The 60467-nt window shown below is 45.2% G+C and overlaps 1 protein-coding gene across 3 annotated transcripts; it reads left to right on the top strand.

The window, feature by feature from the left end:
• The first annotated feature begins 20378 nt into the window (after nt 1-20378).
• Nucleotides 20379-55744, top strand: LOC120835927 (cell growth-regulating nucleolar protein). 3 transcript variants are annotated; one of them, XM_040219426.3, is made up of 7 exons: nt 20379-20496; nt 21031-21174; nt 27581-27695; nt 31389-31496; nt 43011-43224; nt 47781-47884; nt 55581-55744. In XM_040219426.3, the coding sequence occupies exons 2-7, from the start codon at nt 21050-21052 to the stop codon at nt 55710-55712; spliced, it is 798 nt and encodes a 265-aa protein (XP_040075360.1). In that variant the 5' UTR covers nt 20379-20496; nt 21031-21049; the 3' UTR covers nt 55713-55744. The 3 variants fall into 3 exon arrangements, with proteins under 3 accessions (XP_040075360.1, XP_040075361.1, XP_040075362.1); XM_040219427.3 differs by lacking the exon at nt 20379-20496 and adding an exon at nt 20535-20698 and having other exon boundaries at nt 55581-55738; XM_040219428.3 differs by lacking the exon at nt 20379-20496 and adding an exon at nt 20742-20762 and having other exon boundaries at nt 55581-55738.
• Nucleotides 55745-60467: the final 4723 nt, after the last annotated feature.

The raw sequence follows: 60467 nt of genomic DNA, 5'->3' as shown, positions 1-60467 counted from the left end.
ACCTGTCTTATTAATGCACAAGAAACGAAATGTGTCCAATCGGAGGTGTTCTGGAAACACACGCCGCCGCGTGGAACGCGGTACGACGCTTAGTGTCACGTGGTACGTGCTCGTTTGTGCTCCAGAAATCCTCCCACTGTTTGTCTCGCCCCGTGTACATGTAGTATTCTTTGTTTATGAGTTTTAGAGACACGGTATCATCATCATCTGCGAGAATCAAGAGCCACGTTATTGAATATACAACACGGGCACTTCACGTCATCGTACGTGGTCTCCGAGGGGGATATAAACGAATATGTGCAGATGAATGAACCGTACTTAATCCAATGAATTAAAGAATCCAAGTTTTCAGGAACCCGCCGAAAGCCAAAAATTGGCGGAGCCAGGATTTGAACTCTGGGCCTCCCAATGTCCGGTCGGGTGTGCTAACCACTACACAACTCCACCTTAGCTTTCTGGCGTTTCCTACCTGTCTTATTAATGCACAAGAAACGAAATGTGTCCAATCGGAGGTGTTCTGGAAACACACGCCGCCGCGTGGAACGCGGTACGACGCTTAGTGTCACGTGGTACGTGCTCGTTTGTGCTCCAGAAATCCTCCCACTGTTTGTCTCGCCCCGTGTACATGTAGTATTCTTTGTTTATGAGTTTTAGAGACACGGTATCATCATCATCTGCGAGAATCAAGAGCCACGTTATTGAATATACAACACGGGCACTTCACGTCATCGTACGTGGTCTCCGAGGGGGATATAAACGAATATGTGCAGATGAATGAACCGTACTTAATCCAATGAATTAAAGAATCCAAGTTTTCAGGAACCCGCCGAAAGCCAAAAATTGGCGGAGCCAGGATTTGAACTCTGGGCCTCCCCAGAGTTCAATAATTGATGAAAAGTAAGATTTTTTAGGGAATACTGGAATATTTTTGCCTGAAAACCATACGGTATTTGGATTGCTTTGTAATAGGATCATGGTCATGCAATTTGGTATGCGCGAAGCCGTTTTAAAAAATAAGGAATATGTGAGCATTTTAGCATATTTTTAGTTTTGTTACAAACTATGGCTTTGCTGCATGCGACAGTAAACACACTTATTGACAGCCCTGTAGGTACACTGTACAAAAAAAAAAAAAAAAAAAAAAAAAAAAAAAGGTTTTAGGTCGTACATCTAAATAACTTGCAGAAAAAAAAAATGTGTGCCAAATTTTGTTTTGCAGTTCGAAGAGCCGTCATTCTGCCTTGAGGTGTCCAAAGAAAAATACGTAACATGGTGACTTCTACAAAAGAGTTTATTTACTTTTGTTCTTGAAAGTTTAATTAAAATAATTTTGTACTAAAGAGGAAAAAAAAAACCTTTTGAAGTTGAACTTTTGCGCCGCAACCTGGCGTCGTTCCTTGCGCCACTTCTCTGCACAGCACGCCACCGTCGAGCCCGGCAAAGCGTGCGACGGTGTCACTATGCGCACGCATTTAGACAGCAGGACCTCGAGTTGTCGGGTACATCTTGGTGGGAAGAGGCTTTTTTCTACTCTTGTTCCGTTATGGCTTTTCCTATTTTGACCGTTTTGCGCGGCTGTGTCCTCCATTGGTCTTCCACTGTCTTGATATCAGCAAATGCTTAGCGCTGGCAGGTAAGAGCATCCACTAGTATAAACTAGCTGTTTGTTACGTACACATCGCAACCATTCTCTCTTCTCGACGTCAGGACAGATGTAGGCAGCAACCAGTGGCGTACCAACTCGTTTTTGAGTGGGGGGGGCAAACCCGACCCTCTTCCCCCCCACCCCCCCCCCCCCCCCCACCCCCCCCCCCCCCCCCCCCCCCCCCCCCCCCCCCCCCCCCCCCTTAATCGAAAATTCGGCGCAACTTTTGTCGAAGTTTTCTAAAGATGTGGCAATGATTCGGCAAAATTACAACGTTACCAGACTTAACATTGATATTTTGTTTTTTCTCACGAAAAAAATTTTGCTTCTTCTTCTTAAAATAAATACAACTTGTAGTGCCTATTGAAACAGTTATGATTAAATAAGGTGATATTCTACAAGATAATTGTATCGATGTCGCTTTTGTGTGTCTACTGGCAATTTTAGTGTTTGCTTGCAGGAAGTGGCGTGACAACAAGGTTGGGTAGTAGCCGGAGCAGTCACGAATCACACTACGAGAGTTTTGATTTTGAGGCTTCATCAGCGCACGCCTGCAAGTGTGTTTACATTGTTAAAATAAAGACAAGCACTGCGTTCTTACTTTCTCTGGGAGTCACCGTTTCGTGCGCGAAAACGGATGCAACGGTTGTTTAGCCTTCACCAGAAGAGATAACAATACTGTAAATATGCATGTTTTTCGATTTGAGTCACTTGACGTCAGCTTTGCATGAAAGTGCGCGTTCCATATTCGCAACGTGCCGTTTTTAACCTTTAAAATTCCGGTTTCTGGTGTTAGGACACACACGGACGTTTAGGAAGATGGGGAGAGTTAGGAATGTCGGATGTGCAACGTCGAGCATGATAGTTCTGTGTTTAACGAATACTTTTCATCAGTGTTTACTAACGAGTGCTTGGACTTCGTCCCCACTCTCCCTGAAGAGCTTTACGAGCGCATGCATCCTATTAACGTTAACTCCGCTGGTATTAAAACATTGATTGATAAACTAAAACTTACTTCGTCCGCTGGAACCGATAACATCAACCCTAAAATTTAAAAGAAACACCCGTGTTATTTCTAGTGAGTATTTGAAACTCATCTTCATTCAGTCCTCATCTCAAAGCTGCCTTCCATCTGACCAAAAGGTGGGAAGGGTAATTCCCAGTCTTTAAACAGGGCAGCCGCTCTTCCACATCTAATTATCGCCCTAATTCATTGACTTCAATTTCTTGCAAATTACTTGAGCATATCCTCTACTCCAATATCATGAGGCACCTATCATCCCATTTTTTTTCTTTAAACAGCAGCACGGTTTTCAAAAGGTACTTTCCTGCGAAACGCAACTCTGCGACTTCATCCATGACTTGCACACTAACCTTGAATGTCACGTCCAAACTGACGCAGTTTTTTTTTTCCAAAGCGTTCGGCCGTGTCCTCCATCAACGCCTTCTTTCTAAGCTATCATCTTTTTGCCTCGACCAATAACCGTTTGCATGGATTCGTGACTTTCTTTTTTCCCGTGTACAGGTCACGTCCATGATAATCATGAATCTTCCTTAATAAATGTATCTCCTGGTGTTCCCCTGGGGTTCGTACTTGGGCCCTTACTCTTTTTAATATTTATTAATGACATTCCCATTGGGATTTCTTCAAAAAAAACGCTTTTTCGCCGATGACTGCGTCATCCATAACAAAGTAACTTGTGTGCAAAATAATAACCAGCTTCAGGAAGATCTAGATAAAATTAACAATTGGTGCAAAGAGTGGATTATGTCACCAAACAAGTATAAACGCAAACTAATCCACTTCACCAAGAAAAAAAAACACTGTCATTTAATTACTTCTTGGACTCCGATCTGATTGAGACCGCTACTGTGTATAAATACCTTGGTGTAAGACTAACATCTGACCTTCCCTGGAATAACCACATTGAAGTCATTACCGCCGATTCATCTGGAACTCTTGGACTAAGCAGACGTAACTTAAAAAATCGCTCCACCCTTTGTCCCTAAGCTAACCTTTAACACGTACGTCAGACCAAAAATAGAATATGCTTCAACCATCTGGAATACCCATCGACTGTACCTCATCAATACGCTGTAGAGGCAGTTCAGAACAGAGCTGCTCGCTTCATTTCATCCACTTATGACTTTTCTTTCAGTGTCTTGACGCTAAAAACTGAACTAACCATGTCCTCTTTGCAGCTTCGCAGGAAAGTCTCTCAGCTGTGCCTTATTCACAAAATCTACTACCACATTCCCGACCTCAAAACCACTTTGTTATTACCCCTCGACCGAACATCTTCTCGCCTCAACAACGTCTGCACCATAAAACATACTTCTGGCTCTACGAACGCTTTCAATTGGTCATTCCTTTCTCAAGCCATCAGCCACTGGAACAGTCCCCCATCCTCCATTGTCACCATCTTGGACCCTGCTGATTTCTCCTCTGCAGTAAAACTACATCTTTCATGGCCCATGTGATGGTGTGCGGGGCTAGGCAGATCAGTGAAAACACTTACGCAGAGCGCTTGCCAGGCCAGACTTGTACGTAGTTCAACTACTTTACTCAAGTTACTGTAGTTTAACTACTTTTCTGGGTAGTTTAGTAACTTTTAATTACATTTCTATTCTAGTAATCAGTAGTTTACTTTAACTACTTTTCCGAGTGACTTCCACTCAAATTACAAATTACTTTCTAATTTTAGTGGTTGTTTTGCCTATCAACAGAGAACAGAGGTCGGAAGGTCAGCTGATATTTGCAGAGGGGGAAGCATGCGGAGTAGAAAAGGGGGGGATGGGAAGGAAGAAAGTGATTTAGATAGTCTAAAAAAACCCAAAATTTTAACGAGCCCCCCCACTGCAACAACACTGCTACGAGGCGCGGGGAGCGAACAGACACGACGCAAGAGAGGTCGAGTAACTGTGGGATATTAGCTCCGAATAGTGGCGTTTCTTTGTATTCCGAAGCTCAAGGAGACTTGACGCATTTGAAGCAAGGGCTTGTCCCCGCTTCTCTCCAATGTAGGAATTCTTGCCCACTACAGGAGGTGCACACACTGCTCCTTTTACGGTGCAGGCGATAGAACCCCTAACAACGACGCTCACGCCGGATGGGCTGCTCGTGTATCACTCGAAGCGCGTTAACCCACCCCCGCGCCTGCGTTCACGCCGCTTCGCGGTGACGGTGTGCGGCTGCTAATTACAAATCTATTAACCCACCTAGCCCCCCACCCCCCGTACACGCCGCTTTGCGGCGTCCGGTCGGCAACCCAAGCCCCGCTGCCACCCATGCACTTCCGTAAATAGAGTCGATACGATTTAGTTTAGCGATGTTTTGTCAACAACATTCGTTTTTTTAGTGTTAATGGTAAAAAAGAAATGTAAATATCGCCAAATGCCTCGACAAAACAAAATGTTCGAGAAAAAAAATAAAAAGAAGTAAGCCGGCCCCCACCATAAATAGAACCCGGGTCTGACACGTATGAGACAGACATCTCACCACCAAGTTACGCTACCTCTTCGGAAACTCGCATTGCATTCGCTGCCTATGTTGACGGCGGCAGCGCCTATCTCCAAGCAAGCAAGCAAAACTTTATTTTGTGTAAGGGCCTACGTCCTGGTCTGGACGGCCCGTCCGGCCCATGTCTCGCGGATGGATTCCGTAAGGTTACCGTGTAGCCTTGTTCGTGGAGCAAGGCTTTACGAACCAGCCAATCCGGCGTGCGTGAGCACCGTTGCTAGGGTTTGTATCGCCTGCGCGTTAAAAATATGCCCGCGCGGGTCGGGGGGCAGTGCCCTTGGTATTCCTTGGGCGCCGCCGGCCTGTGTCTGCTCTGCCTAGTGGCGGCCGTTTCAGGGGGGGCAAAACGCATGCCTTGCCCCCCCCCCCCCCCCCCCCCACTCTGAGAACTGGGGGGGCAAGTGCCCCCCTTGCCCCCCCGGTTGGTACGCCCATGGCAGCAACACAAAAGCCCCGTGAACGGGCAATCTCAAACGATGAGGCGATGTGGTGTTAGCGAATGCGCGTAGTTGGAGGCTCACGCCTCGTTTGTGTTTAAATCGGCTTTGAAACGGCAAATTCTTGCGTCGCTGAATAGTTCCGCTTTTCACCGCAGTATGCGTGACAGCTAGATTTCGCGGCGATATTATCGCGTTTCCCTTTTAGGAGAAGTTCACGTCGGCTGATGCCGCTCGTATTAGGCATCGCGTTTCGAGCCGCCCTCGGGTACAAAGGGCACACCGGGCCTGCTATTGCTACGCGCTGGCGGCACCTCCGATTATCAACACGATACCAGCCGTTTCTTCCCTTGCAGCCGGAAAGACGGACAAGGGGAAGCGGCAGAAAACTCCGTTCTTTCTTTGGACCTAAGCGTGCCAGCTATCGTCGCAGGTGGCGTGCTGTGCGGCGAAGGGGCGTTAAATTGTGGTGCGAGAGTTCGACTTTAAAAATTGTTTTCTCGCTTTAAACAAACATTAATTTGATTAAAGTTTCAGAACCAAAAGATTATCGATTGTTCTTCCAAACCCACCATATTTTGTATTTTTATTCGGACCACCTTAGGGTGAAATAAACGGGTGTTTATACGTCAAAACGCACTTTTTTGCAACTTCAGGGTTTTTGTTTACTGCGAGATATTTATTTGAGCGGTTTATACATTTTTTACAGATTATATACCTGCAGGGCAGCGGGTAAAAAGTTCTATTAAATCCCGGGAGCAATTAGATATTTTTTGATAAAATAACAAAAATGTAAAAATTTGCAATTTTGTTTTAATATTTAAATTAAACAAAACTTTACAAGCTTAAACACATTGTACGCCGAAAGCCGTGCAAATTTAAGAAAAAAAATATTGTAGGGTGTTTCACTAGAAAGCTGATTTTTCATCAATTATTGAGTGATGCCTAGATTCACGCTGTTTTTAAAAGTTAAAACCACGCTCACGTCATCAAAAAAGTTTTTTCGCCAAAAATATTTTAGGGCGTGGCTACGGACATTGCGGTAAAAGGCCATGAATTTTTTTTTTATAAATCGGAAGGGGTCGAGCGCAACGTCTGGGATGTTTAACATGGAATGCCCATGTTAAGTTACAAAACCGCCTATTCATCTCAGGGCAAGAGAAAAACATGTGGACTCTTTTTTCTCGCAGACTACATTGTGTGAACCAATGAAAGCCCCACGATACGCGCAGATTCCGAAGGATTTTATTATAACTCGTTTCGAAGAGAGTCTGGTAGGTACGCATTCTGACAAGACTCCTCTTTTTCTCCGCGGGCGAAGCCATCGCTTGCAACTCGCCGACAAGCGCCCTTCGTCGACCACTGCACTCGGAAAAAAATTCTTCCCAAAACGGGCGTGTCGCGATATTTGAACATGATTTTAACGAGGAAATAAGCTACGCACGATTGTGATTTTAGGTTTCTTGGGATGCTTTGAGCGTCTAGATTGAGTTGTCACCACAAAAGGACGATCTCAGAATCGACTTCAGTGGCCCAACAACGACTTTTTGACTGTTTATTTAATTTGTACCAAACCTGAGCGCACTGAACGTAGAAACTTAATTAAACTTTTCGCTTCTCGAATCTCGCTTTATTTTAAAAGTTATAGGCAAGCTAAAATTGACTCCGTAAGTGTGACGTCATGGGTCCAAACAAACCGTTGCTAGGGTCGTTGTTATGGACAAATACATGTGGCTAGGTTTCGCTACGAAAACCCGACCGTTCAAAAATCTGGAGTAGGATTTAAACTTCTAAAAATCACAGATATAGAAAGCTTGAATGTCATATATGTTTCGACAGAAGTGCGCCGGTAATCGCTTGTTTCTGAAATATTTACGACTGCAACTTCCGGTCCTCAAGATGCCTGCAGCAGACAACGAATGCAAGAAGCAACGTTACTAGAACACTCAGTTGGGAAACTCGCCGTCGAAACTTGGGCCGCTGGCGTCCACCGAGACCGAGCTAAATACGACAACAGCGCCACTCTTTGTCATTTGTCTGTACTGTGGTCACCTTGAGCTTTTAGAAAGCATGTTTTTGCGTAAAGACAAACGGAAAAGACTCTTTTTGTATGAAATTTATTGGAGTTTAGTACCAAATGATGGGCGCGTGATGTTTTTAAAATCTTTAGGTTGCAGGGTTTGCGGCACAATTAATATTGTTTTGATGCAACCATACCTCAGCGGTGCTTTCAGGTAGCGCGTCCCCGACCTAGGTGCATTTTAACTTCGGTAGTACGTCACGGCGCGTCCGCTGGGGAGACGGGGGTGGCACCCCTGTAACCTCTTCCGCTGTATCTGCTTCGGCTCCAAAGTGGCCGATGGAACCCAAAATAGAAGTATAATAGAAGTAACGTACAGAATTCCTCGAGTGGCCGCTGCGGGAGGAATGAGGGCGTTGTGTTCGCCATTAGCTCGGTTCTCGAGGACAGATCGGGGCCACTTTTTGAGATAAGGCTCTATGGCAGTTTCGCAACTGAGTGCTTTAGTAACGTAGGCAAGAAGTATGCCGTCTGCCAAAGTCCGGCCGGTCAAACCGGCGCTGTCGTTTGAATCGTGTGAATAAAGACGATATTCTGATATTGCATTTGTTTGAAATATAATGAGTCTCAGACACTTATAAGAAATCATAGTGGGATGCGATGCAAAATATGGTTTGTCGAAAGTTTGGGCGTCGATCGAGATAATCGTCTGCTAAAAGATCGCATTGCCCTCGTGACAAAAGCACTTCACACGATCGGTTGAGATCCCAAATTTTGTTCGCGGTTTCGCGCTATGGGAGGGTGCTTCGTACCTTGTTGTAGCCATCGCGTGGAGAATGATTCCTGCAGTTCCTTCAGATTTCGGCAAGACCCCAAAGAGCGAAAGAACTGGATTAAAAAACATAAGGTGACCACATGTAGCACTGGCCGACAGTTGCCTTGATGTAAGAAAAAAAAAAAAGGTCAAACCAACCGTATGTCTATATACCTTCCAAAAAAACGCTCCTAGGCCGCCGCCATGTTGCTGATGCGACTCTCGTGCCCTCTGTCAGCTAGAAAGTTTCTGCCACTCTCTGTGAAGACTAGGGGTGTCGCGAACTTTTGTCGAACCGGATTTTTAGGTCGAACTTTCGGGGTTCGACTGGGTCGAACCGGTTCGACGAACCTTCGAACTTTTCACCAGATTCGACCGGTTCGACTTTGCGGACAGTGTGGCCAGACCTTGATAGACGCATGTCTAGGTTTGGAGAATTTATTTTTATGCAAATGGTTATTTTATTTTATGAACAGTTGGAATTAAAAGAAACCACTTCTAATTACTAAAGACGTTAATAACTTATTTTTTTTTGTACTGTATTAACTGAAATAACCATGCCAACCAGCGGTGCCCTTAATTCATCCATTAGCCATTACCATCCAATCCGAAGCCAACTGGCCAGCCTGTCGCGCATGCGCACACGAGTCGAACCTCAATACAAGGTTCGTCGAAATTTCCACGAAAAGTTCGAAAAAGTCGAACCAGGTCGAACTCGAACTTCGGCCGGTTCGCGACACCCCTAGTGAAGACTAGGGGTTGAAGGCATAGAGATCATACATACTAACTCTAGAGGAAAAGGTCCGCCATTTTCCCATGCATTCTGGCTGCCGCAAGCGGCGGAGCATGCAGGCAGACCCTCGGGGTCCCACATGGTTACCAACTGCCTTCGATTTTACAAATATATCATCAGAGCAGTGTCATGAACTTCAACAATCCACGAACTTACCGGATGAAAGATATTCGCGTTCTTTTCGAAGCTTTCTTTTGAATAGCGCGCAGACGTACGGCCTCGCGTCAACGCTAAACTAAACCAGATACCCGGCTTCGCCGGTGGGCGCTAGTGGGCGCGGGTGGGCGCGGTTGAGGAATACGAAACCGCGCAACTGTTAGATTTCCGAGATTTCGACAGAAGGGAAGTTAATGCAGCGTAAAAACTATAATGCTTTTTATAAGCGTTAGAATAGCTCAGAATTTAGTTTACAACGTTAAATTATCACTGTTGATATTGCTGAGAGTTTTCAGTCCTCGCGTTTACCATTGCGACTGTCGTCCTTCAGCTGGCAACGTTGCTTTGTTTCTCTCGTGTTCTTTCGCTCTCTTTCGCGATCTTTCACTCGGGACCCCGGGTGTCGGCGCACGGGATTTGCCCTCTCCTCCTCACCCACATTTACCCCCCTGGTTGAAGGTAAACCAACGTTACTAAAACACTCAGCTTTGAAAAAGTGGCCCCAATCCGTCTCCAAGCACCGAACTAATGACGAACACAACGCCACTATTTCTCCCGCAGCGGCCACTCGAGGAACTGCACGTGACTTCTATTTTGGCTTTAAGAACAGACACAGCGGAAGAGGTTACAGGGGTGCCACCTCCGTCTCCCCGGCGGACGCGCCGCGTCGAACTACCGAAGTTAAAATGCACCTAGGTCGGGGACGCGCTACCTGAAAGCACCGCTGAGGTATGGTTGCATCAAAACAATATTAATTGTGCCGCAAAACCCTGCAAACTTAAGATTTTAAAAACATAACGCGCCCCTCTTTTTGTACTAAACTCCAATAAATTTCATACAAAAAGAGTATTTTCCGTTTGTTTTTACGCAAAAACAGGCTTTCAAAAAGCTCAAGGTGACCACAGTACAGACAAACGATTAAGAGTGGCGCTGTTGTCGCATTTAGCTCGGTCTCGGTGGACGCCAGCGGCCCAGGTTTCGACGGCGAGTTTCCCAACTGAGTGTTTTAGTAACGTTGAAGGTACGTTCGGCAGCCCTCTGCCTGGTTAGGAGTAGACATGAAGCGAAAAATAGGGACGTTAGAGTCCCTATTTTTCGCTTCAAGACTAGGGGTGTCGCGAACTTTTGTCGAACCGGATTTTTAGGTCGAACTTTCGGGGTTCGACTGGTTCGAACCGGTTCGACGAACCTTGGAACTTTTCACCAGAATCGACCGCGGTTCGACTTTTTGTGGCCAGTGTTGACAAAAACTTGACGCGATTGAGGGGAGGTATTTGCAAAGAGCTCAAGGAATATGAATTTGACCAATTAGTCACTAGAATCAGAGGCGCACAGCGTTCAGAGTTGGGCATCAAATTTTTTCTGAAGGATCATAAGCCGGAAATGCCATTACTTGCTGTAATCAATGAAAATGGAACGTGGCAGAAAGTTGTATCGGGGTTCATCCAGAAGGGGTTTTCTTTTGTGCCGCTGGCGAACGCGTTATCGCTAAGGAACACTGCGGAACTAATCGAAATTTTGGGGGAACATCACCATGAGCGTCGGGTTGTTTTTTCAATGGACATAAAAAACTTATACTATTCCTTAGAGAAGAATCTCCTGATGGAACGGGTCAAAGACCACCTGGGGCTAAATCTTGTAAAATTTCAGTCTGGAGCAGGAATTTCGGTTGACAGTTTTTTACGTATTTTAGACTATTACTTGCAATCAACAGTGGTTGAGTACAGTGGACGAAAATATATTCAAAAAGAGGGTTGTCACGTTCCTGAAGTGACAGTGAAAGCGAAAGACGAAGAAGGGGGCAAGCTCGAGCAAAAGGGAAAGGATGAGCTTGAGCAAAATGGAAAGGAGAAGCTCGCGCACGACATTCGACGACTGAACCTGAAGGGCGGCAGCTGACACGCGAACGCTCCCGGCAGCCCAGGCTTCGCTCCTGGTGAACCCTGGCTCCGCTCCAGGTCTTCTCGCCGCCATCGAGCCGAAGCGACGTCGTGCCTGCTGCTCGCACCAGAAGCCCGGAGCATTGGACTTTGAGCTCGAAGGCGGACGCAAAGGGGTGTCCTCGCAACACTCCTGTCAACCCAGGCCGCGTACCTGGTCCGTCAAAGGATACCATCGAACCGGTGCTGGGAGGCCCAGAGCTCCTAGCAAGCTTGGACCCACACCCGTAACATCGAGGAACAAGGCCGCGTTCCGTTCCAAGCAAGATCGACGCTCGAGACTGTGAGTGTTCTCAGCGCGCGACCGAGACTCTCTGACTGTAGCTATTTAACCACTCTATTTTTTTTTCCTTTCGCTTCTGCTTATAATTTTGTTTTCTGTTCTGCTTTCTTTTGTGCTTGTGAGTAAATGAATTTTTGTTCGTCTACTTATGTGTCGTTTTGTCTTTCGACGTACCCTCGTCCCCTCGGAAGAACATGACAATTGGCGAGCCTGCCATGATGATGGCCCATTCTGACGTCTTGTTCTTCTGAGGGGTAGAGGAGCGTCGGAAGACGAAAGGCATTCAGCGTCATGGAGGTAGAGAGATTAACGGCTGTCGAAAAGGAACTGGGCTATGCTGGGCCAGAGTTAAGGAAATGGGTGGACGACGAAAGAGCGCGATTAAGGGAGGAGAGAGTTTACGAGCGTGAGTTGGCAAGGGAAAACCGCGAAGGGGAACTAGCTAAGCAAGCTACCCTAGAGAAAGAAAGGGAGATATTGCAGTTGAGAATCGCTGCGCGAGGGGGTCACCAGGAAGGGGCTGATGGGCAACGCGGAGACGCGCCAGTCCAAGCTCTCCGAGGGAGTCCTCACAAGTTGATCCCGCAATTCAACGAACGGAGGGACGACCTCGATGCATACCTGCAGCGTTTCGAGCGCACAGCGACAGGTTTGGGGTGGCCTCAGGACAAATGGGCGACGACATTAGGCCTGTGTCTGACAGGAGAAGCGCTCACGGTGGTTGGTCGCATGACACCCACGGACGCGTTGGACTATCCTAAAGTAAAACTGGCTCTGCTCCAGAGATTTAGGTACACAAAGGAGGGATACCGTGAGAGATTTCGGGATGCTAAACCCGAGGAGGGTGAAACTAGGAGGCAGTTCGCCGCTAGGCTGGCAGGTTACTTTGATCGGTGGGTTGAGGTGGCAGAAACCGAAAAGACCTTCGAAGCGCTACGAGACACGGTTCTGGTGGAACAGTTTCTCGGGACCTGCCCAAGCAAGCTAGCGGTATTTCTTAAAGAGAGGGACTGCCGAACTTTGGACGAAGTGGCAGCAAAAGCTGACCTCTTTTTAGAGGCGCAAGCGCAATCGAGCACCGGTGGCAAACAGAAAGAAGAGACTGGAAAGAAACTGAGTGCAGGAGATCCATCTAACAATGATAAAGGCGAGGCCAGGAAAAGTAGCCGCTGCTTTCTTTGTGGGAAAGCGGGTCACAAGGCAGAAAATTGCCGGAGCAAGGCTCAAGGGTTTAAATCATCCGCGTGTTGGAACTGTGGACGCACGGGTCACAGGGCTAATCAGTGCAAGGCGGGGCAGGACGGAAGACACCAGGCCTCTTGCCTATGGACAAAGCCACCAGGAGATTGGGACGAGCCAGATGACTCCTTCGTCACTCTGAGGAGCGGAGATAAGGTACCGGTCGTAAACGCTGCCTTTGGGAATCCTCCAAAGTTCTTAGCAGATAACATGCCTGTGGTTGAGGGACGACTCGGGGACCGACGAATAAAGGTACTCAGGGACACCGGCTGTAACACTGTGGTGATCAGGAAGGACTTGGTTCCTCTCGACAAATTCACCGGAGAGAGTGCTTCAGGGTACGCAAGCTTTGTCGCCGAACAGGAATCACTGGGCTGAGACAGGACGCACGCCAGATAAGCAGGAGTCAGAGACGAGCGGCCCAGAAGATGCGGAAGCAAGTTCGGATACAAAAACAAATCGGAAGCACTAAATGCTCAGAGGTTGTGTCCGATTCGGCTGAGACCAGCCTAGCACAGATTGAGTGTGACGCCAAGACGCGGTTAGGTCCTACGCCGAGCTGGTCAGCTCGAAGGCCCAGGTTGGGCGGTTAGCTAATTTAGATTTAGAATGACAATTAAATACTGAAAGGTTGACCGGACTCTGTACACAGCATGTCCGTAGCGTTTGCTGCGAGTCATAAGCTGCGTCGTTTTTGTTTGTTTTTCGTCTCGATTTTGCACTTTTGTCATGGCGATTTCAGTGTTCTTTATAAACTTTCACTTGGTAGGTGAGTCTTACGTGGTATTCGAACACTAAACAAACTTCGGGTTTTCGAACTTTCATGATGATGCTTCGCTACTTTCAGGCCAGTTATTTGGAATCAAGTTGGTGATTTTTCGTTTTCTTGTCTTCTTCAACTAAACGTCCAATAACAGCTTACGGTATAAATTTAAGTTTCCTTTGAAAAGTTCTCCAAAAAGGAAAGATATCACTGGATCGCAAACTCATTGCAAGGATTCAAGTTGTTTTTGTACGGGAGAACATTCAAGGTACAGATCGACCATCAGCCTTTGGACGTTGCAAGATCAAAGTTTTCATGTAGAATATATTAAGCGTAGAGACAACGAGGGGGCTGACTTCATGAGTCGCGTTTGAGGAGTCAGGACTGGCTTATTAATTTACCAGGGAGCTTTGAGTCCATTCGAAACAAGGTTAAAGAAAAGTTACAGAAAGGTTTCTAGGAGCAGGCGTCTGGCTCAAACTTTCAAAGGATAAAGGGCCAAGCCTGAACGAGCGTTCTGACCAGTGTTAAGACTGGTGCGATTATCATGTCTCATTTTGCTTTTTATGTGTACGTTGATGCTTGTATGCGTGTGTGTGTGGTGAGCGTTGTGAGGAAGACAAGCGACGTCAACGACGTGACGCACATCAGAACTTTGAGCGCTATTCGCCTCAGGAAGTGAGGCTCTTTAAGAAGGGGGGAGTGTCACGTTCCTGAAGTGACAGTGAAAGCGAAAGACGAAGAAGGGGGCAAGCTCGAGCAAAAGGGAAAGGATGAGCTTGAGCAAAATGGAAAGGAGAAGCTCGCGCACGACATTCGACGACTGAACCTGAAGGGCGGCAGCTGACACGCGAACGCTCCCGGCAGCCCAGGCTTCGCTCCTGGTGAACCCTGGCTCCGCTCCAGGTCTTCTCGCCGCCATCGAGCCGAAGCGACGTCGTGCCTGCTGCTCGCACCAGAAGCCCGGAGCATTGGACTTTGAGCTCGAAGGCGGACGCAAAGGGGTGTCCTCGCAACACTCCTGTCAACCCAGGCCGCGTACCTGGTCCGTCAAAGGATACCATCGAACCGGTGCTGGGAGGCCCAGAGCTCCTAGCAAGCTTGGACCCACACCCGTAACATCGAGGAACAAGGCCGCGTTCCGTTCCAAGCAAGATCGACGCTCGAGACTGTGAGTGTTCTCAGCGCGCGACCGAGACTCTCTGACTGTAGCTATTTAACCACTCTATTTTTTTTTCCTTTCGCTTCTGCTTATAATTTTGTTTTCTGTTCTGCTTTCTTTTGTGCTTGTGAGTAAATGAATTTTTGTTCGTCTACTTATGTGTCGTTTTGTCTTTCGACGTACCCTCGTCCCCTCGGAAGAACATGACAAGGGTGTATGTATCGGGTCAGCGGTGGCGCCGATTCTGTCGGAGATTTATTTAAACAGTCTAGATTCCAGTGTGTTGAGTTTTCTAGGAGGAACGCCAGAGAACTTAGGTTTTGTTCGACGTTACGTCGACGATATTTTAGTGTGTACGGCAGAAGAAAAGCTGGGAAAAGATTTGGAAAGAATAGTCAGGAAGTCCGCACCAGAATTGGAATTCACGCTAGAAATAGAAAAAGATGGGAGCTTGCAGTTTCTGGATTTGCAGATTCACGTGGCAAATGGTTTATGCTGGGAGTACGGAAAACTCATGCCGAAACCTATCTTACCGCGCTCGAGTTGCCACTCTAGGACGGTTAAATGCGGCATTATTAGATCAATATTAGGCAATGCCTTAAACCGATCTTGAACCCACTACGTAAGTAAGGCAGTGGAGAAGCAGATGTGTCGACTTAAGAATGCTGGGTTTTCGGTTGATGGCATAATTGGACAGATAAAAAAGCTAGTTTTGGGAAATAAAGGGAGTCTAGAGCCCCGGAGGGGTCGTTGGGCGGTTATCCCGGGGGCTTGAGCACCCGCTGACATTTTCCAGGGGGTACTGGGCAGTAAGCTGAGCCCCCGTGCGTTTGGCTCAAGGCCTACTGAACAAATGCCTGCACCCTCCCCCGTCCTCTCTGTGTTCCCGTTGGTACGTAGCTTGCCCTTAGCCACGTACTTGGCTAAGGGAAGCACGTGGCTCTGTTTTTGTTTCGGCCGGCAACCTCCAAAATTCCGGCACAAGCTTCACACCCGAAATTCCCGAAAAAAATAACGAAGTGTAGCAAAGTGTCAGTAACACGCGGGCGACGCGGCACCTCCAAACTATTGTAGAAAAAAAAAACAAAAAAACGGCGCTGGCGGTTTGCATAGCACAGTCAGGGAGACGTCGTCACTTCCCTGCTTGTTCGTTTTACTGGGGCCCTCCCATACGGCACTTGCGGGTTGGCCATGCTAAAGGGCCATGCGGGGTAACGGGCAGTGCACTGTTTTTGTCCACTCAGCCAGCCGGCTTTGTTTTGCCTATGTTTTGAGCAGTTTTTACGTTTCGCAAATAACTCAAAAATTTCTTCTAGCTTCTTTTTTACGATCCTGGTGGTCTAAGCAACCACCAGGATCGTGTAATTGCTTCTGTGGGGAGAGCCGAAGCACGAGGCGAGGAGATGGTCTGTGCGAGACCAAAGCCCTTCTTGAACGAAGGACTGCCTGCGGTGCGAGCAAGCCAAAGGAATTAAATATCCTAACTTGCAAGGCAAAGGGCGGCCTTCAGGCGACACAGTTAGTCAAGGGAGAGATCGCACTGCGGTCTGTGTTGAAGCACCGCTCTCACAGTGGTCGTCGAGACATCAAAGAATCGCGGCATTTTCGCCTGTATTTCTGTGTCTGGTTGTCGAAGCACCATTTGGTTCTTGGTGAGCCAGCCTGCTATGTTCAGGCGGGCACCCTATTATACACCCAGACGGTTTTACCCAGTCTTTGGGCAGTAACTAGTTACTGTAGCAACGCGTTACCGGCAACTAGTTAATTTTTTTCAATAACTTGCAACTGTAACTCATTACTGCTTAGTGAAAATAACTTGTAACTTTACCAGGGTTACTATTGTTTGGAAAGTAAGTGTAAAGAGTGTAGGAAATCGCGTACCGCCGCCGATTCGCCATTTCCCACGTATAGTTCGACAACGAACCGAGTCCAGCCTGGTTCTTTCACAGGAGCGGGATTCCGCTCCGTCCATTGGCATAAGAAAACACAACGCTACAAAACACTGAATCTAAACTACAAATACACGCGACATTACACAAAATATTTACAAACGCACGTTAAGCCCAAAGCTAAACACCAAGAGGGCCCCCAGGCCTCGTGTCCTGCGATTACCCTAGATCCGGTCGCCACCCACTTGTCTGCGTCTCGGGGAGCCGAATTCGAGATCCCGATCGACCCCGCGGCGACACGACCATGTGATCGTGTCCGAGGCGAGGCAACTACATAGCTGCCTCGCGGCCAAGATGGCAGAGTGGTATGATGGGCGCCCTCGTGAATGCACGGTGCGCCATACTCCCCTCTCCTAAAAATCGAAGTACGTCGGAATTCAGACGTACGGCTAGGCTGCTCGGGAACACCGTCGCTTTGTTTGGCCTGGAGACCCCCCCCCCCCCCCCCCCCCCTCCCCCCACGCAAACACACACCACTGGTCCCATGGGTCGTCCTCACTGAGGTCTATCAGTTGGCCCGAAACTGGGGTACGCGGCCACCGCACACCTCACAGTAGACTGTGTCGACTTCGGCTTGGCGGCTGCCTCCGGGGCAACGAGGTCTTGAGCAGTGTGCCTGGCCACCATGAGACTGCCCCCCATGGAGTGGTGCACTGGAGAGGGACTGTGGTTGTGACCCAGCTGCGACAGCCCTCCCGGAGCGATGCGGGCTGGAAGTCCAATGTCACTGAGAACTGCACCCCGGCGTCCTCGGTGGCGTCGCGGACGTCCAACGAGGCTCCCCGAGCTGTGGTTCCGGCCGGAGAATACGCTGCCCGAAGACGAGGAGTTCAGCCCAGGCTGGTGTTCGTCCAAACGGCGACTCATCCTTTCATCGTCTCCCAGGAGAGGACCATTCGGTGCACACCAAGTTGCGTCTCGAGGCAGCAGCCGCAGGGCCGATGACAGTTTACCAGCCGAACGCCGTGCACAAAAATGAAAACATTAAAAGCAAAAACAAGGAAAAAAAAAAAAAAAACACTGAGGGTTTTGAGGCACCCTTCGCCCCCACCCACAAAGGAAAAAAAAAAAAAAAAAATGCTGGGAACGCCGATTTCGGATTGTTAACCCTCTTCTTCCCTTTCCCGGGCCACGCATTTTACGAGGTTCCGATCCCATCGGGTTGCCTCCGGCTACCCGTGCTGTAGCTGGGCCGCGGTGGTCCCAGGAAATCCTGAGATCGTTGGTGCCCGCGAATGAAGGCCCGTTCACACACATGCGCCCGTAGCGACCGGAACGACCGGAACAAACGAAACGACCGTTGCAAAGGTCTGTAACCGTCAGTTGCCATAGCGACGGAAGGACGCACGCACGTGTCATTCACGACGCAAGGAGTTGGAGCGAGCCCAACTTTCCCCGCTGCGTTGGAAATAGTAATGGGACGAATCACCAGGATTCGGATTTGGACAGATTCAGAAATTTCCGAACTTTTCAAGACGAATATTCGGCAGATTCGTCAGGTTCGTCGCCGGTTGCAGACGGCAGCGTGAACCTTGTCGTAAACCTCGCGAATGCGGTCAGTTGTGTCTTTTTTTTTTTTTTTTAGGTACTGTTACTGCGCATATAACCAGATTTCGTCTTGTTTATATCAACGTATGGTATGTACTGTACTGTCATTCTAAACCCTGGCACGCGCCCAGGTCGAGCTGAGCTGATCGGTGTGGTTGACCCTAACCATTTGGTCCCGCTTTCTGTGCGGTTTCGCGGTGATCGATAAAACGGAGCGAAACGCTGTGGCGCAACGCGCAATAAATATATATTCAGGCAAGGAAATGATTAGTCTCCTTCTCTAGAGCTGCGTATGCCTGTACCTGTAAAGCGCGAGAGCGAGATGAATGTTGCTCGTCACAAGTTCGACCGCGTACCGGCGCAATACCACCTAGAAGACAAGGCCTGCGCATGACGTTTCGTTAGTAGATCCCCGACCCGCCCCAAGCGGCAAACACCCCGAAGCTTGACGAGAGTAGGGGCCGCGTCGCAACTACGTCGCATTCACTTGCGGCCGCAGCTGTGTGCGTGACTGCTGAGCGCGAGCTGTTAGCGAGCTTCCAGTGCATTTGCGACGTGCACGCGAACGCTCCCTCGGCCAGGAGCGCGAGCTAGCACGCGCTCCTGGCTTTGAGACGCGCATTTCTAGAGCGCGCGCTCGTTCTGCGGTAGAACCACTGATCTCTATGACAATTGCTGGATCGCGTTTGCCCGCTCCGCGAATGCGGTCACTGGCGGCCATCTTTAGGTAGAGTTATATCACCTCTAGCCACTGTAAGCTGCTGCAGCCGCTATCATCCATCCATGGCATATAGCGTTTTGGCAGGTGGGTTGGCAGGCTGCGGTCAAAATAGCGTGGGTGATATTGCGTGCTTGATAAAAATTATTTGACGAAACATGTTTTTGAAACCCGGCGTGAACAGTAGTCCGGTTTTTGAGGACCTGGTAAAAGTTTCACAAAATCGCAGCACCGGGAGAAAAGCAGCACAGCACGTATCGAAAGTCGCATCGAAAGAAGCATCGAAAGCAGACGACGGTACGGAGTCTGCTTTTGATGCGAGCTGCGCTGCTTTCCCCCGGTGCTGCGCTTTCGTAGAACTTTTGCCGGGTCCTCAAAGATGAGGCTACCGTTCACGCCGGGTTTCAAGAATCTGCTTCATCGAACAACTTCAATCAAGCACGAAATGTCACCCACGGTACAGTGTACTAGATCTACGGCTATTTTTATGGCAGCCTGCCGCCATTGCGCTGTCCGCCATATTACTATGATGGCTAGAGATGATATAACTCTACCTAAAGATGGCCGCCAGTGACCGCATTCCGGTCCATAGGAGGAGCTGGTCAAACGCGATCCAGCAAATAGACATAGAGATCAGTGGGTAGAACGCTTCGAAGCAGCTACCCGAGGTATAAACAGCGCCCTCGAAAATGGCGTCCAGCGTCAGCGTCCAGCGTCCAACGAAGGGCTTTTCAGCCCTTCGCGCAGCAGTAAGGCAATTTCGCTCATGCATTTGACGCTCCACGTGAACGTCTAACTTCATCGTATGATATTTGCAAGAGACACTCGGCGTGAGCATCTGTTTCATTATCTGTTACACAAACCACTGAAGCAGGCGATGGAGCAGACGATGTAGCAGACGATGTCGCTCATCCGGGCTAGCTAGGGGGCGCTGAGGGGATCTACTAGTGATGACGTTTAGAGGAGGAAACGCGCAGGCCTTGTGTTCTAGGTGGTATTGACCGGCGCCGGTACTGTCGTTTCTTTATTCGATGAAAAAGAAACACAACACAGGGGTGGCCAACGCAACTTCATTGTTCGGAAACGAACACTAACTAAATATGGGCACGAAATGTGTCTGTACCGAACAGCACGTATGGCATCAATCTCTTACGGCAATGAAAACATGCGCTTGTATTTTCATGTGCGTCCACCAAACATGCTTATTTGGGTCGTAATCCGGAACCGAAACCAATTTTCCTTCGATGTCTGGCTACCGTTTTTGATAAACATCTGAAATATTATAAACAAAGCGGAACATTCTATTTATTACTGTGACATTATATTACAATATTATTTTGTGCACTTTGTGGAATTTAGTGAATTTAATATCACGAAAAGTTGAAACACACATCAACGTGATTTGGCAACCATGGCAACGCCAGCAACGCTCCGAATCTTTCAGAACTTTTCCGAATTTTAGTTGCTGTTCAAGTTTTGGTCTGTTGAAAATATCATCGCGCTAGCGTGGTAAGGACGGATTTACTGCCGTTTTCTCTCTTGTCATAAGATATATGTGACCTAAAGTGCTGCCGTCCCATCAAGTCGGCGTTGAATTGCCGATCAAAAGAGCGTAATCGTTGCATCAAGGGATCCCACGTGTCTGTATTCCGCTGACAAGTTGAGAATGGCAGGACGTCTCTCTCAAACGCCCAGCCTCCAGCACGCGCTCGTGAGGTTTTGCCGTGCTTTGGCTGCGCGTGCACGCTCTGCTAGACGCCGGAGCTTTGTCGAGGGTAGGAAGCTTATGCTGGATCTGGGACTACTGAAGCTCCTCCCTGCCCTCCTCACTCTTTCAGTGACTGTTGTATTCGCATTGGTATTATTTATTTCGGTTCGGGAGAGCCGCTGCACCGCATAAAGACAGATAGCCCATACCGTGAACGCCTGCGGCGCCGCATCTGCTGACGATAGATGCAATGCCATCGTGTACATATGGCGATGAAATATCGTTCATTCGTATTAACGTGTGTTCTTTTGCGTTTTATTTTCACCGGAGTGTAGCGGCCTTCTCGGGGGAACCATGGTGGTCTTCGCGTGCAATGCCTGCGGCGACGCTCTGAAAAAGAACCAAGTGGAGAAGCATTACTTCACGAAGTGTCGGAGCTGCGAAGTCCTTACCTGTCTTGACTGCAATAAGGAGTTTTGGTAAGTTTTGGGGGTTGCCCACAAACGATACATTCTGAGATCCACCTGACCGTCAAGTGCTTCTCTCATAAAAATTTAGTTTTTCTGTTTCTCAACAGAATAATAACAATGATGTGAAATCCTTTTTTAAATTAGTGTGCATCAACACAACACTTGGAGTTGGTAATAACGTGATCTCATGAGGGCACGCCGGCGGAGCTGCCGATTTTAGCCTTCCCAGTGCTTCCTCGTTTGGCCTTGGCGCTGATGATCAACTGAAGTTGGCGCGCTCTGGAACCCTGCCCGGCACATATAGCAAGTTTGTCTCACACGCACTGGATGCTGGACGCACGGAATGCATCGCATCCGCAGAGTGCTGCGCGAATGAACTTGCCGAGTGCAAACCAATGCTGTCGCCATCTATGTTGTAGCAAGAGTACCCACCTCAAACCGAAAATAGCACCCTGCGTTTCAACGTGAAGGGTGGGAACATGAAACAGTGCGGTCGCTGTAATGTTTATATTTGTTATAACTTAAATAACTCGATTTTCATAGAGAGATTTACCGATGACGTATGCTTCCGCGGAGGAGGAGGGGAACACCGAAAGAATAAGACAGGTGGGACGAGGGATGACATACACTTTTTTTGAACTAGCTGCGGTACAATAGAGCCACAACAATATTTTTTGGAATCGCGCACCCCATGTGGTGCGATTCCAAAAAAGATTGCTGTGGCTTTATTGTACTGTTGCTAGTTGAAAGAAAGAGTACGCCGTCCCTCGCCCCACCTGCACCTTGCCATAATATCCCAAGGGATGCCCCACCCCCGAAAGATAACCCACCCCATTTTTTGGCCCGATTTACTATTTTCTTTTCTTCGAAAACATTGAAAGGTTTTTTATTTCTAGTAATTGCAGGTCCCTGGCCAATCTTGACCTCGGCAGAAATAGTGCTACTTAGCAGCAATGGGAGATAATCTGACATTGCCTACTGGGAAATACAGTTGTCTTTGGTTAATTCTTTGGTACCTGCAATCGCAACTTTTGCAGGTCACAAAATCTAAAACTAGCATTTTTAACTTGATCGAACGCCGAATGTTAGCCCACTTTTTATTTTCACCTGGTTTGCTTTCAATTTTAGGTGGGCCATTTCTCGAGATATTACGGTATTGTCTCGGTATTCCTCAACTCAACCAACACGTCTACATTATGTTTCCGCCACGAGTTGACAACAAAACAACAGTAAGAAATAATGAAAACAGAGCAATCTCTTATAACTACACTGGAGATAACGCCGTTGATACTCTTTGCCCGGAAGCTTGATCAGTTTTTTTAAGCATGAACCATTGAAAGAATACGCTTTTAAACTACTCCGTTTGGGAATCTCCAGCAATACGTTTCGTGGCACCTTCAATGTCGGTCCATGGCCGCATATAGCTGTGTCAGCTTTCATTTTTAATGAGAGCGGTGAGATCGAGAGCTTTTTCGAACAAAAGAATGAGGGTACAAAGTAACTGGTGTAAGTAAATGCTAAACACAGTAATTTTACCCAAGCCTTGGTTAATATCGCCGTGTTTAGCTTTCTCGCTGCTAATGGGACGTATCACACGTTTTGCTGGTCAAGCTTTCTCCACAAATGCCCGTTCGTGAGTCCACAGTCAACCATATTTCGGCGATAACGTTTCGCTCGTACACTTGTGAGAAAATTCTCATGGCTGCTAATGCGTTCGCCCTGAGCCTTTTTACTCATCTGTATATTTCAGCGACTGTATGGAAACAAAATTGTATGAGTTGTTGATTGCTCCCTTCGTGAAATAGCAGAAAGTCGCAATTCAAGCCCGCGCTCCATCCCGTCTCTCCTGCGACGTGATTTCTAGCAGAAAATCTACTTTATTTTTGGCTCTGCTTCGTGTGAATGGCAGATTGTACCAGATCAGTGGCAGGCGATTCCCCGTCGTCTCCACTTTACCTGCCTTGCCTGAGTGATCCATGACAGGATTGCATTCTGGCGCACGCTCGATTCTCTCGGTGCAGCGAGTGCATGCGCTTGTGGAGTGCCGGTGCTGAAATTAACTCTGGGAGTGCAGCCATTTGTGGAGTGCCGACTGAAATGAACTTTCTATTAATTACAAAGACGTGAGAGGGACATGCAGGGCAACACAGTCGACAGCCGCTTTGTTTTCGTGATAATATTAATAATGTTATTTCCTTTTATTTCCGAAAGCTGGCAGAAACAGCTTTACTAGCCCCAAGCCCCAATACACAGTGTGTCCACAAATCCGGATGAAGCCTAAGTTTAAAGTAACCGCATAGATGGACTTGGTAACGGAGTGTGCGTGGATTTACCATAAAGGTGCCCGAAAATGGTGGAAGCTTCGCATGAAAATTTCAAAGTACAAACTTGCTTGAGTGAAAAGTAAAAAAAAGACGACTGATTTTCGCTACCTACAGTGCCCCTCTGCTATCCATGCACCCCTGACTGAACGGATAGTGGCATCGGCCCTGGTGCAAGGTTACCTCCTGGTCGCACCAGAAGCACATGACATGTAGCTGAAATTGCTTGACGAGCCGTCAGTTTGATTTGTTATGTATCCAGTTAATGTGTTTTATTGAGCATGTGCCATTTTTGATTAAAACACATTGGCTGCTTTTGGCGCAACCGGGCGGTAAGCTTGCGCCGGGGCCGCTGCCGCCATCTCTCGGTTGTTGCGCCAGTTAGGATACGTAAATAGCAGAACGGCTCCGTAAGCAGGGAAAATCAGTTGTCATTTTCATACTTTTTACTCGGGTAAGTTTGTTCTTTGAAATTTTCACGCAATGCTTCCACCACCTTTGAGCACCTCTGTGGTAAATCATAGCGCGATATGTTAGCAAGCCGATTTATGCTGTCACTTTAAATGCTTCATCTGGATTTGTGGGCATGTTGTTGTATAGCAGCAGCAAAGCACATGTTAAAGGCTAGGCCTATAGCAGTAGTTATAGCTGTGCCCCCATTCCTTAACATAGCCAATGAGCCTCCAGCATTTACCGGGCAGTGCCGCCACTCTAGAGAGCCTAGATTGAAGAGAGGGTCCATCTCAAACCATGGGGAATGTTTGCAATTAACTGGTGGACGCCTCTCGCCAATTGGTTGCAAGCATGCATGTGCTGCATTGTCGCGGGGCAAGAAGGAAAGCAGGAGGAAAGGCGGAGACGCTTACAGATGATCTATGCTTTCGTCACCCTCTTGCAGCTTTTATTGCAAACGCGGCCCGTAAAGGCCCGTTCACACATGTGCAACCAAGACGACCGAGAGAAACAAGACAGTTTTTTAAGCTTCTTACGACGTCTTATGACCATGTCCCACTAGAGTGACAGACACAAACAAAAGGCAGCGACAAGCCTCAAACCCATGCAGCATGCTCACGATGGCACCTTTGGCAGCCATTTAGTCGGTCGGTGCTCGTAAAGTAAGCACGAGCGAATGCAAGCCTGCCAAAGATACCCTCGCGTGCATGATGCTCGTGTTTGAGCATAGCCTTCTTTATTCTACAAAGCCTCTCAAATTGCGAAAGACTCTGGTTTGAGGCTTGTTGCTGTCGTTTGTTTCTGTCTGTCGCTCTAGTGGGACATGGGCATTAGGACCAGCTCCGCAGCAGCGCACCCGGTCAAAAAAAAAACAGAGGAACATGCACAAATGCTATGCGGGGAGAGGGCTTTGTACTGCGGCGGGTGGCGGGGACGGTGGAGAAGCCTCAGAGATGGCGCCGAGCCTCTGATAGTACCCGTGGCCACCGAGAGATGGCGCTAATAATCAATAAGGTCTATTGTACTATGTACTGAAGCACCCGTGCCTCGTAACAAATTTTCAATGCTTTCATCCCCTTCGCACCTGGGAACACAGCAGCCCCTCTCTCGACTTTGTCGTTTGCTAGCATTGCTGTGTTACTCCTGCACCAAAAGAGTGCTGATGACATGGTACAGTGATTATAAGTTACGGGATTTTTATGCAGAATTTCCAGAAAGGTTAAATAAAACAGCTAAAGAAGCAAAAGCAAAATAATATCTAGGTAGATTCAAATACACAACTTTGTGGGCTGGAACAAAATTCAAATTCGACGTGTAACCATTCGGCTGCGCATGCAATTCGGTGGCCCAAAATTTACAGTTGTATACAACAGGTTCGCTCAAGTAGTCTTCGGCTGGCGTTTTTATTTTATTTTTATTTTAACATGACTTCTCCGAGGTTTAACCTTACGTGGAGCTCCTAGTGCATACTAGTGAGATTCACATCACTCGTATTTCAAGCCTCTTTAACTTTTCTGTGCACACAGAATCCCAAGTTTCTGTACTTAAAGTGAGGATAGCTACTGCCCCAATAATGGCAAATGTCGCTGCACCATGGCACTGCCCTTCTCATTAAACTTTAGTGCTGGAGGCCCATAGAGAAGATAAGTTAATAACAGCCAAGAAATGGACCCTATACAGCAGTACATAACGTGGTGGCATTGATACGCCCCCCAAGAGAAAATGAAACCAGGGAAAACACAAACTAGCAAGCAGTTCTAAATCAAATTTAGACGATTTGTATAGAAATTATAATGTACTCGTCTGTGTTTCGTCCTCTCTCTGTTTATACTTTCTGTTATCTAGTACATCTTACCAACACGCTCGTTAGGAATATAATTATTTCCGGTTGGGCTGCTTTTCGGAAACCGGTATGCATTGCCCCAGGGGTAATTGGGGGTGCATGTTATTTTCGAAAATGGCGGCAAATATTGGGTGCAGTCATGTGACCAAAAGAGTAGTAGTCTTACTCTTGCTCGTGACACAAACTATTTAACACAATCAACTTGTAAGGGACTTAATTGTATCAGTCTTATAGTCACACTTACTTCACTCAGAGAAATGACCGGATGACGTCTCGAAAGATGTTACACATTTTCACATGACAATACACCTTTTTTTGTTTAGAGTCTGGACTCGAGCTAAGTGAGAAAACAAATGAAATGAGCGCGTTGTTCCTAAAGGGGATCAATTTCACCGAAACAAAATTTGGGGAATGTACCTTGAAGTAGGGAGTCGCACTTTCCTCAAATCTATATTAGAAAAAAAAGATTTACTTGAAGTAAAGTACAAATATGTACTCAGAGAATGTACTTCTACTGGTTGGCCCCTATTTCCTTATTTAAACTTGTGATAGGCTTTGCACTTATCGGCGTTTGTTTGCGGGGCCCCTGGTGAAGGCTCTTCCTTCTGCTTTTGCCGTCTCCTAAATTCTCGATAATCTCCACAGATTTTGCGGCCGTTTGCTTCGTAAAAGCCATGGTCACGGTAGAAGAGAGGCGTCTGAATAATGCCGCCTTGCCACGGAGCTTCTGTCAAATATTTACTCCCATTTCTGACAAAACACCGTGAGATGGCGCAGTGTGACAGGGATGAAAGAACCGTCCTTATTTGCCCGCACATTTTCAAAACAGCACGACCGTGCCTTCGCTTGCTGCGCGAAGGTGTTTGCTTTTGCGTGCGAGAGCAAACACCGTCTCTCAATGGTTCAGTCGGTAAAGCACGTGGCTCCCCATCTCCAAGTAATGGGTTCAAGTGTTGCCGGAGACTTTCTTCTTTCAAGTCTTGGTATGGTTCCCTATGGGTACTACACTTTTCTGTGTTGGGTTTTCATTACGGCCAAACATTACTGCAAAACGTTGCAGATATTAATGAAAATCGCCTGATAAAACACATTCTGTATTAAATAAAACCTTGGTACCCAAGGTGTCACAATTCATGTTAGATATGAATCAACTGTTTTTTTAGATTAGCTTAATTTTTAATATGGCGTGTTGTGTTCATATTTTTTTTTCTGCTTATATTTGACATATTGGCCATATCTATGCAAATTGAGACATTCCCGATGCGCTTAGCTTCCAAAAAAACAAAACAGAATTACTGGTAAAAAAACTTTTTGGTTTTTTTGGTCTTTTTGGTTAATTTGAAACTGTAATTTTCATGCCCTCGTCAGCAAAAGTTCATGTACAATGTAAGCTTCATCGCTAATGGCTTGTCCCATTTACTCAAAACCCGACTCCTTCCTGCCCCTTTTTGTCGAGAGACTGAGGATGCACTTCTTGCCAGAACATAAATTTCCGGGCAGTGAAGAACTGATATTAGAACTTCCGGAGGACTTCTATGTTGGAAATGTTTTATTTCTGAGAAATTAAGCTTTCAGGGTCTAAGAGAGTGGGCATGCAGGGTTGTAAGTTAATCGGACAGTAATTTTATCTTCAGTGTGGCTTTTCATATTCAAGTGAATGACTGATTCAGTGCTTCTCGTAATACAAGCCTACTTCGTTGCGACACAATGTGCGGTTAGGTTACATGAACAACTCCTGCTACTGACGATGCATTCTATAAAATTTTACTTTTTTCTGCTCACTGGATTGTTTTTCTAGGGGAGATGACTACAAGGAGCACATCAAATGCATCACCGAACAAGAGAGATATGGGGGCAAGGGAGTCAAGTCTCCCGTATTTAAAGGTGAAGCAAAACAGGAAGAGTGGATTGAGGTAGGGCAGTGTGCAACACGGGAAGTTTTTGAACCCGCTACTTCTAAAATGTTGACCATCCGTCTATGCATTTCCTGCTAAATTTAATGGGGAAATTGACCTGGCATGACCTAAATACCAATTCGGTTTCCCCGCTAGATTGAGCAGGAGAATTGTTGTTGCGTGACCTGACGTCACTAGACCTTTACAGCAATTCATTTTTTCAGCTTAAATTAGTGGCAAAATAGATGCCATATGATCTTCGTCACGGGACTTATAGACCTTTTCCCCTCCGTAGTTACATGACTAGCGGATAGAGGGGGCTGGCGGACTCTCCACCATTGAGTGGCTTCAATTTGTTTGGTTTCGGTTTCAGCATGCTTGCGGCTGTGTTGGTGGTTTATGCCCGTTTCGCTTAATGTCTTAATCCAAATGTGTCCATTGTTGGCACACAACTAGTACAACAGTGGTACTGAGCCTCTTTGAAAGCTATGAAGTGGTTTCGAGCCTTAATTGCAGACTTTTTCGCAAACACTTTAGGAGTCAGGATGTACCATGTCACGCTCGGCCTTAATTTCAACCGGGTCTGGCGGCAAAACGACCGAACTGTTTTATCACCTGAGGCCATTCCCGCTGACCCCAGGTTCCGGAAGAATACACAAATGGAAAGGAAAAAAACAAATTGACAGATGCATAGCATTAACAAGAAAAAACAACAACAGATAGACAACTTCATGACAATGTGCTGAATCACGAAGAACACATGAAGTCGCGAGTTCACTATTCCCTATTTGATTTTTGCGGACACCAACTTTTCGTGAACTTCAGAGACTGGAAAAATCCTCTATAATAATGCAGAGAATTTAAAAAAGAAGTGACAGTGTCTCTGACTGTTTTCTGTAAAGAAATTAAGCACTCGAGAAATATTTTGACAGTCCGTCCTAGGCCGGGTGGGAAATGTTTTGCACCATCAGCCCTACAAATGCACTCATTAACTGCATTTGACAATATTGGCATTAGTAGATAAACCAGCTGTTTTCTGGACATTTGCTTACGACATACTCAGGATGTGAGATAAGTGACAGGCCTGTCAAGTGAAGTGTGACGTTTGCCTGGCATAAAATTCGCCAAATGAAATGAAAGTAAGCCATAGAACTCCATAGGCCGGCAAGTTTGGCTGAAGCCGGGTGCTAGGCACCATTTCATTAACCTGTCTAGGCAACTTTTTATTCGTTGATGTAGACATGCTTTCTGCATTTCGGCGTCACCAGCCCCACAAAGTGCTATTTGGCGTAGACAGCTCTGCACTCTGGTGACTTCCATGTTGACGGCTTCTTTTCGGCCTCACATATTGCGGGCCCTCTGCACCTTCATGCTGCATGTGACGGTTGTTTTTTTGCCAGGGTATTACTGACCTTTGTGTTATGATAATTGAAATAAATTAATGTATCATATGTCTTAAGAAATTTGTTGAAGCACTTAAATGACTGCATTTAGGAACCAAGCAGATGTACAGTTTCTTTAAATTCATAAATAAACAGATTAGGCAAATGTTTTTATTGCAAACATTATTAAAAACGTCTAGCGCATATTGGTGTAATGCAATGAACAAACAAATCATTTTATGTTGGCGTTACCATTTTTACCAAAGCAATTAGATTTTTATTGAAGGCGAGGCAAGGGACCTTTAGGAAAAACACGTAGTTGCTCTTTTCGCTGACTATCCTTGTTACCTTTCTTAAGATCCTAAATGCACAATCGTGAATATACATTGTGATACTTATTCAGAATTTTCCGCTACTGTCGATGAGAAAATTTAGTTGTCATAAGTAATAGGGCAATTGGCCCTCATGCTGAGAGCCTTCTACATAATCAATGTGTGTAGGGCCAACGCTGATTCCTGTGCCTCCTCTAGCCCCCTCACACATATCTGGTACACTGACAGTGAAACTAGTCAAAACACGTTACAAAATTAACTGCAGAAGTTGTGCACATAATGATGGCATACATTAGCACAGGACAACACCTTAAGAAGTATGGCGCACCGTGAATTCACAAGGGCGCCCATCAAACCATTCGGCCAATCTTGGCCGCGACACGATCACATGGTCGTGTTGCCGCGGGGTCGATCGCGATCTCGAATTCGGCTCTCGACGCGCCGCTTTCTCTCCTAGCCACTGGAGGGCGCTGCAGGCTCCCCCGTGGCAGGCGAGGAGAAACCTCCTCGCCCATCGAGAGATATACTCGGTGGGGCAGGGGGCGAGAGGCCTCTAAGAACTTCGGACGAGACCGAGACGCAGGCACTGGCAGGCAAGTGGGTGGCGACCGGATCTAGGATATCACGGGACGCGAGGCCTAAGGGCCTTCTTTGTGTTTGGCGTTGGTCTTAACGTGCGTTTGTAAATATTTGTGTAATGTCGCGTGTATTTGTAGTTTAGATTAAGTGTTTTGTAGAGTTGTATTTTATTGTACGAATAAACGGGGAGCGGAATCCCGCTCCCGTGAAAGAACCAGGCTGGACTCGGTTTGTTGACGGACCACGTGGGAAATGGCGAATCGGCGGCGGTACGCGATTTCCTACAAATGGTCCGTCAACAAACCGAGTCCAGCCTGGTTCTTTCACGGGAGCGGGATTCCGCTCCCCGTTTATTCGTACAATAAAATACAACTCTACAAAACACTTAATCTAAACTACAAATACACGCGACATTACACAAATATTTACAAACGCACGTTAAGACCAACGCCAAACACAAAGAAGGCCCTTAGGCCTCGCGTCCCGCGATATCCTAGATCCGGTCGCCACCCACTTGCCTGCCAGTGCCTGCGTCTCGGTCTCGTCCGAAGTTCTTAGAGGCCTCTCGCCCCCTGCCCCACCGAGTATATCTCTCGATGGGCGAGGAGGTTTCTCCTTGCCTGCCAGGGGGCGCCTGCAGCGCCCTCCAGTGGCTAGGAGAGAAAGCGGCGCGTCGGGAGCCGAATTCGAGATCGCGATCGACCCCGCGGCAACACGACCATGTGATCGTGTCGCGGCCAAGATTGGCCGAATGGTTTGATGGGCGCCCTCGTGAATTCACGGTGCGCCATAGAAGTAAGGCGAGAGACGCGGTAAAATGGGATGAAAAACATGTGTACAACACCTTTGCCAAGGTGCAGAGAGGAGAGTGGAGCGACGAGCTGAAGCCACCTTATGGCGGCCGCGTCACGTGCCTCCAAGGTGGCAGCACTCTTGCAATGGAGGGTGAAAAGGTCTCTACGCCAATTCAGTTTCGCAGCCAAATTTGGCGGGGAAATTGATGTCACGTGACATAGGAGAAGTCAGTTTTCCCGCTAAATTTGGTGGGTAACTTGTTGCTGCGTGACATCGCACCGTCAGTTTCCCTGCTAAATTTAGCAGGGAAGTTTTTCGTCATAAGACTAAATGCCTTCAGTTTCCCTGCTAAGCATAGCGGAAAAATTAATGTCACATACCTATGCACCACTTCAATTTCCCAGCTAGATGTAGGGGGAAAATCTGTGTTGCATGACCTATACACCAATTTAGTTTTAATCAAATTTAAATGATAACTCTTTAAATACTGCATTTCAGGGAAGTAAAGGGCATTACCAATTTGTTTTGCTTGTTTGATAATATCATTAACTTCCTTGTCACTGAAGCAGGAGTTGAAATCTTTGTCTTACTGAAACAGCGTGACCCCTTTGACATTATTCCAGATGATTGCAGGCCTCATCACGAGGGAAGACATGTCGCCGAGAGTGAGGGACATCTTCAAGCGCATGCAGTCATTCAACAACATTCCACGGAAGGCCAAGCCTTTCAAGGTATCTGACGCCTCTGTGCACTGGGGATTGTATGCCGTTAACTTTCTTGTATTCATTGCACATTGTTGTGGAGGTGAGAAGACATAATGGGTGAAACAGTAGTTTGCATGTTGACCTTAGGACCCCAAAAGTATGTAAGCAGTTTATATCACACTGGTTGCAGTTTGAATAATGCTTGGGGTAGTGTCCAATCAGCAAACTCTCCAAGATTAAATTTATAGTCTAATATTAGAATACAAAATCTGATACAAGAAAAAAAAAGTTTCCCCTTTCCAGCACTCTAATGGCAAAGGCACTGGTAACAGAGAACGCGTTGTATGTTGCCCGTGATAAGTGCGCGATCGCTTCGCTAACGTGTGCCTTGTGGGTGGCATCTTCTCCAATGGACGGACCTTTTCCACACGTGGACTGCACCTATTGACAGACTCCCAAACCTACTTTTGGGGGGAACCCATCATTACCTTGTTTAAAATAGCGTCCCTGAAAGAAAGCGCTGCCAAAGCATGTGCCCAAACAGTAGTGGAACTCAAACTTGGTTTCTTGCAGTCGCACACCGCGACTTTGACCCCTGCTATTTCGCATCTCGTTTTCTCCAAATGCTCCCTCCATATGTGCGGGTGCGTTTGCTGCCTTGTGATGCATTTTAAACTCCCTGTTTCTGGTGCGGTTGGTTTAGCAATGGATTCACAGTCGGAGGGACACCAGTTTGTAAATGAGGACTTCTGCGCTGTGTCCGGCGCTTTTCTATTCTGGTGAATTGTCATGTCACGCTCCGGTGCCGCAGGACTTTGCATTAGGGACACTGCTAGGAGTTGGCCCATAACACATTCTGTGTTAATACTTGTATAGTGTTAATCTTGCATTGTTAGACAAATGCTTTTTTCGTTGAAGCTCATCACCCATGAGTTTCCATTGCAAATACATGGTAATTAGAGGCTTACCTGGCTCCCTATTATTTGATTGGTTCTTGGTTCATATTGAGTGCCTCAGTAGAAACAGTGAGCCAGTTTTCCGTTGGAGACAGTGGAAGAGATTTTTTTTTTTTTTATCTAAGCAAGTTAATACAGTCTGTTTGCTCTTTAAGATGATAGTTTTAGTTAATTTTGAGTATCTCAATACCCCTGTGGAACTCAAATCAATTTGATCAGTTACTACACTAATCTTTTGTACTGGTATGATAACAATCCTTGTGTTAGCCACCATTTCTGTAGGTCTTAAATGTCTTATAAGGTATTGTTCGGTGCTTGATCAGTTCCAGTAACTCTCTAAGTGTTGATTAGATATTCTTAAAGGGACACTAACACACCCTAAAAATGTTTTTTTTTTTTTTTGTTAGGCAACTTAATATGGTGTTAGGAGACTACCCAATCATTATTTTGCTGCAGAGTCACGGATACTTTCAATAAAGCAAAAAAAAAACTCAACTGCTTGAAACTGAAACACGAGCACGGAAGCTCATGGCTGGAAGTCGCGTGGCTACACCCGACTGCGTTTTTTTCTTTTCTCCACTTCTGCGTCCAGCCAGCAGAGAGTCATGCGTGCTTTTGAAGTTTTGGCCCCAGATCACCGAGTGTAGGCTCTCAGTGGCGTTCTGCCTCATGCCATCACTGCAGTGCTCCAAGAGGGCCTGGTCGCCCAGCCTCTGAAAGATCGGCTCCAGTGCTGTGTGAATGAAGCCTGGTAGAGGGTTCTTGTGTGTTTGTGGGTCCTCGTAGCTGGCCAGTGCGCGGTTGTAGGAGCACCAGGAATCGTCACCTTCAGGACAGTGAATGTGGCCTGGGGCTTCGTCTGTCAATGTCACGTGCAACAAAGTTGCCTGCACCTTCTTTTTCATCCCTGGGACGTCGTGCCTGTGGGTCCTCAATGCGTATCCATAGTAGTTTGTGATCTTTTAGAGCGCAGCTCTTAGACACCCGTTTCCAGGTTTTGCGGCGTCGGCATAACCAACTCACTAAATTTAGCAGGAAAATTGATACCATGTGACTGCAACACCAATTCAGTTCCCCACTAAATTTAGTGAGGAATTGAATTGGTGTTAAGGTCACGTGACGTCAATTTTCCGACTAAATCTAGCGGAGAAACTGAATTTGTTCATAGCTGACGTGACACTAAGTCATGTAACATCATTTTCTCCGCTAAATTTAGCGGGGGAACTGGATTAGAGGAGGAGGGTAGAGGAGGGGATGGAGGAGGAGGAGGAGGTGGGGCATACCCTCCCCTCCTCCTCCCCAAGAGCTGCGCTCTAATTTCGCATTACAAAAATTTGTAAACGTCTTTTTAAATTTTGTCTTGGTTCAGCTTCTTTCTCCAAAAGACTCCCCTTGTACCTTCTTCACTACCAAGGTGCGAAGAGCTGCCCCGATTTGCTTGTGCACATGGTTCAGGTAGTCCTTATCGATGTCAAGGCAACCATAAATGCCCTCCTGCATCAAAGGACGGAAGGTGCGGCTGTCTCCTTCGGTAGAAATGGTCATGTAATGTGGTCCATTCTTCTCTAGAGACCTCTTGAACAGGATAGGGGCTGTCTTGGCTTCCATTTGTCCAGCGTTGCAGTCGATGTTCTTGAGGTACTTGGGGTTCATAACCCAGTCACTATAGCTGTTATCATCTGGTTCAGGTGCCCTCTGCCAGCCACGGCAGTACCTGGGGAAAACAATGTGGTCCAGTACCTGGCTAGAGTAGAACTCGAAAATGCATTCCATTGCAATGTTAGAGTTGTGCCCACGAGTCTTCCGCATCCCATCAAAAAGGATGTCCACGTTTCCAACGGGGTTGTAAAAGTTCTGGTCAGGACTTTCATCCCTTGCACACTTGCTGTTTTTGCGACTTTTGCTGCTACCTGGCAAGCTTGCACCATGGTGTCCATGTGTCCCCTGAAGGTCTTGCGGTGGAGCCCTTGGTGCAGAGTGTCGAACCGAAATTTTTATCGGTTCGGTTCCGGTTCGGGTTCACGGCTTTCGGTTCGGTTCCGGTTCAGTTCCGGGGAGCAAAAATAACGGTTCAAACTGGTTCGAACAGGTTTGAACCGCTCAATTGAGAATATATTTTTCGCGTTGTTCTGGCAATATACACTATTTACGCCGTGAAACGATTAACTATATAGTTTCTTCGATCGTCCGTGCAATTCACTTTTGTTTTTACGTGCCAAAAATATTAAATTCAGTTATTTAAAGGGAAGCTGAAACGCTTCTTGAAAAAAAAAAAGAGTTAGAGGTGAATTCTGGCGTATTTTTATCCCGTGAATCTGAATATCACATTCGTTTTCCCTGAAGATGCAACTAAAAGCGAGAAAACGCGAAAAACCTCCGACCAGTCCTGACGTCATACTAGGATCATTGGGCCGCCAAGCACGTGTCATTCGTGCGGGCAGTGCGTGCAATTGCAAGCTTGCCCGGTATATTCCCCGCAATGACGGCAGTCGTAATGTCTCTTTCTGACCTTTTTTTGAAAATAGCAAGAATGCGCGTGCATAGCTTTGACAGGCGCTGAAGATGCGCGAGAGCAGAGATTCCGAAAACACCTAGTGTGACGTCACGCCCCGGGAAGGAGGGGCTTCGGCGGTACTTTGAAAATTAATTTCTGAAGCCTCCGTGCACCAAATTGAAAAATAATCTCGATATTCCTGATCCTGGAGGTAGAATGAAGGTCATTGAAGTTTTTTTTCTTAAATACAGAACCGCTTGTTTCCCTTTAATTTCGACGCAAGAGAAGAAAAACATCCACATTAACATATATAACGTCGTGTTCATACGACTTCACATCCCTTTGGTTACCAGTAACATATATTTTACCTGAATCGAAATGTTTAAGTGCAAGAGTAAAGAGTTGAGCTGGTTGGTACATACCTGTATATATATCAGCTTCAAATTTAGAACTATACTGCATTTTATTGTGCTTTCTTCGTGTTTAAGTAAAATTCTAAAGTTCAAGCTGATCTATTTACACGGTATAAAATGTTGTCGCAAAGTGTGGTAGGTCGCCTAAAATACCCGTGATTGGTACAACTTTGTGTCGCAGTGTTAAAAATGAAATCGTGATAGTGTCCTTGACCTAAGGAATTACACCACATTAAATTATGAAATTAGCACCTCGTGCTCATGCTAATTATGAAGTAATGTTTACGAAATACACTTCACAATATATATTTATATGATGACGACACAACTGAGCTAAAAGCAATGAAATTTTCAGAATGTAACAAAAGTTTTAGGATAATTCCTTTCAGTCTATTTTTTATAGAAACACCGAGCGGCAATCCAAATGCTTGCTGTTCTAGCCAAACATTGTTTACACTCAGCACCACATGCATGCCACTAATCAGGCAGCAAGAAGTAATCGCAATTGTTCACTCTAATATATACGCACCTTCGCACTCAGATCGAATCTGGCCCAAAATAGCGCTTGCCCAAGTGAACATTTTCTTATGCAGAATAAGCTGGCATAGCCTGGCTGTTGAGGTTTGTTCTTGACAAGATGCCGGTCAATTTAATTTGTAAATGAGCATCACCTTTGCTAACTGATGATTTTAACTTGATAGCGTTAAGGGGGGACATGGGTCTTTGGAGCCAAAAAACTTTCTAAAACTTCATTCTCTTGAAAATGGCGATGGCTATTGTTCTTCTGAATCTACCAGGCTTATAATTTCATGAATGAATATTTGAGCTATAAGTCAATTTATAATATCTATGTGGGCTGCATGTGCATTGAAGTTGACTCTAAAACATTGTTTTCACAAAACACAATTTTTGGACTCATTAAAAATTTACAGGAGGGATATCTCAGCATCTAGAGCAGATAGAAATATAACCATTCCTGAAATGTGTAGCTGAATGTGTGAAGCATACAATGTTGAGAGCAGATTTTCTAATATAACTCTAGAAAAATTTCTATTTGTTATTTTGCTATATTACTTGTTAGATATGCATTGAGCACTGAACTTCAATGTGTGGTAAAATCACTAATAATGAGTTTATCTTAAAAGTGCTTCCAACATTGTATTCTCTACACTTCGTAGTATCTAGCCATGTGTTAAAAAGAATATTTTGTTGAGCAGTTTTTTTTCTATCGTTTTTCCAAACAAAGGCAGGCAAGTTTTAATTATTTTGAGTTCAATGCTACTGACTGAGAAAATGACCAGATATATGAAATTGGCACAAAAAGCTGAACAAGCTTGTGCAGTTTCATTAAGTTTGGTCATAAAATAAGAAAAAAAGCTCCAAGACCAGTGTTCCCCCTTAAGGAGCTGATGTCGCAGAAAAGCCGATGTCGGTGGCGTGACTGGAAAATCCTGATTGGTTGATAGGTTCATGACGTCAGAGCTACATACCCTCGCGCAAGAATTTCAAGCAACCCACAATGCTCACGTGAAACTTGACATCACGCGTGGAATGACAGTGATTAAAACATGACATGTAATGCGAATTAAAGGTCGCCGTATGTCTCAAATGACTTCACTTTTGAAAGTAATTATTTTGCCTTAAAGAAAAAAAAAATTAAGAATTTTAGGCGGGATTCGAACCCACGACCCCTTAGTTGCGAGTCAGACGCTTTTCACTAGGAACGGCGCGAGCGTCTGGCACGACAAAAACGAGCTTTTTGGTAACAGCGTTTTTGCAAGAAAAGTAGCTTCCAGAGTCACGCTTTTTGGTCTGCGCCAGAGATGCAGGGAAGAGGAACCTTTACAACACAGTATGTTTTTAAAACTCCCCCTTCCTCCCCCCCCCCCCCCCCCCCACACACACACATACACACACGCGCACTTCCTTATACAGCGGAGCTGTTAAAGGGATACTTCGACGAAACTTGAAATATTCCCGTCGTGTTCAAAAATAGGTTGAGTATGATCCACAATATCCGTAAATGACAATCGCACGTTTGTATTTTAAGCCTGGGGGCTGTATTTTTCGTTATAAACGGCCCACTCTGGCAAGCGCTCAGAGAAGGCCCAGCGGAGACCACGTGACATCCAACGAAATCGTGACGTAGGTCGTCTCAAGACGAGCAAAGCTACGACGAGGTTGACGTCGAGAGGATGGATGGCCTTGTCGTTCCAGCCACCGAAGCGGTTGCTTTTGTACGAATTTTGAGTGACGGGTTAATCTTCTGTAATCTTGTAGGGGGACAATAGCGACTTCTGCGACACACAAAAGGCATTCTCGGGAAGAGGGGAGGTCCTCCTGCCCCTCTTCTCTCGTCGTGGCCGGATGCGAGACAACCTCTGTCACTAGCTCTCAAGGTTCCTAGACGGGTATTACAAGCGAGGCGTTAGCGACATCCACCAGGTGCTCTTTGCTAATTATTTAATTCGTTTTAAAATTCCTTTTTGTGACTTTTTTAACAAGATATTGGTATGTTCGATGTGATGCTGCTTTTTTGAACACATATAGACCGACAGATGAGCGGCGAAATTTCGTTGCAGTATCCCTTTAAGGGCTAGTTTCCCCAGTGTCGTGTCCGTCAGCAAATAAATGATGACACTAAACTCTGGACAGCTACCGCCACCTATATATAACGACAGCAACCAGACAACCGGCTTGCCGGTTGTCTGGTTGCCGCCGTCGCGTATAGATGGCGGCAACCTCTCCAGCCTTTCCACTCTGGCTTGCCGACTTGCGGCCGGCCATTACTGCATTTACACCATAGTACAGCTTGGCTGGTCTTCCTTCTTCACCAGAGTGGAAAGGCTGAAAGTATTCCTGAGGAATTGCCTCCTCCGTTGGTGTGTGTTCATTCGACAATTTTATTTGACACTTGTTAACCGCAACCCTTCATTGCTTTTATTTTGCACCCCGTGAAGTTTAGGTGGGTCATAAAACGACATCGGGTTGGAATGTTCATGACTTTTCCGAGGCGTACTGGTCCTCTGGCCCAAGTACACTCGCACAGGCCGCCACTAATTCAGAAGCTTCTTTGTCGCCGTGAAGTTGCGAGGACTAAAAGAGACTATTTTTTTTAGTCTTGCCTTCCCAAAGATTGATGTCGCCATTGTAGGATTAAAACCACCCGTCTGACGACAGTCGAGCGCGGCTCATGGATTGGACAGGAGGACTGCGTGAGCACCGTACATCGGCTCGTAACAATCAATGTCTTGGCAGACACTTGGGTAGTGGCTCGTGTCCAACCACTGCGGTGATGAGAATAGCCGAACTCTAACAATGCCTGGAGCTGAGCACGCGTTTTCTTCCTTTAAAACCCCAGTGCGGGAGTATGATTAACGTTGGCGGCATAGGATAGGCACCAGGCCACATGGCCACTTCTGGCTCCGAGTTGAGGGGATGAACGATGCTCATAGTTCTCCAATTTTTTTGGCGACTGCCATTGCCTAGAAAAAATAGCAAAGCCAAGTTCAAGCAGTTATTAACGTTAGGGAGTGATCCTGAGTAGTATTTAGTGATGTATAGAAATATTTTTATAGCTCCTTTAAGCAAAGTACAGAGGGAGTCGAAACTTGGGCGATAACTTGAGAACGACGCTCGTGTGAGACTTACAGCGACTGCCAACGTTCGGCTGTCTCTCTGAGGTCACTAAAATATCCTCTTTTTTTAGTATTCCTTCCGTACACACGTGTAGTTCTATGTAAAGTCATATTAATAAGTCGCATTTAGTAATTTCAGTACTTCTATTCTCAGGGGCATCTTTCGGATGCAGTTCAGCAACAACGAAAAAATATTTGGGTGCCTCAATAATGTAAAATGGGTCTTGCAACATTTTTTCTTGTACTTTCAATAAATAGTGTTAAGAAATAACCCCTAACGTTGGTAGGTTTCGGAAATATCCATTAGTTTTACCCTAATAGCCGATGCAGAAAAAATAAAGGAAAGAGACAGCTGTCGATATCTCCTCAACTCGCAATTTAAACAAGCGGCCACGTGATCTGATACCGCCAGTGTTCATCACAGTCCTGCTCTAGGCGGCTAGGGTTTGGAAAGCAAAAGCTTGGGCTGAGCTTCAGATATTGTTAGAGTTGGGCTAATATCATTAGTAATTGACATGAGCCGTTACCCGAATGTTTGGCGGTGCTGATTGTCATGAACCCGAGCACTCGACTAGGGGTTCTGAAAATCGCTTACGTCACGGTGTCACGTGACTCTCGGTGCGAAATCGTGATGTCATGTTACGTCATGCTGTCAACAACGTTAATACATCTAGTGACTTCCTCAAATTAAATCGAGTTGACGCAGTGAGTCATGTGACGTCACGAGGTCACGTGACATGTATTGACACCATGGCGTCACGTGACAACGTGGCACATGGTTAATCATAGTGCCATGAAAACCCACAACTTACCATACTTTCCAATTCTGTATATGACGTTTTGATCCGTAGATAGAAATACAGCCGCCAATTTTTTATTCCCATATGCTCATTTTGTGATACTAACAAAAAAGAAAAAAAAAATATTACCTTGAACCGTTTTGAACCGGTTACCGTTATATTTTTTTTCGGTTCGGTTCCGGTTCGGTTCCAAGATGGCGGCGAAGATTTCGGTTCGGTTCAGTTCCGGTTCGGCTAAAAATAACGGTTCTGTTCCGGTTTTCGGTTCGGTTCGGTTCCGGTTCGACACCCTGCCTTGGTGGGAGAGGTTCATTGTGGCACAGAGGTTTGCGAGGGCAGCCACTCCCTTTCCTATGCTTAGGATCCCCTTCATTGCTCTCAAGTTGATGCCAAAAGGCGTGATCTTGGCTGCTCCGGCTACTTATGGCGGCAAGAAGTGGCACTTGGTGAATTCGCAGATTGAGCACTTGAGCGCTAGCTTCACTGCTAGGCCATACTGCCTCTCGTTGCACTCTAAAAGTTCGACAGTGACCATTTCGTACCTGCCGTGTGACGTAGATGGGAAGCACTTCTGCAGCACTTCTATGATCACTATGACATAATCTGTGCCACGATCGTCATCTTCACTTGCCAAGCTGACGTTGAGGAGCTCGAACTTTTGCGAAGTCACCGACTTCTCTGCCAATGAAGATTTTGTTTCCTCTGCAGATTCTTTGCGTTTATCAATCTGATCGGCGCTCAAGCTTGGTTCGACCTCATCCATTAGCGGTGAAATGTCGTACAGTGTCACTGAAGTTGTTGGTGCAGTCGTGTTCACAAGCGGTAAAATGACTTGTGGTGCTACCGAAGTTGACACTCATTTTCAACGACGTGGTACTCTTCATATTTCAAGCACGTCTACATTTACTGTGCACTTTCCGCATGTTCATTTTCAAACTGGCCATCGAAATGAGCAAAGTGATATAGAACAATGATGCGAAGTGGGTTAATGTAAACAAAAATTAAAAGCTAAAAAGAAAAGCGACTCCGGGACAAAAACATTTACACACAACATGAGGAAAAAACGTGGGGCACGAAAAGCACTAGGAAGCAGAAAGCAAACGATAGCAATAATTAAATAGGAACTGGAGAAGAGCAAAGGCAGCATGCATCTTGGACGGCGTAGCGAAAAAAAAACAGATGACAGGGAGCATGCGAGAGCAGTGCTGTTAATTTATTTTGGGTGAAGTCGTCATGACGTGGCCTAAAAGTCGCCAGTGATGATGATGCTAAGTGATGATGGTTATTTTTCCTGAATTTTTTATTTTTCGATTGGATAAGACACATGAAGGTTTTTTTTTTATTTGACATAATATTTGAAATTACTTTCTGTGGTGACAAGTCAAGTAAACAGTCGGAGCCGGCTGTCCCATTCCCAAGGCGCTTGCCAACACCTTGAGTGACTCGAGGCATTGGCGAGAAAATTCTGTTCCAGTAGCAAAACAGAGGAAGACTGCATTGAAGTCATACCCCTTTTGTATACGTCTTCACCCTCAGTGGAACAAATTTGTAGAAGAGTAGCGATGGTGAGCTGGGCTAGTTGGCAAGCGTTAGACATGGTTAAAGTCAGTGAGCAGCGTGAGGAAACTGTAGAAGAATACGGGAGACAGGATAGACAGCATCTATCCTGTCTCCCGTATTCTTCTACGATTTCCCTCACATTGCTCGCTGACTTCAACCATGTAGAACGAATCTGCTTGTTCCTTATCGAACAAAAGTGATCGCTTCAAGAAACTTTGTTTTTTCTTTTCGTGACGGTCACAAAGGAATTTCTGAACACCTGCTAGGTTACCCTGGAAAAAGAGAGTAGTTCTGAAGGACTTCAGGGTTTGAGAATGTCGTCGTCTTCGCGTCAACCAACGCTACCTTGCGTCACCCTCACCCTCGACAGGATGAAGAAAAACGACTGACATCCAGAGCTGCCCCTTGGAAGCCGCCGGATAGCTATCCTACTGACCTGTTTTCCCTTTTTAATTTTTTGTTAATACAAGGATTGCACGTTTATGGGCTTTAGCGAGTAGCGAGTATGGGCTTTAGCGTCTATGTAGCTCTAGTAACAACAATTTACCTAACTGTAAGAAACAAAACAAAAAAATAGTCCCCTCCAAAGTGGCCAAGACTTCAAAAAGATAGCATTGTTGTTAGGACGGCTGAAAACATGCTAAATTTAGTGACTTTCTCACTATGCTAACAGCACTGTGCAAAAGAGCAGGCCAGTGAAGCCAAGAGAGGAGGTGCACGCCAAGGCCGATCGGAGAGTGGCGCTTTTGGGGGGCGTGCGCTTTCAACAGTCAACGTCTCTCGAGCTCTGCTCACCTTCTTCCGAAAAGTAAAGATGACGTTGCCGCCTTGATTTGGACGCCACTTAGGGGCGCGCCGAAGCAAAGCGTGAAAAACCAGCTTTCAGACAAGACCGAGATGGTGCCGGTCGGGTCCGTGGTCATGTTCTTTAATGCTTACAGGTTGTCATTATTTAATTATTATAGACCAAATTGAGCAGTCACATTTTGGGAGTGTATACTCTGTGCCATGAGGGCTTCAAAATTGTGATTTCTTAAAAATTATGTTTTTAGCAATATTTTTACTTTAAAAGACTCGCATCGCCCCTTAAAAACAAGCATCTAAAATGATGTGGCAATATGTTGCCTCTTTGCCTCGTGTTTGAAACACCTTTGTTGTAAGATATCAAGCATGTAATTTATGATCAAGAAAGCACTTGTCACCTCCTAGGGTTAAATTTTATATTTCCCAATCATTTGCAGCTTTGGACCAACCAGACATCCACACCGAAGTTTGTCCCAGTTAGCTTAAGAGTTTGGGTGGCTGCTTGGTCGATATTTTGCACCTCCAGGATTTGCGGCGTGGCAAAGAAGCTGGAGAAATTCTGTCCCTGGTAATTACGGTAGTTTGAATGTGTCAAAAAGGTGCCAAGGTCCTTCGTGGTGCTAAAACTATGCCTCGGAAGAGAGCCTGGTACTGTGCACAGATTTTTACTAGTGCCTTGCACACTTAAGGTGAAATATTGTGCAGTGCATGAATAAAAAAAAACATCTGTCCATTTTTCTTAGGGCCACTTTCATGTAGCAACTACCATGTCATGGGCAGCACTTGTACTCTTCCCGAACACGTCACCATTGTTACAGACAGGCTGAGGACAGACAGAAGTAAAATGTTCTAAGACTTTTTCTTCAATCTCTACAGAATTTCCTCAAGTCCAGCATGTCTGTATCAAGTGAAGCACTGGCAGAAGAAGTCTGGCAGACAATTCAGAAGGCACAGCAGCCAAAGCAGGAGCAGCCGCCCAAGCGACCACGGGACGACAGTCAGGAAACCGTGTCAAACAATGCGAAACAGAACGCCGACAACGGAAGCCCAGCTAAGAAGTCAAAGCCACAAGACGAGGAGAATGGTCCCGGTAAGTGCTCGTCCATTCCGTCACTCTAGAGAATGGAAGTTAAGCTTGAGCTCTACACAAAGCCAGAAAGATTGTGGAAAAGTCACTGCAATTTGTTGAAATTCATAACTTGGTGGCACGATGTTTAGTTTTAACTGATGACTTTTCTTCCGATAACAAAGACACAAAATTCATTAAAATAGAAAGGCGCTGAGCTACAGTAAGATTATGACAATCTGGGGCAACTCTGTTGTCCTCGAAACAAATGGTTTTACTTACAAAGCATATGCAAAGGAAAAGTGTTCAGCACCTTTAGGTCCATGATGATAAACTGAGTACCGGAATCAACCATTTCATTTTCGCGGGTGACATTCAGAAGGTCAAACTTCCGTTCTGTCATGGACTTTTCTGCCATGTCTTGCTTTCACTTGTTCGCCCGCGCCGTGCATTCTGCATTTTCGTCCGGCGAAAATGCAGAATGCACGGCAGCACCATCGGTGGCATACTACCACCGATGGTGCTGTCCACTTCAGTGTCCGGCTCAGGAGCTGGCGAAAACGACGCAGCCGCTGGTAGCAAAACTTCATGGGAGTCCGCCGCGGGCAAAGTGACTCGCGATGCAAGCAAGTTCTTGTTCCATGCACGTCGTTTCCGCTTTTTGTGCACACCCTGCGTAGACCCCTTGAAACAAGGGTCGCTAGGCATCGCAAACAATTACGATGGCTCCGGAAAGATGTGAAGCTAAGCCAAGCAGGTGAACGCAAAAAAAAAAAATCGCATCTCCACGTGGTGAATGATGTTGATTGGGGCAAAGCTCTGGTGGTGCTTGTCTGCGTAGACGCTGAACCGCAGCATGCCGAGCTTTTCATTCGTTTTCACCTATGTCACGCTCCGGTCAAATGCTCAAATGCATATATAACCACGTTCCATACCGCACATTCTCTTTCTGACATGGATGAAAACGAACGAAAGGCTCGGCATGCTGGGGCTCACCGTCTATGCAGACAAGCACCACCAGAGCTTCACCTCAATTGACATCATTCACCACGTGGACATGCGGTTACTTTTTTTTCCCTACACGAGCACAAGAGCACGCGCTCACGTGCTCGTGAGCACAAGCACCCGACACCGGACATCGAACGGACATACGGACATGGCTAGCCCCTAAAAAGCTCCACCTCCCTTATTGACAGAAGTCAGCACGTAACAATACGGCCGTGGTAGCAGACGCCCCCTTCGCCATTTGTTGGGGCGAAGGAGGGAGATAAGGCCACAAAGTTTTGGAGAGTAGGCTCTCGCTCCGACCAATAGCAGCAGTCCTCTCCGTGACCCGTGCTCGGTAACCAATCAGGAGTGCGGTATCTTCCCCGGGAAAAACTGCGATATCTCTGCTTCCCTAGGCCAGTGCCATTTTAAATGGTGCCGAAACATAGACAAAGAAAATAGCTTTCCAACGAGTCCAAGATGGTGGCGATCTACCGCGCAATGGTGGAATGCGAAGTGCGGGAGTTTTGACGTCAGTTTTCTCTTTCGGGATGTCTCTTGGTGCGTTTCTCCTACCGAAATTATTTCATTTTTTATATTTTGTGTTTGAATTACGCCGTGAGATTTTGCACAGAGGTGCTCAGATGTATAAAACTGCCTATTCATCTCGGGGCAGTAGAAGAACATGTGGACTTTTTTTTCTGGTGGACCACATTGTGTGGACCAATGAAAGCCCTACAATACGCGCATATTCCAAACGATTTTATCATAACTCGTTTTGAAAAGTCTGATGGTACACATTCGGATGAGACTCTTCTTTTTCTCCGAGGCGAAGTCATCGCTTGCAGCTCGATTCCGAATGATTTTATCATAACTCGTTTTGAAGAGTCTGATGATGCACATTCGGATGAGACTCTTCTTCTTCTCCGAGGCGAAGCCATCGCTTGCAACTCGCCGATAAGCGCCTTTCATCGACAATATCACTGGAAAGAAAATTCTTCCCGAAAGGGGCATGTCGTTATCTTTGAACATGTTTTTAACAAGGAAATAAGCTACGCACGATTGTAATTCCGGGCTTGTTGGGATGCTTAGAGCATCTAGACTGAGTTGTCGCCGCAAAAAGACGATCTCAGAATCGACTTCAGTGCCCTTTTAAGAGTCAACTTTGACCTTTGCATTCTGAGAAAGTACAAATTAAGAAAACTCTTATCGTGCCTGGCATTATGTAACAAATATAAGCTTGTGAGTTACTTGCTCAGCTGGGAAATTCGCAGTCGAATGGGCAGTCATTGTGGCTGAAGTACCACGGCGCTGAAACCAAAGCCTATATTTTTTTATAATGCTGTTTGAGTCGTGCCGCTGTGGGCCATTCTGCTATCGCATACAGATGTCTCTAACCGGATGCATAAGGTCCTCTCGCTCTAGGTGTACAACTGCCTGCATTTCTTTGATACTATACTCATTTTCACTACAAGGACTGCAGCAGAAATGTTTGGCTTCTTGCAGAGCACCACTAATTTCCCCCTTTAGGTTGGAAGTTAAGATGCTCGTATTTACATTTAAGATAATTACTTGTTATCTTATCAAAACATGCACATTTCAGATGCAAAATGCATAATTTTTTTTCTGACCGCCATATCTTGTAATAACTACTTCACACAGTATATGAACTGTGTTCAAGACATGCTTATTTTCTTGGTATGGCAACAAATTTTTATCACAAAGTGCAAGGGTAATTGAAACGCAATGAAAATTGTTCTGAGGTACAGTAATCTGAATTAACCTAGGAAAAGCAAATAACGCTAGTGTAATTATTTCCTGCTTTTTAAATAATCTTGTTTCCTGCCCGCTTTGAAACAAGCAATGTAATTAATTAAGAACTAGGGGTGTGGAATATTCAAAACTTAGAATACCTCACAAATAGTGCTTGCTATTCGATTTGCTTTGCTTCATACTTTTACTGCTTAAAATATTAGAGTTCTTTGAATATTTGAAAGCTACGAATAATGCAGAACTTGCTAATTAGTCTCGACCCGCAGTTGCGTTCCCAGTTTGTTTTTGGACTGCGCAGTGTAATTTTGAGCTTTGCAAATGTAAAAAAAAACAACCCAAGTGCTTTTTTTTTTTTGTATGAATCACTAGAAAGTTATTTGCACACAGTAGCACTATCTGCCCTTCGCTTGCCGTGATGTCTGGATTGCGGAGTTGGTGAAGTGGTCGTGGTGCAAACACGATCGGAGCCATTGCTGCAAAAGATTTGATGAAGTACTATGATTTGCAACAACACGTGCATCGTTGTGAAGAAGATCGCTACAGTATTCAAGGTGCTGTGGAATCTGATATGGATTTACGGCTAACCTCAGCTATTGGTGATGTTTGTTACAGTGGTTACGCTGTTACCGTCGTTGCCGTGATAGATCTAGCCGCTCGTGTTATTTTGCCGCTTGATTTTCTGGACCATCAGTTTTGCAGTATTCCTTTAATTTATTTCTACCCGTTTTAACTGGTAAAAGTGGCAGATTTGCTCCCACAGTTGAAAAAAGCTGTATTCTTAATTTATAGCTTTCTTGTGGCACCCTCTTTCGGCAGAACTATTGTGCACCGAAAGAGATTGCGCAAGGTCAATCTCCGACTCAGCTGTCGCCTGCTGACCCGACTCGACCCGCCTCTATTGTGTAGTTACGTTTATGTTCAAATGGTTACGTTCACCCGCTTAAAAGAGATTGCACAAGGTCGGTGCAGCTGCGGGATGCGATTTTCGATTTTGTATTGGGGCAGGCCGACCTGCCACCACTTGTGTACTTTCGTTTACGTTCACGGGGTTGCATTCATCCGCGACGCGATCTCTGACTGTGTTGTGGCTTGCCGACCCGCCTCCGCTTGAGTACTTTTGTTTACGTCCTTTAACTTCACTCTTTGAATGGTATTTTACTGACTGATATTTTATTTTATGTTTTTTATGAGTCACATGTGTGACATTTTTCTTATTGCAATAAAGTTAACGTTTTCATAAATCCCATCAAACTGAAAAATTTGTATTAGAAAATATTCATATTCGAAACTAATCATATTCCAAAATATTTGATTCGTAACCTTTACTATTCGATTTGCTTTGAAAGATTTTGGTATTCGCACACCTCTAGTGCGAACCATTGAGGCACTGAACTTCTCCTCCCCGGTACAATTGCCGAGTCCACAATAAGGGGATTGTGACTGTAAATTCGTCATCTATCATTGGAAACAAGGATTCTAAATAAAACGCAAGGATATAGGTCCTAATGAGCCACAGATTCGACAGCAAAAATCTATGTGCAAAAGGCAAACAAACTTTTCTTAATTTCTAACATTTTCTTTTTATGAGCAAACAGAAGGGTTCAAAAGCAGGCACCAGATGGGCTGTTCCAAACCTCATAAGCAGGCATAGTGAAAATATGCCTCTAGTATTGGAACCATTTGCAAAGTATAGGTTGTTTGTATTGTAGGTATTGGGGTGCTGGAGAATAATTTACGAAAGAGAGGTGTTTCCACAAAAAAAGATTAAAAGGTCGTAGAGTGTTTTGATCATGTGTCTCTGGACCTGTTGTGGATCACAGCTGCAGACTCTGACAAGAAGCGGTTCAAGTGGAAGAAGACCTTGAAGACAGTGTTGCGAGACGCAGAGGATCAGCAGCTCTCCCTGAAGAAGCTGAGGAAGAAGGTATGTTGTTTTAAAAGGCAACTCTGCCAGTCTTTTTTATAGTCTTCGATTTGACTGGATAATGGCAGTCTGCATCATTAACCTATCTCAACTGCTAGCCAAAATATTTTTTTTAATCAACTTTTTCGTGACGTTATGAATTTTCAAATTATGCTGGCCGCACAAGTTTTAGGAGGAGACAACTTTCTACTGGCAGCAATGAGAGGTTCCTGCTTTTCCCTATTTGTGTCACCAGAGGGCAAAGGGGAAGACAAGCAACCCGGTAAGCCGCTTTGCGGCTTTCTGGGTCGCTTTGCTCTCTTGTCGCTCAGGTTGAAAGTTCCTCTGAAAGTGTCGTCAAGGTTGAAAGCACCTCTGCAATAGGTAGAGATCTGTGCTCGGCGATAGATGGCACTAACAGTGCCAGAAATATCTTTTTTACCCATGTTTTCATGGAAAAATTATGCGCTCCCCGGCAGAAGTGGGGGCGAGTCGCATCAAGGTGTTGTAGTGTGAGCTGTGCGCCGAGAGAACCAGTGTCACAAGAAACATTTTTGCCTGTGCTCAGAATACCGTACAGACGAGTGCTGAGAGTTGAGTATCCCGCAGTTGGAACAGCTTCAAAGTGGCAATTGCAGACTTCAGCCAGCTCTGTACCACCACGACCTCCATCCAAAAAGAAGCGCTAATAAAATTGGGGAAAATAGGGCACATTCTAGCCCTAGTCAAAATTTGGTGCAAGTCACGTCTTGTTCACAATGGCTTCAGATAATTGTTTTATAAACACTTTAGCAGGTTCACCGAGGGTGGGCGAGCGGTGTGGAAGGGAAGTTTTTGTACTTTTTGTTTTATACTGCGGTACTGGTGTCCATAATAATAAAACAAAAATGCCCACATTTAGCCAATTCGTGCTTCCCAAAAAGCTGTCCATATTCCGGACAGAGGGTTTTTATATTAACGGGGCAAAATTGCATGGCAAAAGATAGGTTGCATGGGAAAAATTGCATAGCAAAAGAGACATGGCTGTATTTGGTACTCTAGTTCAAATGGCAAGTGCCCTGGAAAAGGGACTGAGAGTGCCTCAAGCTGGTCACGTCTTGACCGGCGATTTTTGGGCAGAGAGAAAGCTAATTTTAAACATGGTTAAAATTGTGCGCAATTTTAACCATGTTCAATCATTACCAACTCGCCCAACTAACCACTTTACTAATTTTAAACCTTGGCAAATATAAGTACCCTGTCAGTTTCCTGGGAAGATGTGGGTCGGAGACGCTTTCTTTTTAATCATTTCGTCGTTTACCCTGAGACTGGGGGGTTTTTTGAAGAGCAGAAGTAACAGAAAAAACAGACAGGTCTCAAACTCAGCTACACGTTTATTTCAACAACTTCCTCTTATATAGTTCATTCTCGTCGTCAACAACCAATCACATACGACTTGTCCTTTGCACCGTGACTTTACAGGTTCCACTCTATCACAAAAGAAGCGGACACTCCCAACGTTTCCAAGTGAAAAGGTTCTAGCAGAAGATATGCCTCACAAAGCTTCAAGCAACTCTTTTGTGTCCTCACAATAAACAGGACAACAGCCCACAACATCATCCCACTCGAAACTGGTCACCTCCAAAATTGTAGAAAACAGACAATACACTCCAGTACACACCACAGACAATACACACCAAAGAAGCCTTTCAGGATGACTAAAACAAAAAAAAAAAAACACTTAAAACTGTAAAAATTGCTTGCAGCGGTTCCCTGTTTGCATGGAAGGTTGACTAATGCAATTTCCCAACGATCTAATCCTAATTGTTTCTCTTACCACCCTTTTAACATCGTTGCTTTCCTTAACAACTACATCCGTTCCGGACCAATCCGTTGTGCAGTTTCTACACTCCTCCAGATGCTTAGCCAACTCCGAATTTGCTGCATTATTTTTAACATTCCTTTTGTGTTCTGTTAAACGATCGTTCAAACACCGAGAGGTTTGGCCTACATACTTAAAACCACACGCCAAAGGAACCTCATACACCACGCCTACGCTACACGCCACCGACTTTTCCCTATGCGCCTTCTGACAGCCCCTCTGAACCGTTTCAAAAGGTGTCAATCTATCTAACCTAAAATCCGTGCTGAATACGACATCTGCGCCATATTTTTTTGCACATGCTCCAAGATTGTAGGACACCTCGTGAAAATACGGAACCACAGCGTACCTATTCCTGATTTCTTGCGTCTTCCCTTTTTTCTCTCTGCACTGTAGGGCAATCTGCCTTTTGATGTACTCTTCCCCATATCCTGCCATTACCAGTCTTTCCCACTGATTTTTTAGTGCCTCCGGTCCGAAATGCATGCATGATCTCACCAAAGCATTACTAATCAAAGATCTGACTACCCGGCTTTTACATTTTTCGAGTGACAGCTACTCTTTGACAGAACCGGTTTTGGGTTTTCCTTCCCATACTCTTTACAAAGACCTCGTTCCAAATGTAAACGCAGGTCGAGAAATTGCAGGACCTCGCCCCTTGGCCTCTCTAACGTGAATCTCAACCCTGGCGCCGCTGACCTTACTACTTGTTCTAAAACTTGGTCCAATCCTTCCTGAACAGAGCAAACTAAAATATCATCCACAAATCTTTTCACAAAACACTTTGGAGACAACTCTTCTACCTTGTCATACACTTGCTGGTCCACCGTGTTTAAGTAAATTTCCGCTAACAAAGGCGCTACAGACGAACCTATACAGACTCCCTCTTTTTGCACAAAATTGCGACCTTCGTATTCCAATACCGTTGACTTTAAATAAAGGTCTAGCACCGTAAGAAAACTATCCACCGCTATTCCTGTTCCTGATTGAAACTTAATAAGGTTCCCTTCCAAGGCAATCCTCACACTATTCATTAGTCTGCTTTTCTCTAAAGAGTAATATAGGTCCTTGATGTCCATGGAGAATACCGCGCACTTCCTTCCGTGAAACTTTTCCATTACTTCAATCAACTCACTAGAGTTCTTTAAGGCAATTGACTTCTCCAAATTAGCTAACTCCAAACCCCGCTGTAAGAAGCATGAGACCACCTTCTGCCACGTCCCATTCTCGTTAACAACGATACGTAGGGGCATTTCAATCTTATGATCCTTCAAAAAGAATTTAAGGTTGAGCGTTGAACGCAACGGTTTCAAAACGCTTTTCGCTACCTCTTCCATGCTTTCCTCCTGAAAAACCTTGCAAATGCTCTTCCTCAGCTTCCCGATATTGCCCTTCCATTCATTAAACAATGATGCCAACGCTTCCTCCGACTTCTTCTGAAAGGCCTGTACAGGCAAAACTGCAAACCTTCCTGTTTTATCTGTCTGCAACAGTTTTAACGAACTCCTTTCTAACTCTTTCTAACATAGGGAAAAGTCGGTGGCGTGTAGCGTAGGCGTGGTGTATGAGGTTCCTTTGGCGTGTGGTTTTAAGTATGTAGGCCAAACCTCGGTGTTTGAACGATCGTTTAACAGAACACAAAAGGAATGTTAAAAATAATGCAGCAAATTCGGAGTTGGCTAAGCATGTGGAGGAGTGTAGAAACTGCACAACGGATTGGTCCGGAACGGTTGTAGTTGTTAAGGAAAGCAACGATGTTAAAAGGGTGGTAAGAGAAACAATTAGGATTAGATCGTTGGGAAATTGCATTAGTCAACCTTCCATGCAAATAGGGAACCGCTGCAAGCAATTTTTACAATTTTAAGTAATTTTTTTTTTTTTAGTTAGTCATCCTGAAAGGCTTCTTTGGTGTGTATTGTCTGTGGTGTGTACTGGTGTGTATTGTCTGTTTTCTACAATTTTGGAGGTGACCAGTTTTGAGTGGGATGTTGTTATGGGCTGTTGTCCTGTTTATTGTGAGGACACAAAAGAGGTGCTTGAAGCTTTGTGAGGCATATCTTCTGCTAGAACCTTTTCACTTGGAAACGTTGGGAGTGTCCGCTTCTTTTGTGATAGAGTGGAACATGTAAAGTAACGGTGCAAAGGACAAGTCGTATGTGATTGGTTGTTGACGACGAGAATGAACTATATAAGAGGAAGTTGTTGAAATAAACGTGTAGCTGAGTTTGAGACCTGTCTGTTTTTTCTGTTACTTCTGCTCTTCAAAAAAAACCCCAGTCTCAGGGTAAACGACGAAATGGTTGACTTCCACCAGCTAGCCTGTACTTTGACACTTTTTTCTTTTTAATGTTTGCTCTAAACTAATGAAACTTTATCTACTTGTAAACTTTTGTCTTCTCTTTGTAAAACAACCATCAGTTTTAATGTAGCCTCTATAGTTTTACGTTCAGAGGCAGAAGCAACTACATGAAAACGGTTTTTTGTGTGCAGATTTAAGCACACTATTCCTTTCTATGATGCCTTCTTTTTAGAAGCCCTTTAGAAGTTAGATAAAGTATACAAATATATAATTATGATATTGCACTTCCAAATAGGTACCTGCACTTTATGTTACCTTTGTACTTAATCCTTGTCGGAAGATCGAAAGGGTGTATACTCACAGTGGTAAAAGGAATGTTTAATCAGTATGGTTGGGGTGGCCACACAGGCTTGGGTTCCGTTTGCTGTCGCCACACAGGCTTACGAGTTCCGCACGTTCGCATACACCGTACCTCGGCCGCACGAGATATCATTGTGTTTCTTCTTCTTTAAGGGGGTCGCTTGTTTTTTTATAAAAAGTCTACATTCGGCCGTCCTGGAGCCTTAAGGCCCGTTCACGCACTTGCGACCTCTCAGAACCTTGTGCCTTGGAACCTCTTAATATCTCTTACGACGAGAGCAGAGCCTTATATTAGGAGAGTTTGGCCAATGGGTGGGGCAAAGGCCAGCGCCAAATACTTCCCTTGCGGTTAAAGCGTAAACTAAAGGTGCGACACAGCGTCGACCAATCAGCACACCGCGACGTCACAATATTGGAAACAACATTTAAAGTGTGCAATAGTATTCAATCTCGTCTTCTCGGTGACAGCTTGCTCTGGGCCGGCTTGCTAAAACAGCGTCTCAGCTGAGACTGGCTGAAAGAAAACTGGCAAAGGGGTGGGGCGCGCGGGTGTCTTGAGACACGGAGTCCCGCTCGGCTCGTGCGCTGGCTTTGGCAGTGCTCTCTTTCCTCGTCTCAGCTAAGACGCTGTGCCCTGGTTTGGAGCGTACGTTCGTTTATTCTACCCTTGGATATGGGCGTGACGAAAACCTCACATGCGCCAAGTTTTCAGTCACCAAGAGTTATACCTTTTTACTCGAGCGACAATAAATGGCTAAAATTAGTCGAGTCGCGTTTTTAGAGCTCATGATCACCGCTACGGGCCTATATCGTTGCCTGTGGTTGGCCCCGAGATGCTTGCCTATTCAAACCAATGTATGACCACACTCTCCCAATACAGGGCTCTGGACGAGAGGACACACTGGCTCCATCTACTGGGTAGCAGTGTAAACTTATCGGCATGTTTTCTGTTTCTCTCGTGCATTATCATTTCTTTCTTGGCTCGAAAAACTTTTGTCATAGTTATAAACAAGCCAGAAAGGCAGCAGTGCCTCTCCGTCTGTCGCCTTGTGCACTTCTTTTTGGAGTTTAGTCATCTCTAAATGCAGTGCTGGGGTAACGTACTTGAGGAGGGCACACTCATTCCTTGGTGCATCCAAAGTTTGTTTAATGTGAGCTCCATATATAGCATCTACAGCGCTTAGTAAAACAATGCTCCGAGATTTGCATTATAAAATTACTATAAGGTGTGGTTTTCAGCAATGTGACCTCTTTTTGTTCATTTGTCTTAAAAATATTATGTTGTAACATGCACTAGTGATGCTGCCCCGTCTGCTGGGACTGCATAAAATAGCACTGTGATTTTATTCCGTCTGCTTCCGTTGCTCGCAAGTAAAGCATTCCCATGTCAGTGAAGTTCATACCAATTACATACTGTGGAAACGTCCTTGAATGTAATTGAATTACAGTTTCTAAGTGCTCAAACTCTACTCAAGGTGTTTTGCATTGAAAGTAACTTGAGTATTAACCTAATTACCATATTAGGCTTTTAATTAGAAACTTATCCTTATATCTTTGTCGAGTATCTTGTCCAACACTGCTTTTAACACACTGCTCTTCGTGTCTGGTAGTATTAGGGTTTTAGAGAGCAGGTGTTGAGCTCTGATATATACTGTAGAGTTGTTGCCTGGTATGTTTGTCAAATTGTTAGCATGCAATTTTTTGTTGCAGAACAGGTGGTGAAAGCATTTTTTTTTTTCTATTGCAAAGAAATGTTACGTAGAGTTCAAAATTCTTTGAATAGAAAAAGTTGTTTGAGAGACGTGTGTAAATTTATCACTATAGAGGCTATGCGAAACCAAGAATTAATTTCTTAAGATCTAATATACACCAACACGCGGGTGCTGATGTCACGTCGCCGCGGTGGCGCTACTATTGGCAGGGCGCATGCGCAGCCGCTGTACTTCACTCAAATCTGGTTCCTGCTTATGCGCAGTGCCCACACATAGCGTGGAAGTTGTGCATTTGCCCACACATCATGAGGGCTTGTTTGTAAACTGTGTTTTGGCCTGCAGAATTACTTCCTTCCCCCATGTGCACTCGTGAATGAGTGTTTGATCACATTCCATTCTACTCTGACAGTGAGCAAAAGAAACAATACATGGATATGAGTTTTCTTTTGGAGAACTTTTTGTTGCCTTGTTTTGGATTTTCAATTTTATGGTGCAGTCCTGTACTGTACCTGGCACAGATGAATGTGGTTAATTTCCTTCTATACACCAGTTCAATGTTTATGGGAATCAAAGTCCACATGTGTTAAGTCACAGCCCAGCAGGCTCATATGGTTGTCGCTTTGAAAGGCGAGCAAAGTGCATGCCGCATGCACAGATGCTGAAAATGGCACTGACCAGAAGCGCTTCTCTCAAATGGCCTATGGGCGTTTTGCTAAATTACCCAAGCACCAAGGAGCATATGCATGCTACAAGTGTAGTTATATGTGCGAGAGTCTGGCATGGTAACTTTTCTAAAGCAAATCTAAAACAAACGGCGCATGTATTCAGGTAAGACGAGCATGCACAGCACCTGTGTACACATTGTCCGTGGTGCTTGTGTAATTTGCCAAAAGATGTATTGTGAGTCTCTTTTACCTTTCTTTACCAGTGTAATCGCTTGCTTGTGATGCAAGGAGAACGGATTTACTCCAGCGATTTCGCGGAACTAGCGAGCCGCAGCTCGAGTAAGCCGAGTTGCAAAAACGTTTTTTTTTAAATCGCAATTGCTTTTGTGTTTTTCTCATAGTTCAGCTTGAAGTCAAGGTGGACTTTGTGCAAATAAGGATTATTATTAACCTCAGATAGCATTAACGCCCCCGTTGTCTCGCTGTTAGATGCCACAAGGCAGGTGCAAGCGTACCTGATTGCTGGCCGCATGCTTTGCTTCCTGCCGGTGACTCCACGTTTGGATGGTGGGAAAAACTAGGAAGAACGAAGCTTCGGTTTTGGTAGTGAACAAAAGATGACTTTTTTTTCATTTACTGAAATGAATCTGGGAGAATAAGATAGCGTTTTGGAATTGGGAAGCCACCAGCATTCAGATGATGCCATTAGACTAGATAGATTTAAAAAAAAATCTCAAACAGCTTCTGCTTCTGATCTCATCAGACAGCCTAATAATCTCTGCTTCTGAGCATGTAAAACTGATTGCCCTTACTTATGCAGGTGTTTGCCGAGTACCGCAGCCAAGGTGGACAACTTGTAGAAGAAGAAATGCAAGCGAAATTCCTCAAGGTTTTGGGCAACACCTCATACTTCGAGCAGATGGATGGCAAAGTACGCTTGGTGCATTCTTAGGGAAATATATATTAAAACTGACACTGACCACACTAGGTGTGCTTTCTGCAACTGCATGCGTCACATCGGTGGCATCCAGAAACAACACGTTCACTGCACTTTGCTCAGTTTATTGAGCCATCTGAACAGCACCTATCAAATTTACACAAGGATGTTGCACAGTAGGCTCCGTGTACAGCCAAACAACAAGGCATCTTACAAACACTGAAGAATGTCACAAGAATCTCGCAGTCTAACGGAGAAGCTTATGAAAAGGGATATCCCAAAGCATGCTCACCATTGGGAGCATTGAGCATAGACCCCTTCCCTGCCTTAGAATCTCATGTCTGTGGGTCCTCGCTCAATGCACCCATGATCACAGCAATAGTCTCACCCCTGTAATTGCCCCACAGTGCCATCACCTGTTCCAAATAAGTGATACTGGTGTAGCATCACCCCCAACAGAAATATAGCAAGTAAACAACACCAATAAGCACTATACTTAGCAAACCAACAAATGCACAACACTGCCACTGTGCAAGTAATCCAGACAACTGGGTGGTGATATGAATACAGCAGCTCTGCAATACTGTGGACCAAACAAATGAAAGCATGCAGGCATGGCTGAACCACAGCAGCTGGATGTATCTTTGTCATGGACTGACATGAAACATACAGGTCAGCGAGGCAATTATTGTGAAGAAAGCGTGTTTTTGCTGCAGGTGCACCACTGAATGGAGCAAGACAAGTCCAGTTGTGTGCATATATGAATTTGATCTGTGCTCTGCTTGAAACCTACTTGTGGTTGGAAGAATGTTGAGCTAATAGGAGATTTAAGCAAGACGCATGTCTACTCACTGACGTCTTTCGAAAGCCTCCAGAATAGTTATGCATATTTTAAAATAATGCCTTGCATAAGGTCAAGTGAGCATTTTGCTGAGGATAGTCATTATCTTTTCCTATCTTTTTTCAATCCTACTTTAGCAGCAGATCAATAGCCGGTAAAATTTTGTGCGAGCTGATTGCCGTGCCAGAGCTAGATCCACTGGCCATGGGTGATTTAAAGGGATAATTTTCCCAAATATGAAAGACGAAATAGACACTGTAACTAGACACGGGCCTGGAGAATTTGCCCAATACTGAGTAGGGGCTGCATGCAACACCATCAGATGGGGCTAAACAAAGTAGAGATAGAGAATTGCCCTTTGAATTCAACAAGGAATGACTATGGTTTCACTGGCCTAACTGAAAAAGATCCTTCAAACTCTGCATAATGTTCACATATAAAAATATTAATCTTTGTACAAACACGAAGCGGGTGACAAAAATGGACATGAATGTAAAAACACTCCTCCCTAACACAGTTAAGGTGACTTTGTATCAGCAAATGGCAGCAACCAGGTCAAGCTGTCACTTCCTATGTAACGGGTCGAGAAACTTTAAACTCGTGTAAAAGCACTTGCTCCATAGGTGTGTGCCCCAAACCCGCCTGCAGGTGCTGCTTATGGAAAGCATTAAACTACCACAGCTTCACATGTGCACCTGCAACTCGAGTTTCGGCTGTAACGCTGCCACGCTCTGATTGCCTACAGGAACTGGCTTGCATCCATGCAAACGCTGCTTCAGAACGCTTTGCAAAACATGTCACTGAGACACCGCTACAGACAAGTCTGATCTGCAGGTGTCACTGCCTAACGCCTGCTGCTGCTCGAACCCTGGAGCTTCTCTGGCAAAGCCGTTTGAACTGAGGATGCCTCCAGAAACAACTAGATACTTTTTTGTCGGCATGGTAGTTTCACTTTGACACACAACAGCACTAAAAAAAGATGTGCGATGGTTCTCTCATGCTCTTCTGCTAGGCACAACAACCTGAAATCTTTACGCTAGCTATGGTGGTTTAGGTTTAACTGCTATAGCGTGCCGAAGAGAGGCTTGAAAGTTTCTGCGGTGTCTCCACTCCACACAACAGCCTCCCAAAAGATGTTAGGTCTGTTTAGTTGTATAGAGACTGAAAAAATACTCTGAACTTTCTGGCAAAGAATGGAAACAATTGAATATTCTCCCCAAACCTTCAACCTGCAAGTTAAAACAACAAAGCTATATTTTTTTTCCACATAAATAGTGTTTTTAGTTGCTGTGTACAGCATGATGCAACTGAGCTGTCTCTCTTCTTGATATGTGCTTCAGTTGATCTTTGTTTTCATGCTTTAACTGCAGATTTTCGAATTGTACAATTGGTCTCAAGCTTTCTGTAAAAGTGAGTATCTGGACGTTGCAGGAATTAGCAGCAGTGTACTTTCACTCAATGAATCTGTGCATATAAATGCATCCTGCAATAACAAAAGGAAGTTAAGATGGCTAGGAACAGGCAGTTGCGAATTTGAAATGGTGTTCTTCCAACCAACAATGAGTTTCCCCATCTTAGATGATGAAGATCATTTCGTGTGCCCTGCCAGATAATGCATCAGCCTGCATTGGTAAAGAAACATGCCTTCACTACATCTATAAATAGTCTACAGTGTGTTTCCGGGCCTGGCTCAAGGTGCCCTTCCCTGGTGTCTTGCACTAGCCTGCCACAAGAGTGACAATTGCCAAAGCAATCTTTCTATTTTTCTTTTTTTAGACATAGTTGCTTGCATTATTATGTGTCTAAAGGGCTACAAATTGTGGTTTTTTTGCACTGTACTGGCTTCATAATACTGTGTAGTACCAAACTACTCTTGAATTCAAACTGTTTCAAAATACTCTTGGGGTGTTGTGGAACAAAGAGGAAGACTCAGTTTTTTTATTATTATAAAATAATTGCCATTTTCCTTACAAAACTCTAGCTGGTTGTGAATGATTCAATACTGCAAATGTCGTCTTGACTTCTTTTTATGGCAGGAAAATCGCGCGAGGTTCAGAGGCCATCCCACACAGTAGTGCCACATACGATCATATCAAAACAGTATTTGAGCAGGGGTTGCTACCAACCACACGGGGTACTTTTAAGTGCAGGAGCTTTCCCATCACCTGGCCTTAGTCAGGTTTTGGACGCATGCTACGAGGTCGTACGGATTTTCACATCAACAAGCGATGGTGCACTGCAGTGGCAGCAAGCCTTTGCAGACGAGTATCCAATTGTATGTAAGACCTGTTGCATTTAAGTGATTTTCAGGTGGTTCGCGTAGTCGCTGGGCGGTTTGAAGCAACATCCGCAAATTTGGCCAGTGCCAGATGCACTCGGCCTGCATAGACCTCGCAATATCGAAAGACACCCGAACGCCCTGTCTATCTGGAGGAACCAGTCGCTACAGCGTCGTTTCCAGAAGAGTCAAGGACCGTACAATGGTGCCATCCTGGAAACATTCATGTGACTTAGTGGATAAGATTTCATCTCTGGTAAAAGTGCAAAAAATATGAATGGGAAACCCTGATCAAATTTGGACTGCACAGCTGAGAATAGTATTTTTATTAAAGCATGGGTATATGCACTGTAAAAAACGGACCGTAAAATTTACGGTCAAATACCACGCAGCTGATGCTGCCAAACTTGTACAGTAAAAATAACGGTGCACCGTAAATCTGGTTTACGATAAATTTAAACGGGGACCGTAGAAATCTACGGTCGGCCTTCAAATTTACGGTAAAAAGGTTTACAGCGCGCCGTTATTTTTACGGTGCACTTTAAACGGCGACCATAGATTTCTACAGTCGCCGTTTAAATTTATCGTAAACCAGATTTACAGTGCACCATTATTTTTACTGCACAATTTTGGCAGCATCGTATTTGACCATAAATTTTACGGTCCATTTTTATGCGACTGTACAGTGTTGATAACTATGGTACTGGACCACACCATTATAGTCATTTGAACAAAGTAAAACATACAACGTAAAAAAAAGGTCGGCCAAGTATTTTGGGGCTGTTGTGTTGCACTGTTCAACTGACTAATCGCGCATATCTAAAGTGAATAAGCAGTTATGCACAGAAAATTTTGTCTGCGGCGAGGTCGGCTGCTCTTGCAGCACCCAATGCATTAATATTTGTGACCGTGCTGTCAAAGAAAAGTAAAAAGATGTTATATCTATTTGCATTTCCATTTATATTCCAACATGTCAATTAACTCAAGAACCTCTTTGTTTACGTATGTTTTCTTGTTTTTTTATTTGGGTTCCTCGATCAGGGTTGATCCCAACGACATCTGTAAGAACAGATATACAAAGTAGTTTTTTTTTTTTATAATCTCAGCTTATAATATGCGTTAAAAAATAATGAGGCAATAAATACCTAAATTGGCCAGTGACTAAAGCTTTTGAAACACTGATCTTTTGAATATGCCTAAGTAGCGTGGCACTTAAACTTGCAAGTTATTAAAACTCCTCCATATGAACTTCTAAATTCACATCGACACTTTTTTTATCAATCTCGTACCAGGCTAAGGACCGAACAGCCATTCACCGAATTACATATTTTGTTTACTTGTAAAATGCAAATAAAGAACGAAAAAGAATATCTGCCAGTTCTCAACTATAGTCCTTTATAAAGCAACTCATTATAACATTTTACAATTGTAACGAAGGTTGCTATACAGGGAACCGCATTCAGAACTGTATAATAGATCATTGCTTTTTTTTCCTCGTTCTGCGATAATAAATTATTCTCAAATTAGTTGTCTTTATGTTAAGCAACTTGCCTATCTTGGAATATACACACTGCTATTATTATGTAACAACAATATTCAATCGAGCCACTTTTAACAAGACCTTTACATCTTCGGGATATTGAAAATGTTT

The sequence above is a fragment of the Ixodes scapularis genome, unplaced genomic scaffold, assembly GCF_016920785.2.
Source record: "Ixodes scapularis isolate PalLabHiFi unplaced genomic scaffold, ASM1692078v2 ptg002961l_1__unscaffolded, whole genome shotgun sequence".
NCBI classification, from domain to species: Eukaryota; Metazoa; Arthropoda; class Arachnida; order Ixodida; family Ixodidae; genus Ixodes; species Ixodes scapularis.
This window is presented reverse-complemented; position numbering and strand designations above follow the sequence as displayed.

Coding starts and splice junctions, on each gene's coding strand:
- LOC120835927 (XM_040219426.3), top strand. CDS start 21,050: ATGGTGGTCTTCGCGTGCAATGCCTGCGGCGACGCTCTGAAAAAGAAC. Junction 21,175..27,580: donor GACTGCAATAAGGAGTTTTG/GTAAGTTTTGGG, acceptor TTGTTTTTCTAG/GGGAGATGACTACAAGGAGC. Junction 47,885..55,580: donor TGAAGAAGCTGAGGAAGAAG/GTATGTTGTTTT, acceptor TTACTTATGCAG/GTGTTTGCCGAGTACCGCAG.